Below are 60,948 nucleotides of genomic sequence, written 5' to 3' on the forward strand. Positions count from 1 at the left end.
AAATGTTGAAGCAGATAATTTTTCTACCAACAACAGGAATCTGCTGAAAATAAAAGTCTGTTTTCAGAACTGGGGGAATAAGGGAAGTCTGCAGAAAATACTGAATTCAGCAATCTCTAGTCTTTCAGTGTTTGACTTTGCTGCTGCAATGAATTTCTGTCCTAATTTATTTGGTTTCAGAAAGACAGAACTGAAAAACAACCAGATGATAAATAATTATTAATGTGGAGCACATCACCAGTGATTACAATGTTCCAAATCACCATATGCGTGTTACCACTGTGATACTGTAGTGATTAGAAAAAGCATGTTATGTGTTCTGGTTAATATTTTCCAGAGCTGACTAGAGGACTTTCGTATTTAATCAGTGCTGTTCAGCAAAACTCATGATTCAGAGCCATGATGGAGCCTGAGAACTGTAGTCTGGCTGCATTCCATACAGTTATTTATTGGAGATCATATAACAGTGATCCCAAATTAGCTATTGTTTCCCATGACCTTTTTGCCTGCTAGGTTGGCCATAGCAACCAGTCAGGTCCACACCACTGGAAGCCAGTGTAACTTTTCTCAGGACCCTGGCACACTTCAGAGTAGATGTAAAGGGAGATGTGATCTGCAGCATCCCTGAGCTCAGTCACAAAGGCCTTCTACCTCAAAGTCCCACAGCCAGTTCCTTATACTTTTCTTATTAAATCCAAGCTTTGGCCCCTCCTGCCTGCTGGCTTTGCATTATCCTAAATCCTAATGATATTGGTGAGATAATTTCCTAAGTGTCCAGGCCCCTCTTTCAGATGTCCTAAAGATAAGTTAAAATATTGAATGTCTTCAGCAATTTCTAATTTCTCTAGAAAAAAACCCCAGCTATATTTGCCCTTGAAAACATCTACAACAGACCATCCCACATGGATGGGAAATCACCCACACACTCACCACATGCCCATTAAGTGGGCAACAACCTGCCTCCTACAGCTCTTAATGCAAAGCAGTTAATGCATAAGTGATTAATCTCAAGGAGCCTTTTTCTCTCCCTCTGAATCAACGGCCTTCCTTGGGAAGTTTCACACTCCACACAGCAGAGGGAAGCTGGGAGTAATTTCCTCCACTGCTGGGTCTAAGTCCTGCCCCAGCAGAGCAATGTCACCCAGACACACACAGCTTCAGGCTGCCATTCTGGCACTTAAAGCTTCTCGCTTCTTTTTGAAGTGCTGTCTCTCTGAGACAATCCTCTGGTTAAAGTGAGAGACACCACCACCACCAAGGTGATTAGTTTAGTTAAATTAGTTGTTTTGTTTAGCTTAAAATTTGCTTAAAACTGAGAATTTGGAGATGGAAGTGAATCATCTGAAAATGTAATTCTCGACCCGACCTAGAGAAAAATGCTGGTATCAGAGGAAAGGCATGGCTCCTCTATACACAGTTTAGTGCAGTTTAAGGCCAGCATTTCAAAAGGTTATTCTGGGATTAATTTATCTTTGTAGCCCTAAAATAGTCTGTTTTGCAGGACTCTGCACAGAATTTCTGGACCTTCTTTGCACTTACCCCACCAATCACTGATTGTTCCATTCCCTTACGTTCCATCTTCCTGATCCAACTCTACACTCTCCTCCCCCCTCTCTTCCCCAGGAAGCAAAGAAGGATCCAAAAACTGCATACTTGAAGTGCATGCACCAGTGAAAAGGAATGGTAAACAAATATAACTGGATGTGATAGAAAAGGAAAACACGTTCTAAATTGGAAAGAAACTTGCAATTTATAAGGGTAGGAATGGTCTTTTTTTCTAGGTAGAGAGCCACAGCTGCTAGAAAAAATTGCTAAGTTTTGTGACCCTCAAGCCTATCCTCAGATATCCAACAGGGATGGAGAAGCAGCTGCATTTTACCCGAGTTTTATATTTGAGTCATATAAAACTTCACAGATTAGAAACTTAAATGTGTCTTTGAGCACAGGATACACTGATTTCTCCCAGACTGCACTTGTTAAGCCACACTGGCCGACATGATGCCCCACAATCATCCCCACTCACCACCTTTAAGGAGAAAAATTCCCTTGAGGGCAAAGTTCCTCCGGCAAATTCCCTAGGGCAAAGTTTCCTCAGAATTTTGCTACGTGCTCATTAAGGTCCCTAGAAATGTTTGATGTCCTTGTACCTACCCCACAGTCTTAACTGCACCCAGAGGTGGTCGAGCAGACCCACTCAGTTCGCCCTTTTGCTTTGGGTGTCCCTGAATTATGCTGCTGCTGCTTGTTGAGGATTACAAACCTGTGTTCCAGCAGCAGGATGCACACAGGGGGTGTGTCACCTCCTTGCAGTCTGCCAGGCATAATCAGTCCCTGGTTTTAAGGCACAGACCCATGCTGCCGGCTGGTGTTCCTGCTGTCCCAAGCTTTTTTTGCAGTCCTGCTCCTGGAAGCCAATCCTCTCACTTCTGCTTGTGTAGCCCCACATGAAGTGCCTCTTAGGAACTGATGAAAGCTGTCTCAACTCACAGGACTGCTTTCACACTGAAATCTGTTAGAGATTGTTCCCAACAATTGCCCAGCCAACACTAATGCGTGGAAGACACAACTCTTCAACCTGCACAGGGAGATTCAGCACAGTGTGTTTGCAAACCGAAAGCTGGGCCTGTCAGCAGCACACAAAGCTGCCTGCACAACTATGGGTTGAGTTTGGTGACCAAAATCCACATTGTCAGCTCTACAGCAGATATCAAGCTCTGATCTCATTTATTCTGGGATTAATTAGGAGCAACACCTCCCATAGGCACTGCTTTCATAAATTAAAGCTAGTATAAAGCAAGGAGAATCAGGACCAAGGAATCAACCAGGCTGTGTCTTTTGAGCACAAGTACTTAGCAGCAGCTTCTACTCACTGAAGTTTGCTTACTAGCAAAAACAGTTCCTACCACCAGCACCAGGGATGTTGGAGGGCAGCCTCATTTCCTGGAATACAGTCAGCATTTCCTGAATTCAAGTTGTTCACAGGTCAAAAATAACTGCATTTCGAGCGAGCTTCTACTCTCTGCTACTGAAAACACCCTATTTTTCCTCTCATTGCAAAGACTGGACACAAGCTTTTCACAGAAAAAGAAGTTTATTCTTTAGTTACTGAGGAGGCATTTGAAGAGAAGGACGTAGGGAATGGCACTGCAAATACTGTCACCAAAACCAGCAGGAAGTCAGGTGAATTTATTCTCTCAAATGTTTGACTTCACATCCTTATAGGAAAAAACCCCAAAATCCACCCCTCATAAAACCCAAAGAAACAACAATACCAATAAAAAAGAGCTTCACTGTTGCTTTGAAAACTGAAATTTCAAAATTTCTACCAGAAATTTCTCATGCACAGAAGAAACTGTGCAAAGTAAAAAGGTGAAAGCCTTTGAGAGACTGTGAAGTCTGTAGTTCTTGCTCTTATGTCAGTCAGCCATGCAAATGTGTTTTTTTATTTCTAACCAAGCTCCAAAATTCCACAAACTATTTTGAGGACTTCCAGCAACTGCGGTGAATAAACCACAACTGCTTACTATTTTTGAAAGCTGTTGCTTCTTGCTTTGGAAACAATGTCAGTTATACCAGATGTTAAAAGAATTCTCAAAACCATACTTCATGAGACCTCTCTGTGTTGTTTTGTATTAAATTGCATGGGATGAATGGAGACCATTATACAAAGTGGTATAGTTTCTGAGAGCAATTTCAGCCAGTTCCACCAATCTTTTTTTTTACTATTATTTCTCACATTAATAACAGAAAATAAGACTTTGTCCAAGCAGGCAAACAAGCTACAGGTTTACTTTTACCACAATGACCATGACAAAGGATATCTCTGTGTGAAGACTTGTTAAATAGTCATTGAGAAGCAGACAGCATTATCCTGGTAATTTCATTGGAAGTGGAACGGAGAAGGACACTTGGGTCAGCAATACTGACCCACAATCCACCCCCCCAAAACAACAAACAAACAAACAAAAAACCCATATAAAATACATCACTTTGGGTTAAGATTATTTTAGGGATCAGTTAGTAACTTTGAAGGTTAAATAAAAGTTGCATGTATATATTACAAAAAGACATGGCAAAGTTTTTTACATCCTGAGGGGTTTTTTTTAATAAATTATAAATATTTACAAATAGCAGTAGAGGTAAAAAGTCAAGTGCTACCAGAAGTGAATTTGAAACTTTTGTACACTGTACAGTGTGCAAGCTGTACACTTTTGCAGTACAGCTGCAAGTAGCAGAAGAAATTGTGGAGTAGAAAGGGCATAAGCTGAAACAACGGGAAAGCTGAAGCCTCTTATCTTTGGTTACCAGTGTCAAACCTTCATGATTCTTTACACAAAACAAGTTCAAAATGAACTAAATTGTCTTTCAACTTTCATGAACAATCAGCATGTAAACATAATGAAAAACACTCCATACCTTGATGTTCTGAAAATATTAATGCACAGTGTTTTTCTTTTTGATTCTTTTTGAGCTTCATTATAAACAAGACCTCAGTTTTCAAGTTTTTGTCCTAGTATCAAGCAACTTAAAAACATAGTATTATTTCCCAGAAACGAGTAGAAGTGAGCTGGCATTCTTAGAAAAATGTGAAGAGCTAAGGTTTAAAAAGAAAAGTCCTAAAAGTTAAAAAAATATACAAAGCTTTAGGAAAAGCCCAAACCTGCTGTTAATAGCAAGTTACAGTGCAACATCAAGCTGAAACGAAGTTTTATGACAGAATTAACCACTGTCAGGAGATGATCAGTTTGCCAGGCATCTGCCAACTCTAGGACATAGCATTGTGTAGAACCACGACTAGAAAATGCAAACTTCCACCCATCTGGGCCTGCTGAAGGATGAAGTTTTTTTCTGATTGTAAAAAGGCACTCATAAAAAAGTGCATAGAAAGCTGATCAGGATTTGATTTGATCACACTCATGCAATATATAAAACTTTGTAAATTTCTAAGTATCAACTACAAAGAGGTTCTAGTGTGTTAGTAGAGCACCATTTGTTAAAACCACATACAAAACAATTCAAAAGATTTTGTCCATGAGTTGGCCTATTTGTCTTCACATGGTAGCACTAGAAAAGGAGGCTGTCTTTCCTGAGGAAAGAAAAATAGGCACCAGAAACAGTTAAGCCTGTCTTCAAAGTTCTTCTTGATCAATCTCTGACAACTTCATTGCTTGTGGAAGCCCTTCAAGAGAATAGGTAGCACCTTCTTCATCACTGAATTCTACTGCTTCACTTTCATATTTGTTCGGGCAACAAAGCAATTATTTGCCTATGCTTTAAGATCTGAAACAAAAGAATAAGAAAAGCACACAGGTAAATTACTCTCTTTTCTTCTGGAAATTGAACTAGCTACATGAGAATACTGGAAGCTTTAAATACTAATGAGGTGTTGGGAAGATGCACCAAGACACTGTCACATGACTCTTAACAATACAGTTAGAGCAGGTACATGACCACTGGTATCTCATAGCCACTAAACATTTTACCCAAATTATCTGTTTATGATTAGGCACATTCCTCTGCAACCGGGCCAGGTTTAGAACATTTATTACTTACTCCCAGCCACCTGTTTAGCAGCTGGTAACCTGTGAAGTTATTCTGCCTCCATGACTTTGGATCACATAATCAAACAATTAAGACACCACTTCTATTCAAATGTTTTATGTCTATAATCTAAATACCAGCTGTGCATCACACGTGCATGTGTTGCTGCTGCCACTGCTGCTGCTGTGTTTCTTCCACACAATAATGCCAGGTGCTTTTGGAGTTTTCTGTTTTGAGGATTGACAATACAGCTCTTATTTGACAAGCCAGGAGACCGAAGGCAGAGGGAAGTTACAGTGCAGGAAGTTCAAGACTACAAGCCTAGCCTAACTCATGACATGCAACATGCAACAGCCTCTAACCAGGCAGATTTCCAACAAGGTACACACAAGCCCACTTACATGGGTGTTTCCATCTTGTTGTACACATAGCAATTCCATAAGGGGAGCCACCTGGATGTGCCAGGGCACCATGCTCTTTGGTCTTTGCTCCCATTTTGATAGCACTACCCATCCCTTCCACTAATCTCTAGCTCAACATCACTCCAACCTAGGATGTCAGGAGATAGCCTAGGAGAGCAGCATATGGTGATACATGGTACTCAACTCTGTAGACAATGAGAAAAAGAAAGTTGTCCTTAGTCTGGCTCTCACAAAGTCCCTGGATAGGCCTGAAGTATTTTTATGAGTTGTGTGTTTAAAATCCAAGCAGGATATCCAAAAGGATACTGCTTTATCTTAGTGATGATAGTAAAGAGCACGATCAAAAAGCCAGTCGTGTGTGTGTGTGTGTGTGTGTGTGTGTGTGTTTGTGTGCTATTTTCTCTTGTCTGTGCAGTGAGAGGGTCTGAATATGAAATAGGGTTCTGTTACTTTACAGCTTCAGGGATAAGCATCAGGTTTCATACCCACCTCCAAAACATACAAAATGTTCAGTTCTCACATGGTTTGCAAACAGCACCAAAGCAAGCACAGCTGCATCTGGTACCTCAGCATGACATAACAGACCTGTTTCAGCTGCTAAACCATTAAGGGTGATGCAGAAGCACAGTTTAGTCCGGCAAAGCAGTACCTCATTTGGACCAGGAAAAATACACTGAGTTTGACTTCATTTGGCTTTCAGTATTACTCATTGTTAACTAACAGGATCTGACTCAGTTATTACAACACACCACACCTTCCTCTGTGGCTACACAGCCTGTTCCAAGTCTGCTTCCTGGTTTCATGAGGGGCTCATCTGCAGTTTTGTCTCCATCGTAGAGTCAGGATTTTTATACTCAGTCCTGCCTCCCTCCCACCCTCCCATTCATCCATGTTTCCTCACATTCAGAGATTTTTTCACCCCTCTTTTCAACACTATCTTCAGCAAATACCAGAATTTATAGATGTGATTGCTTGGCTGGTAACTCAACAGAAGTATCAAATTTGGCAGAACAAAAAATTCTGCAGCAGTAAGGTGTCACTTGCTTTCACACTGCTGTGCATTTTGAGAATGTTTAAATGGATTATCTGCACCAGCAGACTCCAAAGTAGGTGTGCACAAGGCAATCCATTGCGGTGCAGGAAAAAAGTATTTTTGCACCAGTAACAAAACTTAAAAAATAAAAATATTATTTACTTCATCATTATAATATCTTAAATTTTATTTCATGCAGGTTTTATAATGTATGTAATACATCAGTATGGTAATGATTATATATAACTTATAAATGTACATGAATGGGGTGTGCGTGTTCAAAGTATTTTACTGATGTGGTAGACAATCCCAAACAGTTTGGTGACCACTCACCTACAATACAAAAAGCAGATACTAGCATGAGATGTAACCACAGTTACATCACTCAAGTAAGGACTGTATGACAGACAAAATGACACTTTTAATTTTTTTTTTCCAAGAAAGGAAAATTATTCACAGTCACCCTGTGTGTCAGTCAGCACACTCTCCCAAGACAGAAAGCTTCACCCTCACATACCTTCTTAACTGCAGCTGGAAGAGTTGTTTAGATGTTCCCCATTTTCACCTTCTGCATCCTGGGTCACTTCTGCAAGGACAAAGGCAATACTCAAACAATCCTGGACCTCACAACACTCTGCCTCTCTGCCCCAGATGGATCAAGAATAATCTGATTGAGATTTGGGACATTTGTTTGGCAACAATAGTAATGCTGACCAACATGCCCCACTCCCATGGGATCGCCATCCAACTCCCCCCTTCTCTCCTCCATTCCTGACTCTGCACTGTCTTCACAATCCCTCACACACCACCACTCCCCGGGAAAGTGGTCACAGCACCAAGTCTGACAGAGTTCAAGAGGCATTTGAACAACACTCTCAGGAATATGGTGTGATTATTGGGGTGTTATCTGCAGGGCCAGGGGTTGGAGTCGATCCTGAGGTATCCCTTCCAACTCACCAGATTCTATGACTCTATGAAGGGATCACAGCCAGTTTGCCGACTGGATCAGTAGCACTGACTGCTCCACAGAGCAGGCACTTACCTTCCTGATTTACACCATTCTTTACTATCTGCTTGTCTTTCAGGGCACTGTCGTCCTCATTCAGTGCTCTGTCTGAAAAGAGATCAGAGAACAAATGCAGTCCCTCATGAGCACACTCCGTTGCTTCTGCCCCTCCCCAGCACAGGCACTGCTCTGTGCAGCCCAGGGCTCAGAGCACACCTTCTCCTCTGCAAGTACTGCTGTGCTAGCAGCAAAAGCCCTACTTGAAATTGCTTTGTACAACATTTCAGAGAACATCATAGCCTTGCCTACTGTTTCCCATCCACAGAGCAGTGACTGCCTGTTCCCCAGGTGCTGCTGGCTGCAGTGCGCAGAGGTTCACTGACTCCCCTTCCTGATGTTCCCATTCTATTCTGCAACAAAATAAAGGATTTCATTTTCTGCATCTCGGGTCCAAACGGACAACCTTTATCTATGGACCTGATTCCTCTTTCCTGAACTGTGTGTTTTCCCTCCTTTCTACTTTAAGACAGGCATAAAATAAGCCTCCTTTTCCTTTACCCATGTCTATCTATATGGAAATTGTTACACAAGTGATAACACAATCTCACAGTGCACCCCATCTTCACCATCAGCTACACAATCCCTATTTCTTCAAATGAAAGAAAGCTGTTCTATACCCATTACAATACATGCAGGAAGAATAAGCAGCAAACCCCAGGGGCTTCTGAATTTTTCTGAGTTTCCTTTTCCTTACTGTCATCATTGGTAATTTTTTCCTTTATAGAAAAGACTTCTGCCTTTTCCACCTCTTTATTATCAGCCACTTGTGGCAAATGCTGGAAGAGGTAGTGAGTGAATGAATCACTAGTGCAACAGACTGGGGAAAAAACTGACATTTTTTCTTGAGTTGAACAATAATGTTCAATTTCACTAGCCTTTGGAATTAAAGGAACTTCTAGAAAAAATACAGGTCCCAGAACTTCCTTGACTGGACTAAGAAAACAAAACTGGAGCTTTGCTTAACTGCCTGATGAAGTCTAGTCAAGACTTTCCTGAAGCATAAAGCAAATGGAAGACACAGCAGGTTTCATTCCTTAGAGAAGCACATTTCTGGATGAAGTATCTCCCAAACACAAATTCTGCATGCTGGTTAAGCATCCCATCTCTAAATTGGTGTGCTGAGGCTCTTATCTTTCCTCCATGCTTAGTTCTTTTTCCCACCCACAGATGCTAAAATGGTTTGCAAACCCAGCAAAAGCAGCATCATTCTCATCATATCAAGAGGGAAAGTGAAGCCCCAAGAAAGTGTTTGCTCTGTGCTGTTTACCAAACACAGCCTCCAGGTCTTTCTGATTTGTCTTCTAGTGATCTACCCATGAACATTTACTGTTCCTAAGGCAACAGGATCTTCAAGGCCAAAATGGGAATGGTAAACTCTATACTGAGGACACACTAATGTGGCTTGGACTATAAAAGGCCATGTGCAAAATCACTTTTCCCCTTCATGTTCCTCTGGTTTAGGGCTCTATCTCACTTGTTACCTGATTCAGGCTCTTCATCCTCACAGTGAACAGTGTGTGAACATCCAACTAAGAAAACAGAAATCCTTTTCCAGAAATGTGTATAAAGGTAGCACAACAGTCTGCAAAACATGCAACTCAGCCTTAAAGTGACAACTTCATTGTAACACTTTTAACAGATATTCCTGAGAACCATTATGTTATGCCACTTCAAGGACTCACAATTAATTTCAACTTCAACTTCCCTCCAGCAACCACTTAAGGTCCTAGACCACGACCAACACTGTTTATATTTATGCCTACAACTTCACAAAAGTCTTGCTGATGTAGATCTATTGGTAAAGCTGCACAGATCTGTCATAAAAAGCCAGAGATAGCTGAGAAGAGAATCTGCATCTACTTTTTCTACTTCATCTTTGTGATGCACTGACACTGTAACTTTAAATCCTTCCTCTTTAGAGACCTCAAAGAATCTTGACTAGAAAAATCCTAAAGCAGATTTAAGTGCAGTACCAAAATGAGGGCTTTGGTGGGGGGTTACTGGGGTTTTTTTCCTACCCATCCCTCTCCTTTTCTCACTTTCAGATTCATCCACAGTCTCGACTTCAGCAGTCTCTGAACCACGGGCTAGAGCCACAGTTTTAACAAATGTAAGGTACCAGACTGAGCACCCCACATGAAGGCACTGTGAGCTCAACACCAGAACACTCCAGGAGGGCACTGAGCCTGCCACCTGATGGCAGGAGCTTTGGCCATTCCCCACTGAAGCACTGTTTGGTCTGGTAACAAAACGTTTTTTAAGAATCTTCCCCTGCTCTCCTCAGTCTGCTTGACTGCCTTGGGGGTTAATTTTGTTTGGTTCCTTAAAACAGACCACAGTCCTGGCAACAAAACCCATATATGTTAAAGAACATGATATCCAAATTCACCCTTATGAAAGGGGCACAGACTAAAGGAGTTGTCCCCTTCCTTAGCTGATCACTATATAGAGTGATTTCCACACCTCAACACACAAGAAGCCAGAAAACAGCGCAATCTTGCTGCAAATTAAGGAAGTAAAAAAACCCAAAAGCACTCCAACAAAACACTAAGAAAAAACAAAACAAACAATCCACAACCAAAGAAACAAAAAGCCCCAAAAACCCAAAAAAACCTCAATGCAGATTAGAATGGACAGCAGAAGCCCAGGCAGGGATCTGGACAGGAAGAGAGGAATGAAAGATTGCCCTACAGTGTGCACTTTCCCAGCCCTCATCCTGAGGCCAGCCCCAATTCTCCAATGCTAGAAAGGTAATTAACCTCCAAAGACAGCTGTTGACCAGCAAAATCTCAGGCCATTCACTGTCAGTAACTTTGCCAGCCCCACTAACACATTCACTAGGTGCAGGTCCCTATAATCATCCAATATTGGACCTCAGCTGAGATTTTGAGTCTGCACGTGCACACTTTGAAAACCAATTCAAAAACTCAGACCCTGCAAAAAAGGAAAGAGGAAATCAGACTCCCTGCTCCAACCAAGAGCAGGTGTTTAGAAACATTAGTATCCCAATACAGGTTTCTTACCTCCCTCTGAGTTAGGCTGCTGTTGGCTGCTCCCAGGGAAAAGCTGTTCTTGTTCTCCTATAAAGAAATTTGTTTTAGAAAGTATGTATTAACGACCTGGAAAAAATAACTACACTCAAAGAAAACTTGCTCTATTACCTCTCCAATGAAAGAGTACACTGACACACAATAAAAACTGGCAAGCCCAGACCAAGCACCAGTCTGATTTGCACACATTTGTGACACTCTCTTACCTGTGCCATTCCCTGGACTGTTACTCTGAGCAGCCGTTCCTGCTCCACACCTAATTATACCTGCACAAAAACAAATAGAATATGTGGAGAAACTACTCAGAAATAAAGTTTTGTGCCTTTGGAAACTTGTTGACAGCCTCCATCCATTCCATCCCCCTCTCCAACCCCTAAACCAAAAAAATACACTTCACTGAGAACATGCAACTGAATACTTGATCTGGAGGAAGAACAAAGAATGAAATACTGTTTTGAGGGAAAGACAGTCAGTGAGAGATCAACAGAATGGGTCTCCTGAGACAGCAAGTCAGAATACATCTAATCAAATCTAAGGTGGAGCTTAACAAATTCTGACTATATGTCTTGTACTTAAAACGGCCAACTTCTGCTGCTTGATTATACTGTGCAATGCTTATCCTACCAAGGTATAACAGGTTTGTTTTCTTGCATGTTCAAACCCGCATTGTTTCAAGGGAAGTAACTGAATTGTTTTGATTCTAACTGATGGTCAGTTTTGAATGACATTCTTTGTGTGTTAACACCAAGAGCAGTGTTGTTTTACATCACCAACATGAATGAGGACACAGAAGACACTTTGAGAAAGTTTGCAGATGACATCAAACTGGGGAGAGTAGGGGACATGCTGGAAAGCAGGGTTGCCACTCAAACTGACTTCAACAACCTGGAAAAACATGCTGGCAGAAAAGATGTGATATTCAAAGGCATACAAAGTCCTGAATCTCTTAAGACACCCCATGGACCACTACAGGCTGGGCTCTGACTGGCTAGGAAACAGCTCTGCAGGAAGGAACCTGAAAGCATGAACAAGCTCAACATTACACAGAAAAATGTGCTCTTGTAGTAGAAGGCTTCCAAATACTGGGCTGTGTTAGCAGAAGTGAAGTCAGCCCATCAACACAAATAATTCCTCCTCTCTGTTCAATATTTGGGACACCACACGTGGAGTGCTCTCTCTAGTTTTAGTCTCCCAGTTAATGTAAAAACACCATCTTTCTGAAGTTAGTCCAACAAATGTCCACCAAGATGTCTAGGGGCAGGAGCTGTGCAAGGAGGTGCTGAGAGAATTGGGTTGTTCAGCCTCAAGAAGGACAAGAAGATGATAGGTAACTGCAGTCTACAACTAACTACAGAAAACAAAGGAAGCCCTTCTCAGGAGTACAGAACAGAAAACCAGGAGGCAATGGCTACCAGTTGCCAAAGGGCAACCCCCAACAGAAATAAGGAGAATATCCTTCACTACAAGAGTGTTTCAGCACTTAAGCATGTGCTGAAAGAGGCTGGGAAATTCCCACCCTTGGAACTATTCAAAGTTTGACTGGACAATGCCTTAAGCAGCCTGAGCTAGCTTTGAAGTTGGTTGTGCTTTAAGCAGCAAGTTGGAGATTAAAGTTCCAGAGATGTCTTCCCATCTAGTTTATTTGATGATTCCACACCAACAGAAACTAAATGGACAATAAACAGGAAAGCAAAAGGTCCGCATGCATTATATATCTATTTATGTCTTGATGAGAATATCATCAATTATTCCTTCCCAGATGCGAGATGCATCCAGTACTCTTCACCCTGCAGCCACCTCCAAGTGGTGGCCCCATCTGGAAGTCAACATGAATCTTCCATACAGAGCATGCAAAGGATGAGTCCTGTTTGGGACCCTCTCCAACACAAAAAGAAAAGATGGTGTGCCCATCTATTTCAAATCAGAAGACAATTTAACACAGAAATCCAAAAATGTGGCAGAAAAAGATACACAGTGATAGCCTATAATTACTATTTCTGATTAAACTGTCACATTTACAAAAAAAGATCCTTGAATTCAGTGTAGGGATGGATTGAGAAACAAATACAGAACTCCAAGATGATGGCAATACAGGCTGCCAGGAGGCACAGAAGGTGCCATTTATCAGTTGACCACACTGAGCTGTCAGATTAGACTCAGCATATGATATTCAGATCTGGTATAAGCCTGTCCCAACAGTAAATGTGATCTCCAGGGCATCTTCAGGGCAGCTTTATAATGTTCTCAAAAAGGCTGTGAAAAAAACACTCAGGTAGGAATGGGAGAGACTACAAATACTTGGTAAGTAGAAACACACTGTAAATCAAACACCCAGTCTGAAGGAAAACTATGCAAATGCAAACTGCACTGTTTCCCAGGACTCAGAGCCCAGTGTCAGAATGCAAAAAGTTCAGTACATTATTTCCTTCAAATCTATTCACTTTTTGTCCTAAAATTCATTTAGTCCTAAATTGGACTTGTATCTTCTACTGTTTTTACAAAACACTTGATGGTCAGAAATTTTCATACATTCTACAGAACCTTAGATGAGTATAATCTGGAAGCACATAAAGCTCAGTTAGGAAGTGTTATACATACATTTCCTGAGCAGGAATGCTAGTGGGATTCCTACTAGGACAACAGTTGCAATAAGGGCTCCAATAAGACCCCCCCTGTTCCGTTTGGAAGGACTGTCTCCTTTAAAAAAAAAAAATTAAAAAACAAAGACTGGTTAGTTAAAAAGCAACTGTATGATACACCAGATCAGTAGAGATACAGCCCCAAATACATTTTATAGCTATTTTTTAAAAAGTAACCTCAATAAATTTATGCACCAGAGCCAGTTATTAGCAAAACCCTAAGCCATCTCCAGGACAGTTATATGTTAAGTACCTAATTCCAGTGAAGGTACATCACCACTTGAAAGGCAATGGCTATTCTAGTTCTTGGCCTATGAAAGGCTGAGCCAGATTTCAAACAAATGAAATTTCAGCGAGTATCTCGTATCGGCTTTGCACTGCAAGGTTTTGATGCTTTCTGTGAGAAGATGCCAGAAGCTGCCTCCATGTCAGCAGAGCCCATCAGTGACTGTGGTAGTGTCTCTGGGATAAAGGGTAAAAACTGCTGGACAACGACAGCAAGGGTGAGAGGGGAGTGACAATATGTGAGAGAATCTGCCCAACAGACACCAAGGCCAGTGCAGAAGGAGGTGCAGCTGCTGGAGCAGAGATTCCCTTGCAGCCCATGGAGGACCCCACATCAGAACAGGTGGATGCCTGAAGGAGGCTGTGACTCCATGGGAAGCCCACACCGGGGCAGCCTCCTGGCAGGGCCTGTGGCCCCTGGAGAGAGGAGCCCACGCTGGAGCAGGTTTGCTGGCAGGACTTGAGACCCCATGGGGAACCTGCACTGGAGCACTTCATGAAGAACTTTCACCTGTGGGAAGGACTCATATTGGAGAAGTTCACGGAAGCTGTCTCGTGGGAGGGACCCCACACTGGTTCAGGGAAGAGTGTGAGGAGTCCTGGCCCTGAGGAGGAAGTCAGCAATGACCTGGCTGCAAGCTCCATTCCCCATCCCCCTGCACTGCCCAAGGAGACTAGGTAATGATATCTGGAGCGAAGCTCAGTCTGGGAAGAAAGGAGGGGTTTCAGGGAGGTGTTTTAGATTTGCTCTTTTTTCTCATTATCCTGCTCTAATTTTGATTTGCAATTAATTAAACTCATTTTCCCAAAGTCAAGTCTGTTTTGCCTTTGACAGTAATGCCTGAATGACCTCTCTCTGCCCTTACCTCAACCCATGAGGCTTTTGTCATATTTTCTCCTTCCTGCCCCACAGAAGAGAGGGAGTGACAGATCATCCTGAAGGGCACCTGGCAGCCAGCCAAGGTCAACCCACCACATGCCTCATTTCTAACAAGTTTCTCCAGTAAAGGAAGAATTCTATACTAGTAAAGCATGACAATTACTTTTGCACAGAAATGAGAAATTTTGTCAGTTAAGGACTGCCTTATGCACCCTACAAACCAGATGGTTCCAAACATATTCTCACTCCATGTTAAAAAAAATCCTAAAAATGCAAGACTCAAGCTAAAGGTTGCCCCAAAGCAATAAGCAACAGGAGGAAAACTCCCTTTTCTTTTTTATACCTCACTATGAAGGAGGAGGAAACTATGCTCATTGACTCATGCACATGCTAGATGAGAAAATATTTTATCTTATGGCTGCTAGATGACTCACTTGGAATGGCTGAATAGTTTCACTCCAATTCATGGAGAGCAGTACAAAAGGACAAGTTGTTAGCATTAATTATGGAAGGCCAGAAGGTTCAGCAAAGATCTTCTAAGACCTTCTAATCTTTATTATTACTCAATCAAGTCACAGCTAAAGGTTTTATTCTGTGGAGATCCCTGCAAAAAGTATTTTTCCAGAGGGATCAAACTGTCATCCTCATACTTTACACACACTTTTAGCAGACAAATAACTTCTGATGCTGTTTACTCTTTAAATTCAACCTCCTGGGAAGTCAGGAGAAATCTTACAAAGGCCATGCTGTTTCCCAAACAAGCCTCTCAGACCTGTGTTTGCAACATGACACATTTATTACCTTTTTCTCCTGGAAGGCATTGAATCAAAGAGATTTCAGAGCTCCTTTCTGTTTGTGAAAATTTAATGGTACATGTAGCTTTGGTGGTAGTATCAACAGTCTTCAAAGGGATGGAAAGCACCTGGTTCGGGTAACTGTGTGGATCATTACTCAGCTTCCAAGCATAATTCAGAGACCCCAGGAAATCTGCTGTACAGTTTAATACAAGTTCACCATTGCTGGCATTGCAACTGATTTTAGGTTCTGGAAGGGAATCTAGAAGGAGAGAGAACATTCTGTATTACTTTAGTTATAAACTATATAGAATTTCAGCACAGGACAAGGGGTAGAGCAATAAAAACAGCAGGAGAGTTTTTTGTGGACAAAAGTGTGGGGGTGTGTGCACACGTGCATGAGAGAGAAATGTGTTTCTGAAAGTGACCTGTAAACCACCTGTTTGTGCTTCTCCCTGGCCAAGCCCAAGAGTCCTCATGGCTCATAGGACTAACAGACACACTGGTCACATATATTTCCCAAAGACTACTAGTGAGGCTGAGTAGATCTGCACAGGATGATGCCACAGATATTCAGGCATGTATAATACGCCTGCAGGAATATCTTTAACAGATACATAATCCCTGGGATTACCTAGTCAGCTTGCTCAAAATGTTTGGCTTTCTCCCTGAAAGTGCAGTGTGCCATCTACACATGTTCTCTAACTCATCCCAAGGTGAGTAATGATGGGCACACAAGTGAGATGCCACCTTTGAATACTTGTTCAAAGTGCCGAAGCAACTTAAAAATAAAAGACAATGAACAATCCCCTCTGTTTCCTTACAAATATACAACGCCCTTTCTAGACATTTTAAAGTGAATAGTGGTTCACATTCTTTATGCAGTTCTTCCAGTACTTACCTAACACACCAAGTACAAAGTCTAAGTAGTGATCTTCCACAGAAACCCGGTACTGTAACTCATATGGGCCAGCATCACCCTTCTCCAGGTTAAATATAGTCAAGGATCCATTCTCCATAAGTACGCTCCTGTGGCGGAGAGGACCAAAATATGTAGGTATGCTTTGTTCTTCCCATTCAGCCACTTTATTCTTGTTTTTCTTCCAGACAATTTCCACTATTTTTTGGTCTATTTGTACTGGAAAAGTAAAATTTTCTCCCACAAGGCCAACTACGTCCTCACAGTAGATGTGTGCTATAGGGGGGAGAAAAAAAGAAAAAGTAACTTCAGCAATTGTTTTATAAAACACTGCTTGACTAATGCCATATGCAATATCATATACTTTCAAATTTAGGTTAGAAGCACATCACAAAGTTGAAACTAAGGTACACATCAGTTAAGAATTACACAAACCCAGGCTGTCAGCACAATTGTGTGACAGGCATGGCAAAGAAATCCAGTTTCCACATTCTGGTCCCAGGCAGAATAATTGCCCCAATGATCTTCCCTATCCTAAGCCCCTCTATCCTCAGTACTTTCCCTCTGTTCACTTGAAATAGGCCTCCTGTCCATGATCTGGTGAAAAATATTAAATGAAGAATTGTCACCACCAAAATCTGTTTCAGCATCTTGTTGCAGAACACCCAGACTGAAGTTCCTGCTGATCAAATAAACTGCAATTTTCCCAGTATGAATATTCACATTAGTAAAATGCACACTTCTGATGCGAAACTGCTACTGAGTTCAAAGCACCTGCTCTGAAGTCATGGGAGTATTAGGGATTTCCCTTGAAATGTCACTTAAGCAAGTTTATTTCACAGTCAATATATGTGAAACAGCATCCTATCCTCTGAGATCTGGCAGAGCTGTCAGCAAGAATGAAGCTGTTCAGAAACTTTCACTGCTCTCAGTTTTGAGTCAATTACATTCCGCTAAAAATGCCCAGGCATTTAATATAAATAAAAAAAACAAAAAACAACAGAAGAGAGATAAGAGATTTTCCCTAATTTTCACTGAAAACAGCTACATTTGTGAGGGAAAAAAACCAAAAACAAACCTTACTGATCTAACAGACAAAATCCTACTATGGGGAAGGGACCACAACCTTTAAACCATCAGCAATCACCTTCCACTTCCAAATAGCTCCAAATGGCTCTAAAACAATTGCAAGATCACTGCCATGGCAGACAGAAACAGAGCCAAAACCACTTTGGTATCGAGTTCAAGTGACACTTGCATTTAGGAATCGATTCTTGTCCACAGTAGCTGGTAACATTTTACTTGTACATTGAAGGAAGGGCAAGGTTAAGAAACAAATGAGGTCTCATATTAAGGCAGGATTCCAAATCTGCACCATGTAAAACTTCCCTTTAAACAGTAGCTATGCATGGTGAAACAAATATTTCACATGTCTACTCCTCAAGCCAACTGGTTCCAAGTAACAGCTAGTATTCTGTGTTTTATCTTTTTTTATTTATTCCTAAATGGGATCAGTTTAAAGACCCACCAATTCCTATATCCTGACAAACAGAAGGTCAGCTGGCCTTCCTTTCCCACTGGCAAAAGACAGTGCTCGACAGCTGTTCTGCCACACCACAGAAACACAGACTTTCTCTCGCAGGACAACGAACACAAGCAATAAAAATGCACTTCCTTGTGCTTGGCCAGAGAAATGCACACACGTCTTCTCCATGCCTTACTTTTTATGGAATATCCAATCTGTTTGCACTCTTGAAAGCACTCTTCTCGTGCCACTGGACTTGTAACTTCTTGTTGTCTGGACTTACACGATCACCTCTTTCAGGCACAGGAATTGTAGAAGTAATCAGGGTAAGCTATCACCTCTCACATCTTGTCAACACAACCTACCTGCTTTCCTTGTATTCTACCCTGTTCAGGCAGATTTAAGCATTTAACTTGAGCATCTCTTTCCACCTATCTCAAGTAATGATTTCCAGAAGAAAAAAGAACTCAGAAACTCCAGACTTTGTGTCTGGATATCACGAGACTGCAAGATGCTGGGTAGGGTGGAATGCCATTTTGATCTGATGAAGCCTGGAGTCTTGTTAGAGACCTTTGTTTCATAAAGACAGTTTCTAGGAGCTCATATTCCTCAAGTAGTCATCCCCCACTGCCTAAGAACCTGTGGTATTCCTAGCATGGAGAAAAACTCCCTGCTCTTCCCACTGTGAAATTCTACCTCTCGGTAGCTTTGGCTCGCAGATACAACCAGGCTGTGGTGGCTTGACATCAGCATAAGCCAAACCACAGTGGCCATTGACAAGAGTCTTCAGCAAGGACAGCAGCTGTTTGCTGGGCACTAAGAACATGAGCAAGGACAGTCACCATTGCTCAGCCAACCATTTGTAACTTCCTACATTTGGGTGTTGATCCAGGTAAATGCTCCATGTCTTTACTTTCTTTCAGCTAACCATAAGTGCTAGGCTGGAGTTATGAGAGCAAAATTGTTGCTTCTTCAAGCCCATGAGAGAGACTGAAGGAAAGCAGAGCTGAGAAAAACCCACATTTGCTCTCCACGGGTTCTACATGGCACAGGGAGGCACTGTGGTCTTCAGGACACTCCCTTCTTGCTGGCAGGTCCAGCAGTAGGACAAGGAAAAGGTTATTCCTCAAGGATAACAGCCATCCCCTCCCACCTTAAAACATCTAATCTCTGGTTTTATTTCTCTGCTTCACTGGTCTAGTGAAAATGTGAAGCCTCCCAGTCAGTGACATCAGCTTCCTTTTTTCAAAGAAATCATACAGAAATATTGCAGAAGGTCATAACCACACATCTTTGAGCTTCTGGAAAAAGCATGTGTCATCATGTTTTCTAAATTCCTAAGAAACCCTTCCCCATCTTTTCTACTTCATTTTATATGGAAACATGTACAAACATATTTCCCCTTTCACAGTGGTGAGCAAAGAGGGAGACATGACAACCAAACACTCTCTCTCACACTCTATTTGGAAAGCTAAAAGTGCCTTTTCTTTCATTTCTCTGCTTTCTCCCTCTCTTCTTATTGTAGCCTTTTATTCCAAGATGAAGTTCACACAACAAAATAGTGCCCTGCGAAGGCCTCCAGTAGCTTCTACAGAAACCATCAGATTTCCTGCTCCTGCACCTCCTAAAACCCACTCCAAACTCCTTCTTATGCCAAGTCTTTGTGTTCTCTCCTTCCAATCAAATCACATGCTGAAAGTGGCACAGGTAAAGAGGAGCCAACATTGTGTGGGCAAAGCCTCTTCTGCAAACCCACCACCTCACCTTGTCAACATCATCTTCTGCTCCCACTTCTCCAGCAGCCAGACCCACACAACTCAGTGCTGTACTCAAGTTTTAAGACTCCCCAGACTAATTCTCTTTCAACATTTTAGCATGCCAAAGGTATCTATATTCCAGAAGACTAAATAGAACTTAATATTTAATTTACCAGCAATAAATGCTTCATTACTGTATTTGTCTACCTGGTTTGACTTTCTTCACTGTTTTTCCTGGAGCTGACATAAAGCCTAGTTATTTTGGAGAACATCTGTAAGATAAGCCCTTTTTATTTTTAATGCGGTCATGAATATTTTTTGTCTCAAATACCTATTTGAAATGCACAGAGGTATATATTAGGTCTATACAGGCAGCAGCTAGGTTCTCCTAGTACCATTAAGACACTAACATTCCACCTGCTGAAACTGGAGGGAAAAGTCCTTCCTAATTAGTTTATGGCGAGGAGCTATTTCCTTCAGGAGTAGGGCTTTCTAAAGAGAAGGTTTTTCTTTTTCCTTTTATTTTATTTGAAACTTCCAAACTACCCCTCTCTTCAGCTTTTTTAAAATTCTGAATTCCCCCATCAACTGTAACCAGCAGACAATTCTGTTCCTTCCTAACCGTCAAAACCACCAGCTGCAGAAAAACCTGAAATCAGTGTTCAGTCCAGAAGGACTGTGAGAATATTTACCAACCATTGTTTTCTTAATTCCCCCACAGGCCACACACAACCCACTTCCTAAACTCCAGTAAGAAAGCACTGAGAGCCATGGTGTAAAAGCATGGGCAAAAGCTACAGCCCGGAGAGGGAGAACACAGATGACAATAAGATGTAGCAGCAGCCCAGGCTGTTGCAAGATAAAATCAGATTTGTGCAGGAATGAATGCAAATCCTACATGTAACATCCAAAGCAGAGGTGTTCTCCTGCATACTGCAGCACCTTCTCAGACGTGTGTGTTGCTCCCCTGGACAATACAGGGCTGCATCTACAGAGCTCTACACATCAGCAAAGGCAGAACCCAAGGGTGGCACCTACCAACAAGCCTGGGTCCCTCCCCACTGCAAAATCCATACCTTCAGTCATATCCCTTACGAAGGGCCCAACAACAGGCAGCATTCCTGTGTAGAGGCTATCCAGTCATTTTTAAACTATGCTGGTGACCAAAAGCATGGGGATAACTTACTTATTCCTCCTTCTCCCTTTCTCTGTCTGCCCATCACTGCAGTGAAATAGGCACGCAGACAGTGCAATCTGCTGACAGACTGTACATGACACACAACCCCACTCCAACTAAAGAAACAACAACAACAACAACAAAAAACCACAGAAGGAAGGACTGTAATTCCCAGATGTGACTCACTGTGGGAACACCAGTGCTTGTACATGGAATGGAGCAGAAGTGAGGGAAATGAGGAAGAACAAGGGTAAGAGCACAGAGGAAGGGCAGGCAGTGATCTCTTCTCTGTGGTGACCAGTGACAGGACCCAAGGGAATGGCCTGAAGTTGTGTCAGGGGAGGTTTAGGTTGGATATTAGAAAAAGGTTCTTCACCCTGAGGGTGGTTGGGCACTGGAACAGGACAGGGAGCGAGAGGACTGGGAACCACCACTCTAAGCAGTGGTAAACTATTATGGAGGATCATTGTGTCCTGCAGATAGTTGATTATTTACAGTCTCTAGGCTTTGTTTAGGGACAGGACTGACTTGCAATTAAGCCTGCCCTGAACTATGAAAAAAGCAGCAGTTTGAAAGCAGCCCAGAGGCACTGGAACAGGTTTCCGGAGAATGGATGCCCCACCCCTGGCTGTGTTCAAGGCCAGTCTGGATGGGGCTCTGAGCAATCTGGTCTAGTGGAAGGTGTTCCTGCCCATGGCAGAGGGTTGGAAGTGGATGATCATTAAGGTCTCCTCCAACCCAAACCATTCTATGATTCCAAATCTTCTGGTCACTTATTCCCAGCATCCTGACAGCAGCACTTCCTATGCTGTATAAGCAGGGTCTTCATGTAAGGCTCCTTGAACAACAGCACTGAGAAAATAATGTCTCAGTAACTCTTCCCTTCAATCAGGTTCATTTTCAGCCACATCATCTTTGCAGTTCTACTTAGAAAGGATGGACAAACTGATGCCATAGACAGGAACTGTTCTCGACCTGTGGGAACACCAGCTTAAACAGACTCCAAATTACAACCTCTGTCTCTTACAAACCCTGTATCACCCAGCCAGCCCACAGTCACACTACCCTGAACACAGCCAATTGGGTCTCCTGAGGCTTCAAACAGAGAGGAGGATGAGTAAGGAAAAAATCGAAAATAAACAAACAAAAAAAAAAAAACCCAAATAAACAAACCTAAACCCACCTGGTTTTTTTATGAACACCTTTAACACACTCACTCACTTTATTTCTGTGAATCCAGAAATCATCTTGTCTTTCAAAAGTCTAAGACCATTAATTATATTAAGGCAAGAAACTATCAGAAAAATTTTTCACTGTGTTCATCCTGCAGTGTTAAATAGCAATGGCAAAAATATTGTTTGATTTTGGTTTTAATATGACATAACAACCTCAGCCCTTATCAAGACTTTTTAATCAGAGGACAGAGGTTTGGTTAATTTTTTTTTCCTCTGTGAAGAATTTATAACTTTCTCTTTATTCAGGAAGATTCAAGAGTAACGGGACAGGACAACACAAGCAGGTGACAGCTTCACAGTGCTTATAATTGATTTATCCATTTATACTATTTAAAATAGTGTTTGACATTTCTATTAGCAACACACAAAATAACCACATTCCACAAACAACCTGAATTTGTTAGGAGTCCAGGTTTTCCCACATTCATCACAATGCCTTATGGTGTAGTTCCTATGACACCTCTCATAGAGTGGAAAGACACAGAAGAAATACTGAGTAATTCCAGTGTGTTTCTGATTAATAAAAATGTAGAAAGGAGCATATATTTGTGTGTACAGAGAAAAAAAGAAAAGATAGGAAATTTTAAAATAATAAAAAAAAAAGCCAGCCCAAACTTGTTGAAATGTCTAACGACACAGACACAAGAAGCCACATTGAGGGAAGTTTGATTTCTATGCTGGTCACTCTCAGAAGCGGTCTGAAAGAGAAACTATTTTTATAAGCTCTCAGGTTGTCAGTCTATGCTCAGTACTGGAGATGGCAACTTCTGCTTTTAGGTGAACCAGGTTTTCTCAGTTTAACTCAATTTTTTAAAAGAAGTTAAATTGAGAAAGGAAGCAACTATTAATGCAAACATACAATGAAAATGGCATTAAGGAATCCATCTAAATATGCAAGAACTAAAAGGCAGTAACACTGCATAAAAAAAGAGTTGATGCTCAGAACACTGAAGGGGTTCTGTGGCTCTCAGATGAGCCTTAATACGGATGCAGAATGTTTCTAGGTGCTCTAGTTCACATATCCAGCTTACTTCCCACATCCCCTCTGCTTTTGGGGCAGGATCCTGATGCAGCTAAAGCAAGTAAAAGTTTGGCTGCCATCTGCAGTGCAACAGAACTGCGTTCCCACAGGAGTGGCTTGCACTGTGATCCTCCTGTTGGTGTGGTATTGCTTATTCACCTCCTCCACAGGGAGGACGCAAAGGTCTCTGTGTGGGTTGCTTCATCAAGCTAGGCCACAGATACCACACTGACTTTCCTTCCACCCACATACAACATCCAGGATCCCAAATTTGAACAGAGTTTTGTCTTGAACTTCCAACAACTGAAGGAGCATGCTCTTGGTAGGTCTAAAATCAAAGTCCTTCCATAGCCTTGAGGTGGGGCTTTGTGCTGTAATTGACAAGTCTAAGGTTTCATCAGATAAAAAACTGACTTGGCATTGTGAAAAGCAGAAATCCCTTTGTGGTGAGCAGGAATTCTGAAGACACCAGAGCTACATTGCAACTTCTGGCTTCCACAGGGGAATGAAGGAGGACATCTTCTCCCCTACTCCAGACATTCAGCAACGTGACTGGGATAAGTGCAGTGCTTTGGATTTGGATGGAGAAAGGATTCTGGAGGGGAAGGCTGACAAAGGATGAGGATCCACTAACAGCATCCTGGTGTTTAGAACAGGTGTTTGCAAGGCTAGGAACCTGCATGCCAAGTTGAACTGCTCCTGATTTACTTAATGCACTTGGGCAGATCAGTCTGACTTTCAGGGTCTTGATTTTCACATGGAGAGATGATGGATTATTTTACCTCGTTAAAATTAACATGAAATATTTACACGTAGTCAACACGCACATAACAGCAATAATGCAGGCATACCAACAAAAACATGATGCGAAACCATGCCTATTTGGTTTAGTGAACAACAGTAAAGTGTTTGCATTCCCTATCTCCTCCCGTAATCAACCACTTTAGAATCAAAGTTTTACAGAGAAGACAACAGAACTAGCTAAATTTCCCATTAAAGGACGATGCTGCGATGCTTGCAGCCACAATTACTCTCTCCAATGGTCCAAGCACCATCACCTCTTCTTTTCAATTGTATGCACTTTGGAACCTGGAATCTTTTTTTTTTTTCTACTGGAGTCTGTAGCAGGTGGACTGAGACGTGCAGAATAGCAGCAGCATGCCAACTTACATAATGCAAGGTAACAAAGTGTGTCGACTCACGGAAAAAGTTACAAAGAAGACACCCAGTTAATCCTGCATTAGTCACCCTCACTTAGAACTCTGCAAAAGCATGGCAGGTGGTAGAAGAAATTGTAGGTAAAGCTTAAGGTGGGCAGACTCATCCAGGTGTGCAGTGTCCTGGCATCTCTGCTGGTCCTCCATGCACACCTGGACCCCCAACGCTCTCTTACAGAACAGGATATCTCCATATCAATTAAATAAAGCAACTTGAAGACCTCTGAAATAGGATGGGGAGGAAATCACAGGGAGTTGCTCTGAACACTCAGCAGCAAAGAAGTTCTTTTTTTAACAGAGGGATACAAAATAGCTCCTATTTTAGGCACATTCTGGAAACTCCCACAGGAAAAAAAAAAAAAAAAAACACCCCAACCCAAAACCCAAAGTCTAGAAGAAATCCCTAAGTCTAGAGGAATGATAAGCTCTTCACAGATTACATGCTTTTCAGCCCATCTAGCAATAGCAGCTCACTCTGATGACAACAAGAAAGTTTGTACATCCATCTTCAATTTCAAAAATGAACAAATTTTGTTTATACATCTCATGTTCACAGCTCAGTGCAAAGGCTCTGCATGGAAGGATTATGCTCCTAAGGCACAGCGGTGGCATTTGGATTAAGAGGTCCTTTCATTAGTATTTCAACAGCCGTTAACAGTAATAATTTACTTCTACCAAAAAACACAAACCAAACCAAAACCAACAAAAAACACACACAAAATCCCAACAACAATAAAAAACCCCACAGCAACAAAGCCAAACTAACCAACCAAACAACAACAACAAAAATCAAACCAAACAAACCCAACTGCTAAGAAAACCCCAAACGAGCACAAAACGATTGAGAACTTCGACGTTTTGCCCGTGAGCAAGAACGAACACAGAATACAAAATAAACAGCATTTTCACGTTTAAGGATGACAAGAATACTTCTCCAATGAACGCTGGTTTCCTTGACTTTCTTAACCCCTCAGGTTCCGGAAGAAAAGGGTGCACACCGATATAAGGAGGAGGCTGCCCTTGTGGCGCAGCGCGGGGTAAACTTCAGCACCCCGTGCGCGGCTATCACAAAAATCGCACACATCCCCACCGCAAGCTTCCCGTTAGGGCAAGTTTGAAACGAACGGGGCACAGGAACCTGCCGAGAATAGGGTGGGGAGCTCCTGAACGTGCAGATGGCAGATATGTAACTCTAGTTTGAGGTGCGGGAGGGAGGCCCGGGACAGGGCAGCGAGCGGCCGAGAACGCCCGCCCGGCGCAGGGAGCCACTGCCGCTGGGCTCCCGAGGGGACGGCGGCGGCTGGGGCAGCTCCCCGGGCACCTCGGAACTCCCTGCCGCGCCCGCCTCCCCCCGATCCCCGGAGCAGAACGCGCCCGTGCGAATGCCCGGGAAGAGGCGGCCGAGGGTGCGCCGCTCCCGCTGCCCCGGGCGGCACGGAGAGAGAGGGGGAGGAAGGGAGAGAGGGAGAAAAGCGAAGGAATCGGGAAGGGTCCCCAGCGAACTCACAGCTTACCCAGGAGCGGCGTAAGGCACAAGAGCGAAGCCTGCAGCCACATCGCGGCCCAAGCGATCACTGCTCGCAGAGAAACCAAAACCCGACCCTGCCCGAGCCGAGCCCCGCCCTGCCGCGTCCAATTCCGACACTCCGCAGGGCCGGCGGCTCCCTCCGCGGAGAAATCCCCGTGCGCGTTTCTTCTGGGGATTCCGGGACGGTGGGGAAAGGGGGGTTCAGCCGCGGAGACCTCCTCCCGTGCCCTGTGCGGTGTCGGGTGCCGTACAGGGCCTCGGGGTGCCAGGTGGTGCCGCCAAGGGGGTTTGTGGTTCGTGGGGCGCAGCTCCAAAAAGTGCTGGCGACAGAAGTTGTGTTGCTCTTACGTCAGGGAGGATCAACTCTGATAATGGAAAAGCTGAAAGTAAATCAATTCCGTGTGGAGTGGCAGCCGCTCAGGTTAGGTCAAGAAGGAATTTCAGCAGGCATCGCACAGCTCACCCCTGCAGAAAATGATCACAGAATAGTTTGGGTCAGTTCCAACCCCTCTGCCATGGGCAGGGACACCTCTGGCTCCTAATACTGCCTGGAGCCTGGTGTTTGACACTCATGCTCCCAAAAATGTCCTCTATTCTCTTCGAGGGACGCCTGGAAATATCTCCTTTTGAGGGCTGGGCTCAAGGCTAAGCCTGGCCATGTTCTCCTCTTCCACCCAATGTCTCTGGGGGTGGTGAGTAAAGGAAAAAAAAAAATAGAAGATAAACCAACTCTGACTTCTAGGGGTTTTCTTTGACACCAGCTGCCCAGCAGTCCATTCACAAAACTCACACTTAGACTGTTTCATGAATGACTGGCCTCTTGACACTACTGAGTGTTTTTGAGGAAGAAAGGGAAAATTCCACAACAGTTTGGAAAATATAAGTACTCAGCAGCTATTGAAAATTTGGTACCTTGACAAATACTCCTGTGACAGCTGTGAGTCAGCTTTCCTCTCATGGCAGTGAGTTGCTGTGCGGATGCTTCAACCTCCTTCGCCTGCATCCCATTCCCAGTGCAATACCCTGGCTGAGAAGAGTCCAGGTGCAGACCCTACAGCCTCAAAGCATGCTCAGCTCAGACATGCCCAGGCATGCTCAGCTTGTCTGTCTGTCCTGGGGAACACCAGCACAGCACAGTGCTTTGAGGGATGCTCTCACCACAGGTTTATCTCTCAGTCAGATCTCTCCCAGTACTCTTGGGCCCCCCAGTCACTGACGAGCAGCTGTGTCAGGCTATTCACACCCCTTTGAGACACCTCAGCTTTGCACTTCACACAACAGAATCAGGGGAAAAAAAAAAAAAAATCGGCAGCCATTAATATCTCCAAGGAGGGGTCATTCCAGAGTAAATATTCCAACTCTGAGGGATCTTTTTCCCCTTCCTTCTTGGAGTTACTGTTAGCGCCTTTAACTCATCACTGAAGCATGAGCTGGAATGACGCTGCATCTTGAGCTGTCTCATTCAGTTCTTACAAAAACAGAATAACACTGATCCTTTCTTCATAGCTGCGTTGGAATGTCATGACATGTAACTCACAAAGGGAGACAGGCCCGTCCCATAAATTCCTTTTGCTCAGTAACGGAAGCCCACATGGAGGCTTCCTTTCCCTTCGTTACCTTTACCCCTCTGTTCTTAAACTCTGACAAGTGTCAAAGGGAGCTCCCTACCCTGTAAAGGCTCCAAGTCACAGTGTTTACACCAGAAATGTAACATGGCCATCTTCCTGCAGCACTCTCAAGGCAGGAACACGTGTTCTCTGCTGCTGACTCATTCTCTTGTCAGGTAAAATGTCCTCCCAAGATGTCAGAGGCTTTGGATTGAATCTTGTTGCTGGGAGGATGCTTGCACACTACAACTTTCCTGTAGGTCATGAAATATTTGAGAGAGAAATCTGAAGCAGACAGTTTCACTTTGAAACAGATTATCTTAGGGTGGAAGGAACCACAGGAGGTCACCCACATGCATTTAAGGCAGGCCTGTGTTCTTCCTACTGAGCTGCTCCATGTTGTAGAAGATGATTAGGGCTTCACAGGGCAGAGAAGCTGAAAGAGAAACTTGAACCTGAGGCCTAGGCCCTCACCTAGGCTCTTCTACATGGTAAGGATGCATTCTGCCTCATGCATACTTATACAGGCATACTAGGTGGAAGATCCATAAAGTACTCCAAAAAGGCTCAGATGGCTGGTTTTCCTCCTTTCCTGACAGAGCACCCAAGCAGACTTGCCCATGTTTCCCTTCTTCAGTTGCCAAGACAAACTTTAATGTTTACTTCCTCCTCTGTCATTGCTGGAACGCACTTTCAAATCGCTTCTTGTTGAAATAACGAATCCCACTTCCTCTGTCAGTCCTGGGAGTAATACACAGAAGTCTACATTGCTTAAAACAGACCCATGGTTTCTACTTCACAGGCAAATGACAGAAAATACAGGAGCTCTGAGACCAAGCATTCCAGCAGTAGGGGGAATCTAGAACTTAATGAGCATTGAGCTAAGCTCTAGGTGTATTTCATGCCCTTCTTTGAGTGCAAAGGCCACAGGGAGAAGTTTTAAATAGTCATCATTTGCTTAGCTCACACTTGGCTTCCCCCAGGGTCTGGTGCATTGTTTCCAGTATCAAAAATTAGTTTTCCAGGCTAAGTGAATTTTCCTGTGATCCGATTTCCACCTGACCATTGGGTATTTGCAGTGCTTATACACCTCTGCCAGCTGTTGCTTTGTGGGTGGGGACTCAACGCTTTCAGCTGAGTTGGGCACTTTCAGCATTTGCTTGAACGTGCAGACAGCACATTTTTTAAATTTTCTTTTTAATTAAAAGAATTTGTGCACAAAATCAAGTTTGTTTGCTTTCACTATCCCTGACATTCTCAAGCAAATCACACTGTGCTTCATGATTGTGTGCTGCAAGGGACTGTTAGAAGAAATCTAAAGCAGTTTGAAAGTCTACAACAGTTCTCCCATTGCCATTATAATCACTACCATTGGGAAGCAAAATAAGTGGCATTTAGTTTCTGAATTAATATAACTGTAATTGCTCTGTAATTAAGTTCACAAGCAATAAAAAGAAAACCCTTCACGCCAAAATAGTTTTACTAGTAAGAGCATTTTAAGCACAGAGTAACTTGAATGACTTTTGCTGTTTGCATAAAGAATAACCAAAGTGTGCTGCTATAATAAAAAATAAAAATCCAGGAATTACTAAATCTGAGAATTCAGAAAAAATACTGCTCAGGAAACAGAATTTTCAATTTCATTAAGACATTTCTTTTTTAAAAACTACCAGTTTTGTGCATTTGCAGAATTTTTAAATGCCAGGATGTTGTTTAACAGCTCTGCAAATACACAAAATAAAACCAGATCTGCCCATCTTGGCCAAAGATTTGTTTAACTCTAGGGCTGTAATACTGGTGCCTGCTTTATATTACATGGCATTTCAAAATTTCCATAGGACTTGGAAATTTTGAAATGGGCCTGTTGGAGTGCACAGGCTTTATCTTACAATCTGAGAAATGTAAGATAAAATAGGATTAATCTGGTGCTGGGGATGGAAAGACGAAGAGTGAGCTGGAAGCCAGGACCTGGCATTGCAGTTTTCAATCTTGGAAAATTGATTGAGTTGACAAACTCAATCACATATTTGTGAGACACTGAGGACCTGCTTCTCTGACAATAAGCCAGCTTGATCCTGGAGGCAAGTACTTCAGGGTCAGAAGGTATCTCTCTGTATGTGTCTCTGGGAGGATGCAGCTTGAGCGGGGCTTCAATAGTCCTCAAGACCAGGCAGGTGAGGCTGCCTAACTTTCACTGAAAACTGGAGAAATTTACCTCAGAAGACTTAGAAATAAAAATATCTTCTGCCTCAAACAGCCCCAAAGCCTTCAGCTGGAACAAACTGGGGTAAGGAAATTACTGTTATCACTAATAGTTCTAAAGAAATGTCTGATGCTTTTTGAAATGTCTTTGGTCATCTCCCTGATCAGACTGAAGAAATTTTTTCATTTTGTTGTTCAGCTAAGCCACTGTAGATTAGTACATGGACAGGGAACTTTTCTTTGGTTGTTACCCTTTCTGCCATTTAGTATAGCCAAGGGCAAAGCTGCCTTGTCCAGCATGATAGACCAACAAAGAGGATACAGGTGTGTCCTTACCAGGGATATGGTACCTCCACATCACGAATGTCATGTTACATGTTTGGGCGTGCACTTACTCTTCTCCATCTGTATACATCAAAGCAGTAAAGTTTTTTATTCAAAGGTCTTTTTGAAGTATTTTCATGCTTATGATGCCGGTGCATTACTGAAGGGTGCCCCAACCTTAAAAAAATGTAGTCTGGGCATGTTATGGTGATAAAACCACCAGTCACATTTTAGCCTGCCTTTCCCCTCACTTTTCAGATGTAATCCACTGTTTTGCCTTATTTAGACTGTTACAGGTATCTGACCAAAAGTAGAAATACAGGAAAGACAGTAATGCAGTAGGAAAATAAGATGCAAGACTGATATGAATCTTCCTGGCAGGGACTTACTGTGAAGCCTTGTGATAAACCAGCATCCCTAGTCAGAATTTGGCAGAAAGGTCTAGGTAACAAGGATAAAGCACTGTAACTCTATCGCTTGCTGGGACAGGTTTCACTGGCTGACTTCTGAAGTAAGAAGTTTCCCTTGAGGAAAGGGAGGTAGGGAGGAAAGGAAGATCACCATCTCCTGTAACCAAAAAGTCCGTGAAGCCTCTGCTTCAAATTTTCACTAATGGTTAAATAAGAGCAGACGCAGTTGCTCAAAATCCAAATTTGGTCATTTTCCCAAAAGTGCACAGGCTGATTGATCATTACAGAGTCAAGCTGATCATTAACCGCAGCTGTTTTTCCCCTGTACAATCCTTATACTTGAACTGGATGAACAGGAAGATGGTTGAAGATCCGAAGAGAAAACTGCTCATTGTTCTTGCTGTCCTCTTGCTGCCCAGCTCAGCACAAACAGGTAAGAAAAACATGAGTGCCTGGCAAGGGATTGAAGGTTTTACAGAGAAGGATCTGAATTCAGTTCCCCCTAAAAAAGCTGAATGCCAAGAGGTGCTTGCAATAATCTTGTTAGGTGCTGGGGAGAAAAAGTAGTGCAAGAATGGTCCTTTCTTCTCTTATGCTTTGATTCAATCACTCTCAGTGATTTAATTCTATTAACCTGATTTACAAGAATGATCCAGGTTTACCCTGAAGTGTAAAGACGCAGAAAAAGGACCTGGCAGTGGCATCTCCTGCTTCAAAAGCTCAGCAAGTGTGACCTGCAGTAGCTGAGAGAAAATAAACAAATGCCACAGTTCCATTTCTTTCTTTAATTGTACTGCCAACAAGACTGCCTGAGTGATCAGATCTAAGTCCCACAACACGTGCAGCTTCACTGCAGTGCACCTCCTGCCTTGCCTTTACTGATGATCCCCTTCATTTTATGCTATTTCTGACACTCACTGTGCTGGCACTGGACATACTTTTGCTACTTAGACTGGCTCATGACCTACATTTTTTCCAAACTGTTCTCTAAAAATACCTCTTCCTTCCTTGTCAGTGCACAGGAAGACCAAAATAAACTACAGTAAGGGATGGTCACATCCTTCTAGGGGAATCTGAATACTGAATCTCACCCCTTTGTTCTCACCCATAGGCCATGTTTTGTCTAGCTGGTGTAAAGTATCTCCTGAGGGAAATTGGGAAGCTGGTTGTTTGATTGAACAGTACATAAATGAATAATTATTTTATCGTATGTCAGAGTCAAGGTGGTTTCACTTCCTCCAGTCCAGAAAGGGAAGGTGCATGTATTGTCATTGCAGCAGGATGCCACTACGCCAGCTCTTAAAGTAACACTGCTAGTGACACACACTGCTGAACTTTTGTGCTTGCTTTCTAGCCTAAATTTGCTTAGGTGTTTTACTAGCTACAGGTCAGATGTTTATTTTTTTCTGTCTAGGTCAAAGTGCCTTCTAGCAGCAACCTTTTCCTTCTCATAAAGCATTTTCATCCACTAAATAAATCAATTGTGAAATTATCGTTGACATACTTTTTCATCAGCATTCTCATATTTTATCATCAGCATTCTCATACTTATTTCTGGATTTTTGATGCAATTGTCAGTTAGACTTGTACTTTCTATTAAGCCTACCAGAATCTGAATAAACCCATGATTCAGTGGTGACTACCTGTCAGCAACCATTTTTTAAAAGATCTAACAGCCACCTCATAAGTGTACTTAGTAGCTGATGTAGGTGGCCAAGTTGCTAAAAAAACCCAGCAAAATATCACTCACCTCACCGTAAAACAACTCTCAGAAGTCAAAGCTAGTATGACATTCATGGTTATTTTCCCAGACAGAGCTGGCATTCCATCAAAGGACAGAAACAACTTTATCAGTTGGGTAAAGTTTCCAGAATTGTCTCATTTTAATTTATGCTCTATACTTTTAATCTTTATCAATAGAAGTGAAATTGCTACCTTCATTTTCCTAATGAATTAGAATGAGGGATTTTTTTTCCCCATTGCACAGCCACAGACTAAATGTGCCGCTCCCTCCCTCCTGTGCAGGGAATACAGACAGACTCTCAGGACATCACTGCAATGACTTCCAGACAGCCAATTTCCTATGGGGCAGAAAACTTAACATCCAGTTTCTTCTGTTCACCTCCTCGAGCCCCAGCTGTGGGGAGCTGATTCCAGCTGATGATGGCATCAAGAACTACAGCTTCAACAGCAGCCTGGAAACCAAAATCATCATCCATGGCTTCAGGTGAGAGAAAGAAGAGCACTGTGACTAAGTTTTAATAAACACTGCTGGGGAATTCCCAAGGTAAATTAAACACTGCTGGGGAATTCCCAAGCACTGGGTGGGCTGGCATGTTCCTGCTTGTGTGACCTTATCTCCCCAGCAGAGTGGCTGCATGCAAAACAACTGCTAAGAACAGTCTGGAATTCTCATCCCCAAACTGGACCCAGGAAAATTCTGGGAGGCCACTGATGGAAAATGTTGCTGACACCCCCCATTACGGCACAACTTGAAGTCCTTCAGTTTGTGACCAGTTGCTTTTTCTTGTGTGTGCTTCACACCCTCTGGAGCCTAAAAAAAATTAGAAATTAGAATCTTTCTTTCTTTTCTTTTCTTTTCTTTCTTTCTTTCTTTCTTTCTTTCTTTCTTTCTTTCTTTCTTTCTTTCTTTCTTTCTTTCTTTCTTTCTTTCTTTCTTTCTTTCTTTTCCTTCCTTCCTTCCTTCCTTCCTTCCTTCCTTCCTTCCTTCCTTCCTTCCTTCCTTCCTTCCTTCCTTCCTTCCTTCCTTCCTTCCTCTCTTTCTCTCTTTCTCTCTCTCTCTCTCCCTTCACATTTTTCTATTTCTTTCCTTTTCTCAGCATTTTTAATTAAGAAGCATTTTAAGATTCTTGTCCCTTTAAATTGTCTTCTTGGATTTCATGCCCAATAGCCTGGATTAATGAGCCATTTAGAACGCCAAGCAGATAGATTAGGCTTCTATTCTTGAAAGTGTTGGGATTGGAGCAGGGTTTGTTTGGGTCTTTTTAATTGCCATCATTCTGCAAGATACTGTGCCATTTTTCAGTGGGGTGTGACAATATAATATTATTTATTTTGAAGTGGAAAAGCCTGAATAGAAAGTGCATAGAAAACCAGGATGAGACCACAGCAGATATTGCAGGGTGTTCTCAGAAAACCAGCTGTTTCCTTCAAGTGAGATAGCACACTATTCACCAGATGGCATTAGGGAAACTGGGTAGAACAGAGCCCCCTCAGTTTTCCTGGAATTCTTTGGTGTAGATTATTTTTTATTTATTATTGTCTAGAGATGATGAAATGAGAGATGTGAAAATGTAGCAGTGAAAGACCAGGTGAGCTGGCCAAGGACTTCCTGCCAGTGGCCGCAGAGAAGGATCTAGGTGTTCCCAGCCACCTCACTTACTCCAGGTGGGCTCTGTGGTGGCTAAATGAATCACCACAGAGAGAGTGAGATCTCAGCCTGAGCCTTGCAAATGTTATATCATTCATCAAAACATCTGCTTCTCTCCTGAATCAGAGCATTCTGGAAAGTGTTATTATACCACCACAAAAAAATTTCCAGGTGTGGGTGTCTGGCACAAAAATAACTTTCAGCCACTGTCTGGCAGCCTCCTCTGAGCCATGTGAAGCTCCAGCACCAGTGAACAACACAGTGGCACATGCTCTGCTTGGAGAACACCTAACATCCTTGTCTCTGGTGACTCCACAGGGCTTTGGGTACCAAACCTTCGTGGATTGAAGGGCTTGTCCGAGCCATCCTGCACACCAGCCAGGTGAATGTGATCGCAGTGGACTGGGTTTATGGGTCTACAGGAGCCTATCCCTCCGCAGTGGAAAATGTCACACAGCTGGCCCTTGCCATCTCACAGTTCATCAGCAAGCTCCTGGTAAGCTACTGTGCATTTCCAGTGCAGAGAGCATGGCCAGGGAACTGCTCCCAGCATGCTGTAGCCATGAGTTGGACAAGTAGATTTTTTATTGCAGATTTTTCCAGGCTTGAGCATGCTACCATTTTTCTTCTTCCTTTTGAGTTTTGACATTTTCTAGAAAAAAATCACAGTTGTCAGCTGCCTCTCCAGTTCAGATCAAACCTAAAGCCTGCCTTGGGTTTTCTCAGATCCATATTCACTGGACAGTCTTCTGATGATGATGACAAATTTTTTTCCAGGAAGCTGGAGGGAGTGAGATTTGAGGCTATATTGTATTTGCTATTGGCGTCAGATATACTTCCCAGTATGTGGAAATCCCCAGATGTGTCCCATTCTGTTCGTGCAAAGCACAGCTGAACAAGACTTCTGCAACCAGGGTGATAAATCCTTGTGTTAACCAGCTACATGTAAACTCTCCATCAAATGTTTGCAGTGCTGACCAACCTGCCTAGGGCTGGGTTTGCACCTGTGGACCTGAAGAAAGGCTCCAAAGAACAGAAAGGGCAATACCCATCATTTCGTTAAGAATCTGGTTTTCCACTGTGCACCTCAAAAGCAATCCGACATTAGGAGAGTTATAGAGCTGCTGTGTAGGCTGGGACAGGGTATTTCACCTTTCGGCTACAACAGAAACAATGATTTGTATTACTGTCACCCTGCAGGCCCTGGGAGTCTCAGGGACATCTATCCACATCATTGGGGTAAGCCTCGGAGCACATGTCGGGGGCCTGGTGGGGCACTTCCATGGTGGTCGCCTGGGACGGATAACAGGTATCATCACACTGAGTCTGGGGTCCTCACCTGCCCTTCAAGAGAGAGAATGGAAGAGCAAGAAAGGGGGGTCATTCAGAGTGCCCTTTGAATTTCATAAGGGCTCACTAGATCCAAGCTTATGGGCTTCTTCCTAGATTCTGACAGTGCCTTTCCAACATCAGTTCCCCCCACACTCCCAAAAGAACACAAGTATTTGCAAAAGGGTCCTTCCACCTCTGCTACACTCTTCAAATTGGTGCCAACTTAGCAAAGTATGAGCTCTCATGACTAGTGAAAGTCCACAACACCCAGAGGCTTTGCTTCCAAATTACAGCATGTACATGTGGTTCTTAGAATTAAAGCCCACAATGCAATTGCAGGGGGAGCAGCAGGAGTGAGCTGCTCTGCAGGAAAACATGAGCTGAGAGCCAAGGGGACAGTAAGGTGGGCAGTGGCCTCACAGACAAGGGGTACAGTCCTACTGTGTCTGGGCAAGAAGAGCAGAGCAGGTCCAGTGACAGGAACCAGGGTCATCCACAGTCCAGTGATCATCAGGCAAGTTTGTAGTGATAAGGCAAGCCCAAGATCAAGCTGGGAAGTCAAGTCAGGACCAAGCAGGACCAACAAGGCAAAGGCCAGGGCATGGCATCCCTACCACACAGCTCAGGCAAGAGCCTGAGCCAGTGTTGGGAGGACCCAGATGAAGCTCCTTGCTGTTCTCTCCCGCAAACTGGCTGTTTTCACAGCAGGCTGGTCTAATGCCACCCATTTGTACCAAATCAGAGCTGACCTTAAACACAGCCAGACTCCTGGGTGTGAGGAAGAGGCTCCACTGGGGGAATTGCAGAGCAAAATGGTCATAGGCTGATCCTGTCAGAGTTTTTGGTAAACTCGGGACCTGTTCAGCCTTTAGGTGTGGAGCATGAATAAAGTCACAGAATCATTTAGGTAAGAAGAAACTTTGGAATGTCTCTTGTCCACACACCATCACCACTATCACCTCTCCTCAAAGTAGGGCTGCACTGAATGTCATATCAGATTGTCAAGGGTTTTACTAATTTGGGGGAATCCCCAATGACAGAGATTCATTTTGATAGGAGGGGAATGCCGCTAAGAAGGAACAGACATAAAGTCTCCAGTTCCCAGTCTGCCCCAGCCCATGCTGGTCTGTCTCACAGAGGTATCCTCAGGAAGGGTCTCACTGCACTCTTAGCAGGGCAGTCCAGAGAAATGTTGGTTCAGTTTTCACAGCTACCCATGCTGCATAAAATACAGGCATTTCTTAACAGAAATGAAAGAAGTGAATTTCATGTTGAGACCTTGTTAAAGCTGGAAATCAAAGTTTACATTAGGAGGAAGTTGGAGTAGCCTCTGCCCTGCACCAGAATTTAATGATCAGTGATGTCTTCAGATAGGCTGAAGTAGACACATTTCCATGAAACCATGGTAATTAACTTCAGAGTGAAGCACTCTTGCCCTTTGTGTCACCCACAAGTAATAGAATCTCTGTAGATTTATTTATTTCATTTTTAACTCTGCTAGAATACAATCCCTTTTCCACATTCCTGTTTATCCTGTGATTTTATAGGCACACTGGGCATTGCAGATTCCAGTTCAGATTCAGGAGCCTGAAGACAGGATGGGTTAGACCCAGGATACACCTGATCTCATCTCCTGCCTTCTCACACACATGCACACACCCACACAGCAATTTGATCCCAGAGCCACAATTTGCTGAAGTGTTTTCAATCACCTAAGAAGAGCTGTGTGGAGCAAAACCAGAGGGAGCTTTGGAGGTCAGAGCACAGACTTTACTTCTCCAAAGTGAGTTTCTTTAATCCATGCCTGTTCCAGTGGATATCTCCCTGTGCAGGAAAGAAACTGGAATGAACAGCACTTATCAAACTCTGAAAATAACACTTTGTTTCAATACTCGCAGAGGAAATGAAAAAGCTTGAAGGAATTAATTTGCATGTAGAGCTCCAGTGAATAGTTTCCTTAGCAAAGATGTACATCTCAATGGAGTTTGTGCAGTTTGTGCTTGGAGCAGGAAGGGGTAGAGGAGAGAGGATAGAAACGTGCTTGCCTTGGAGCTGTGCTAGGATTGACTGCTGTTCTTATTAGGTTTCTGCCTGCTCACTAAGAAATTTATGCCACACTAAATAACAATTTTCAGTATCTTTTAAAGTTTTTAACTACAACTTGGTCTGTAGAAGTGGGTGGGGAACCTCAGTTTTTTGTGCATATCAAGATTAAAGAGCATTAAAGTCTTATTTTTAGCTTTTATTTACAGAAAGAACATTTCTGTACATTACAGAATTTCCTCCTTCCCTTTCCCCTCAGAAATGCAGACGTGCCCATTTATATATTGCTGATACTGCCTTTTCCATAGAGAATTAATGAGACTGAGTCCAAAACTGGCTGAAACCAGCCAGCTCCAAGGTTGAGTGGCATGTGGAGCAGACCTGCTTCCTAACTATTGTTACCTGGGGACTGAAAAAAAGTCTTGTGAGGTTACTTTTTTATAAAATGAGAACAGGATAAACATCAGAAAAAGATTTTTTTTATCTGCTTCTTGGTATTGCCAAGGATATTTCTCCGTGTTCCTTTGAGTCCACAGAAATTGCTCTAGAAGCAAGTTTTAGGCAAAAATGTAGATGATTGCTAAAGGACCAATTTTACTTGTGGGAAAAAGGGCTCAGAACCCTCTGGTTTAAAATTTTTAGGTAGTATGAAACTTCTGTAATTCCTGAGTTAGTTAATGCCTGGGGTGCTGAATTCACCACCTAACTGCTGATCTCCAGAGACATTTCTCAGACTGTAGTGCTAATACACACGACAGTACAATTTGGGAAGGCATTAACAAGTTTGATTCTATTTCACCAAAACTCCAAGAGACACTATGCACCCACTCTGTCAAAGCTATTTAAAGCCCAGTCATGGCTTTACAGCCTGGAACCTTGAGTTAAAACACTGCTAAAAGGGTGTGGAAAAGCGAGGACAATGCAAGGAAGCTGTGATGGAAGTTGGCACTGGCAGAAACTATTCTGGAGCCTTATTGCTGAGACCTTGGAATAATTTATTATTTCTGCCTAGCACTAAAGTTTTAGATAAAATAACTGGTCCAGAAATAAGAAAGAGAGGGGCTGAAGAGTACTTGTTTTTAAGGGTGTCTGATTTTGTTACAGCCCTGGATCCTGCAGGCCCTAAGTACACCAGAGCCAGCCCCGAGGAGCGCCTGGATCCTGGGGATGCCCTCTTCGTGGAAGCCATTCATACTGATGCTGACAGTAAGCTGGCTTCCCTCTCCCTCAGTCTGGACTTCTGCTCCTCCTGACATCCCTATCACTAAGGGGTCGGTAGGTCATTGTCCCCTTTTTGCCAGACTACCATGAGTTCGAGTTCACTGTGAGGAAATTTCTTGTTAAGAAAGGTTTTGATGTTGAATTCATACCCCAAAGTACTTCAAACAACAGACAGGCAGAGATTGCTACAGCAGAGTGAGTTTATGCAGAACCGGCTCGGCAAGTCATTTACGGCCTGAAGGGAATGTGTAGGTCTAGTTTCACTTTTGTTTTTTCTCACCTGATGTAAGAAAGGTGCCACCGAGAGTGCTGTCGGAAAGTAACAGAGTCAAACCAACAGCTGGTGCAACAACAGAGTAACTTCTCTAAAGCACTGAGGATCTACATGAGCAGAACATGTGCTAAAGAATAATGTGGTGCCTCTGAGTCACACCTTTTTCCTCAGGGAAACCTCTACCAACACAACTCTCAATTATCCTTCATAATACCACATTAAGGCTGTGGTCAGTTTACTTCTCCTTTCCATAGAATCAAGAACTAGAGTCACTGAGGTGGTGGCTAAGACCCAGTTTCCAGACATTTTGATGGCAGGGCCCAGAGCATTTTCAGCTCCATGCATCCAAACTGCACATGTAGAAGCAGGAAATCTGGCCTTGATGTCTCCAGCATTAGGGCTAGATCCAGTAATACTAATGCTCAACCAATTGTTGGGACCTGTCATCAACATGTAGGGTAAAGCCTACAGAAGAGCCAAGCCTGAGAATGAAGTGGCATTTCACCTCCTTTCAGATTTCGGGATCCGGATTCCTGTAGGCCACATCGATTATTTTGTCAATGGAGGCAAAGATCAGCCAGGATGCCCCAGATTCATCTCTGCAGGTAAGAACACTCTCTGGCTAAGCAAAGAGCTTTCATGGCCATTTAGCAGGCTGTGAAAATGCTGCTTGGCAAGCAGCTCTTGCTACAGCCAGGGCAGTCAGCAAAGCAAGACAAATATATTCACAGCTCCACATCTCTTCTCAGCAGTACAAGAAGCAGGTGAAATTAAAATCACATACAGATCAAGTGTCTTGGCAGCACCACTGTCAAGAGATGCGATTTCGGTGATGCTTCTCTGTGACACAAAACCCTAGCTTCAGTAGAGGTGACACTTTGCTAGAAAGGCTCCTAGGTAGCACTAACAAAAGCTGCTTTTTGTTTTCACGCTGGAAGTTGTGTCTACTTAGAGAGATAGTTCATACAATTACTGTCCTTTTCTTCTAGAGAAGAGGACTTCCCACAGTGAACAGTGTGGACTCATTAACATTCAAGTGTGTTCTCTATGAGTCAGCTGTATTGAGGGTCAGCTTACCTGGGATACCTATGGTACTGTATTTCCTATAGCTGGGATTTCAGTGCAGGTGGGAGTTGAAGCTGCCGCACCCCCTTACAGAGAGCTTGATTGATGGCCTGACTGATGGGACACTGACAGGAACATGACAGCCCTGTGGTCCCTCTCTTTTAAAGGATTCAGTCTCAGAGATAGATACACTTCTAACTTCCTGCAGAACTTTTCTTGCAGTGGGATCTGGGCTTGTAGCCACAGAAATGCCCTGCAAAATGTTGTTAATGCAATGGTGACACTGTCACTGCAGTAAGAGTGTTGCTTCACCCCCCGTTCCTTGGGAATGAGCAAAACGTCTGAAGCTGACAGAAAGGCTCATGGCTGCTTTTCTCTGGTTGATTTTTTCCTTGCAGGCTATAAATTCCTGATCTGTGATCACATGCGGGCAGTACACCTCTACATCAGTGCCTTGAACCATGCCTGTCCCATTGTGGGGTTCCCCTGTGCAAGTCATCAAGATTTTCTAAATGGTCATTGCCTGGACTGTGCAGAACCCTTCCGGTCTTCCTGTCCCAGAATAGGTACAGTACCAGCATGAGACCTTCCCAGAGGAGATGATAATACATTCCTGATGGTATCAGTGCAGACCACAGGATGCAGTCCAGAATTCTCTGAGCAGGATTTGCTTTGGATCTGTTTTGGGAAGAGTGAGAAGCTGTTTTGTTTTTAGGCTTCTATAGACACATAAAAGCTCATATATTGACAAGGTAGAACAGCAAAATCTTGATTATTTCTGATCTTTAAACATTTCCTAGGGCCCAGATAGGTTTTGAAAGAGACTTTCGAGAATCACCTGCCAAAATCAGTAGGCAATCAGCTCAAAAAATGTCTTGTTTAGAGAAGCAGCTGAAAATTTTAGCTCAAGCCTGGAGTTCCATTCTTCTATACCACTCAGTGTTGCTGAGTCACCTCCTTTTCATAAATTTCTGCCATGGTCACCCCAGAGATGATGGGGTCCAGTCCAGATGATGACCAGTCTTTGGACTGGGAGAAGGTAATAGATGCCTCTTTTAGGCTTCTGAAACTGGGCTGTGGCATGAGGAAAGGAAGTGTCCTCTGCTGCTATTTGCAGTATGGTACCAGAGGAACATAAAGAGAGGCCTTTTTTGGTATAGTTCTCTCAGATCAGCCACCTCCTCCCCATCTGACCAAAACATTTTGCCAGCTATTCAATGATGCAGCCCACGAGTTATGGTGGTTTCCTCATTTGACCGAGGAATTTAATTTCCCTTGTGTTTGCACTGTCATTTACATCTGCACTAAGTTTCCTGACTTGGTAGTCTTTAGTTTTGCTCATTTTGCACACTGACTGCACAGTTTGTTAGTAGAGGGATGAAAAGAAAGCCACCAAGAGGTTCTCTGGTGATAATTACCTGGGGTAGCCAGAGGAGGTTTCCTTGAGGGAGTGTTAACCTGTCAAATAGACACGACAAACTTGTACTTGCTCAGATTTGCACGGGTATCAGAAAGGGACCTGTTCTCCAAGACAGGGGAGTCAGGCAGGGTGAAAGGATGTGGCTGATTATATTTCTGCTTTGTCATTTATGTCTTTTCCTGCACTGACTTTATTTCCTCCCGCAGGCCTGCTGGAGCAGGCAGGTGTCAACATGAGCAGGCTGCCCCAGGAAGTGAAAGTTTTTTTAACAACCAGTCCTTCACCCCCATTCTGTGGTAAGTAGCATGAGAGAAAAAGGAGCCAGAAGGGTGTTGGCCAATGAGGCAGATCCTCTGAGGAGCCCAGGTAGTCACAGCACACTACCCCAACAGAGTCAGCTGCTGTGGGCCATGGGGTCTGAGACACACCACTGAAGAGCAATAACCCTGCTCATCTCCCCCATAAAGCCCTTTCCAACAGATTCGTTAGTGTGGGCACAGCCCTGAACTAACACAGCCACGTGGTTTCAGGGCTGAAGTAAAAGGGATTGAAAATCCCTGTCTGTTCACACTGGGCTATACAGACGTGCCCCCTGTGCCTCACATAGCACAGAGACTTGATTCTTTCTTATGTCTGTTTAATTTTTTCTGCTGGTGGGGCCAGGGAATGAGTGCCTCTCTTTTGTCATGGGTAGGTCCTACAGATTGTACATGTCCTCACTCCCACATTCTTTGCTTCTTGCTCAGTCCACCACAGCCTGGTTGAGTTCCACTTGCTGAAGAAAAGAAACAGAGTCACCACCATTGAGATCAGTTTCAGCAGCAACAGCACCAAGGACACAGCAAAGATCACCATGTGAGTGACAGTGCATGCTTCTGGCCTGTTTCTTCCCTTGTCCATGAGTAAGGATGTTTATTCTAGTCCAGGAAAAGCACAACGGTGTATTTCCCTGAGTAGTGAACCACTTGTTCTTGAGTCCCTCCACATTTTCCTTAAATGCCCTCAGGAATCAGGCATGTGTTACCATTACTCAGTAACCCTGATTGGGTCTATGTCTTTCCCAAGTGCACAAAGGAGTAGGAACACCCTGGGAGCACCAGATTTGCATCCTTTTGTGTGGCTATGCTGGTTCCTTTTCCACACCCTACTCTGACCTGACACCACTTCCAATTGTAATGACTGTCAGATAGTTATTAGCCCTGCTCTGGCAGACAGGGATGGCTTACAGCAAGACCTCAATCCACCACAGCTCCAGACGGATGGACTTGGTGGCTCAGACCTTTCTCTTGATGCCCAAGAGGACAGCAGTGGCAAAGAGGAGACAAGTGCACCTCAGGATAGTCAGAAATGTGTTAGTAGCTTGTTGCAGAAATGCTCTCACTCCCATTGCAGGAAAAAGCAAGGGGCAGGGGACCAAGAGCCTCTGTGTGGACAGAAAGATGCCTCTTGAAAGCACCACCCTCTGCCAGATCATGTCTGAATTAAAAGATCAGACTTCACAGCTTCCACAGGTCTTGCCACCAGGGGATCTCCCCACCACAAGTTCCCCAGAGCCTTCCTCACTTCTTCCTACTCCTCGCCCATTGCTCTGGACTGGGAACCACAATGAAGCTAGCACATGCTGCTGGCTTCCTCAGGAAGCAGGAAAGCAGCCTGCTAAAGAGCCCCAGCCAGCTCTCCTGGGATCACTGGGGTTCCAGTGCTGGCTCCCACACAGTCCTAAGTCCTTACAGTCCCACACAGTCCTTACTGCCCCACGCAGTCCTTACTGCTAAGCCAAAATATTGTGACCTCAGCTAATCGTGTTGCTGATTCAGTCGTGGGCACCAGGAGGTAGTGGGGAGAAATGAGGAAGGGGAAGCCACACCCTAGGGTACTCTCCAGGATGACACAGATGCTTGGTCACAGATTTCCAGCCAGGCACCACAATTTGGGTTTCTACTCTAGCCTGATGGAGCTCAGTCTGTTCAACTTCTTCTGGTTTGGAAGCCAAATCTGCCTTTTCCACAGATGCAGGAGGGAAGAAATATGATTTCCCAGGTCATACCAGGACCCGTGCAGCCCTTCCATCGGCAGTTGTCGGACACTAGGTTTGGTGGGAGTCCAGCAGGAGGCATGTGAGGCTGGAGGGAAAGGCTGCCCGGGGCAGTGAGCCAGGCAGGCAATCCCGAGGCTTTGCTGTACCCTCCGGTTTTAATGAGAAGTGGAGTTAGAGCAGGGTAACCTATCCAGAGATGCCCGGCGGGGGAGAACAGCAGCTGTATTTCTTTTAAATGCCCTTCTTAGAAACACAAGGCAAAACTGAAAAATTTGCTTAGAGCAATAAACCTACAGGCTTGACAGTATAAAATTGAAGATGTCCCTTTTATTTCCCACTAGTAGCAAAGGGCAAATTTGTTCTAGGCAAAGCTCAGCCTCCCAGTGTAGTCAAGCTCAGAGTATCAAATGGGCATCTAAACATAGATCCTCACATCACAGTTCAGACACTGATCGATCAGTGACTTATCTCAGATGATGTGTCATGTATATCATCCTGCAGTTTCCCAGAAGTGCAGAGGCACTTACTTGGGAGTGTTCAGCTAGTCTCAGACCTTCAGCAAAGGGGACTCACATGGTTGTGTCTTGCCTCACACTGCCCTTCTCGTCTCCTCTCCCAGATACCCATTCCAATCTCACTCCTCCCCACGTGTTGCTCAGAATGCCCCAAGAGACACATCCCCAAGCTTCAGTAGCTGACATGGGCCTGATGAATGAGGAGATTGTTATGCAGGACACTTCCCAGGTGCACTGCTGTCTGCTTACACATCACTTGACATCAACCCCCATATCCAAGAAAACATACCTCTGAAGCCAGCCAAGTCTTCTAAATCCATTCAAAGGTTGTACAGGATTGGACCAAGTGCCAGTCCCAGGAGTGGCTCTTTTGACATGGTTAACTGTACTGCATTCCTCTGTCTATGGACAATATGCCAGAGAAAGATGGCCTCCATTTGCTATCCATTCTTCACTTTTATAACCACAGTTTCGCCATGCTTCCTATTTCTCGCAGCTTCAAGCCAGACACACAAAACCCAGCACCTACAGCTGCAGTCTAAGGAAGAGACTGGGTGTGCTGGTGTGGGCTGGCTGCTGTGAGTGCTGCTGTCAGCCCGTGTCTGACAGTTACCTTGGTTAGCAGAATTGTAGGGTCTTCCTGACCCTTTTGTCACCTCTCCTCTTTTCCTGCCATCGTGTTTCTGATCAGACAGGTGGTTCTGGAACCATGCCACGTGAACTGCACATATATAATTCTTCATGAGCACAAGGAAATCCATGATCTCCATGCTCTAGGAGGTGCCAAGCAGATCAAGTGTAAGGCCCACTGGATAGACTCCATAGGAGGGACTTAAAAAATACCTGGGCAGTACAGATCTATGGCACACAACTCACTGGACTCTGGTCATTGCCAAACCTCTGTCATTTCTCAGCTCACAGTGCCTGGGTAAGAGCACAACGACAGACAAAGGTCTCTCTATCCAAGCATCCCACCTTCATCATGATCAAAAGCAAGCAGCTAGAGAAGAGTATAAAAAAAATCTCTGTGTTAGCACGTAGCAATACTTCCCCAAAGAGTTTCCCTGTGTCTAGTTACATCTCAGGGACTTTCAGAGCCAAAGATGAGATCTTTATCCTTACTAGATTTTGTATTCCACAAACCTGTCCCTCCCTTGACTCATACAGTCATGTAAACTTCCTGGTATTCACAACATCCCAAAGCAAGGATTTTAACAGCTTGAAAGGACTGGTACTCTGTGCAGTGTGCATTCTTTTTGAGCCTGCCACCTCTTAGCTTTCTTTGAGGACCCCAGTTTGTGTAGTGGAAGAAATTATGAACAACTGATCCTCATCCATGTCCTTCACCATTTCATAGATGTAGACTTATCTACTACTTACCTCTCTGTGACAAGCTGAGCAGTGTTTCAATCAATATGCGCCAGTAAGAAGAGCTGGTGATGGAAGGAAGGATATTTATTCAGAAATATTCCTGAATACAGGGATAAAACATGGAAAGACAGCCTGTAAGATGCTCATGTGATGCCTTGTTTCGACAGATGAGTCTTCTCACTCAATTTTATTACATGAGGGCTTCACAATAACACTGCAGATTCCTCCAGTGTTTCCATGGATCTGCACGTGGACTGTATCTGCAGGTTGACTGAACACATCTCTCACATCTCTCATCCTGCCTTGCAGACCTAAGGACGAAAAAACAGGCAAACATCTGCTGGCCCACCGAGTTCCCCTCTGCCAGATAAACAGCGTGACCCTGAAGTATATCCCCAAGAATCATTTTTGGAGCAAGGATGAGCCATCCATTGTTGGCAAGTTCTGTGTAGCGCCACTGCCTCTCAATAGCAGGTAAGCCTCAGGAATGTCATAGAGGGATGTACTAAGCCTATGGATGAAGCCTGTGGTTTGAAGCAATGCATTTTACCTCCTATTTAGGGAAACATGTAAAGAGGTCTTTTCCCATCACCTCTGTGTCCCTATGTAACTGATTTTGTATTTGTGAAAGAGAAAAGCTACAAAGGTAGTTTTCTAGGAGTTTTCTAAAATTCTTCCCCCAGGATAAAAGTGTTGTGCCGTGGAAGGAATAGGGCTGCTTAGGAAGATACCTAAGTCACAAACCATGGCAAAAGCTTGTCCTATCTAGAATTTATTCATTTGTCCTTGTTTGTCCTCTCCATCTTCCCCTGTCTACAATGGGCCCCCATCTAAAACATGACAGGTGAATGTTTTTCAGGATGAGACAACAGAAGACCAATAATATATTTCTGTGTCTTATACGGCAAGGTTTATAAAGCACTAAGTTTACAGACAACCATTTTGGCATTTTCTAGGTCAGACATGGTAGAGTATATACCTTCAGCTATAGTTCCTTTCCCAGAGTAAAAGCAGCCAAGTCCTTCTTATCCTGAGAGAGATAATTGTCTTCTCCATAATACAATATTCTTGACTGGAGTTTTAGATCCAAAGTTCTTGCAGGCAGGACAAGACAGCTGGGTCTACATTGGCACATTAAACTGTCCATCTACATTGCTTCTGAAATGCTGGATCAAGGCTGAAGCAAGCTAGTGGATACTTCAAAGCAGGTTCAAATTCTGTTTTGACGGAGAGCAAGGAGGCTGAAGTTCTGGGCAGTAAAAATATGTCCAGTAGGCCCAGAGAGGGGAAGAAAAAAGGCATTCCTATATAAATGCCAGGTACTCCCTTGAGTACAAGGGCTATTCCTTACTAGCATGTTTTGTACTCCAGAGTTGGGATGGATGTGATGTGTTTTTATCACTTATGAATGGGACAGCAAGCCACACTGCCTGAAAGAGGTGCTAACCTGCATCCCTGGAAGCACTGGACTTGGCTTTGATACAGATAGTAAGCTGTGGAGTTGCACAGGCTCACGACTGTGCTTCTGTCACTGTGCTGGGAGCACTCAGAACAACAATGGTGCTGCTGAGGTCAAGGGAAAGGTGCAGGACACAAGCCCATCCATGCCCTTCCAGCCAGTTCATCCCAGCCAGGGCACAGCATCCCATTCACTATCCCTTGCAAAGCAGTGCAAGGTCCAGCACTTTGCTTGCTTCTGTGTTAGGATAGCAACCTCCACCTGCCAGTGCCCAGCCTGACTTCTCTGTGCTCTTCCCACAGCAGGACAATGTCATGTCTGCCCCGGAGCCTCACCCTCCCCAGCAAAACAGACATCTCGTATGACCTGTCTACTGCCTGTGCCTAGCTCTGCCTTCAGGATACACAGAACCAGAATGGAGTCATAAACCTATTGCTGCTCTCTGCTCCCAGATAATACTTTCACCATAAAACTGGATGGGTTTTTTGCTGCCTGCATTAGGGGCATGATGTCCAGGAAAAGAAGTGCATGGCAGATTGACAAATACAAGGCTAACTGGTTACAGCAAAATCTTCCAGTTAAAAGACTGGATTGACACTTTTATCTCACAGGTTCTATAGCTAGCTCTCAAAGTGAGACAGGAAAGTCATTCAATCTCATGGTTTGAATCTGTACGAAAGAAGGAGTAGATAATATCACTCTTTTTATAGTGGGAGTATTAGTATAATTCATTAGTGTTTTGTATTAAACTGTCCTGAAATCTTGATATTAAAAAGGAGAGGTATTATTCTTCCTCAGCAAGGGGAAACGGTGTGGTCTAAGTTTGGCACAGAGAGGAGTCATTCTTAGCCAGAATTCCAATGGGAAACTCACTAGATCCATCTATAAGATGCTTTCAGAGGGAGACCCTATTAATTTCACAGCACATAATTCTGAAGCTCACATGAAGTGAAGCAGGTACCAGAAGCAGCACAGAGCTCTCACATCCAATGTTGCACAGCTTTCACCATCTCCCCAAAATAGAAGGTAGTAGGAGAATGGAGCATTGCAGCCACAGGGCCACCTAAAACAAATTAGTCCCAGAAACTCAGCACAGCCAAGTCTGGAAATAATTGGTGAAAGATTAGAGTGGGATGCATGACCCCAGAAACAACACACCCACACCTTTTCCACACCATGCAAATTAAAGAGGTGACAAGCCTTTCATCATTTCTACTCACAAATCACATCTTCTGTTGGCCATTTTGTCTGCTTCCCTCTGGCTTCACTGAGTGACAGAAAACTGCACCAGGAATTCCATGATCAGGAGTGAGGGACATGCTAAAAGCATTTTTGCTATGAAGAGTTGTCTCAAGTCATTTGCCATGAGCTGTCACTCCTGCTCCACGAGACAGTGTCACAGCAGAATTAGCTCCTGCTTTCAGTTCACATCCAAGATTTTGGGCCCTGCCTTATGGCTCTTTTGAAGGACAGCTGACAAACACCATCTCCAACACACATTTGAGAGGGGGATAGAGCTGGACTCTGACAACCTGAGAGAGATTCATGTTAGTTGGCACCATGATTAAAGAGTTTTCTGGGAGCTTCTTGTTGAAGACTAGATTATAAGCTCAGTAGACACCTGTGAAGGGCAGTGTGTAATTCAGTCCAGCCTGGTCCAGTGCTCTGGGAGGTGTACAAAGCACCTCGACAGATGGACCCAGTTCTACTGTGCATTTCAGTTCCTTTGCAGAAGGGACTCCAGCAGCTCTCATGTCAATCTGCTGCAGACATTTCTGAGCTGTGAAAGGCAGTGGGGTCAGGCTGAAGCACCAATGTACTGACAGAGCACAGTAATGACCATGAGCAGGATGATTCCCAGGCCTGGGGCAGCCCCATTTTCTGCCCTGGTGTGGGAGCAAAGGTGAGCAGTGCAAGGAGCTGTGTACATCACAGATTCCACATACCCACCACTCCAGAGGCCCTTGGCGAGAGTGCCAGATCCCAAGGGCACAGGTTTTGCCCAGCTGAGACTTGTAAGAAAGGCCAAACCCAACACTGGGCCACAGTCCCTGTGTGAGCAGGGCAGGGCAGAGCAGGTGGGGATGTCTCCACCAGCCCAAGGCTGACACAAGGCCAGCCCCACAGGCAGTATGGCTGTGCCCCAGCATGTGTGTGCCAAGAGGCACTGAAGGACACTCTTCCCTGTGCTGACAGAAGAACCAACATTCTTCGCTCTTTCCCTGAATACCTGCCCTGGAGAGGCTCCTACTCCCATTGCTCAACTTGATTGCACCAGGCTCTGAGAGACAGGATTCCTCCACAGGTACTTCCAATTCCCTGACTGAGGAAATGGCTGGGGAAGCTCATGAGACAAATCCTGTTGCAGCTGAACTTGGAAGAGGCCTTCCATCTCTACACTATTTTCATTAAGGCATTGTCCTTCCTACCAATGGCTACTGTCTTCACAGATGTTTTGTATCCATTCCTTTCTTCATTTGATGCTTGAGCACCCTGAGGTCACACCCCCCTGAGTACACACCAAAAAAAAGGGTTCTTGCCTACACCTGTTCCCAATCCCAATTCCTTCTCTTTCTTATTTCAAGAATCAATGCCAACAACGAACCAGAAGCCTTTTTTCACCAGCTTCTTTGAGAAGTTGTGCTCGTCATAAATGAGAAATCCTAACTCCTGGAAAAGTAATTTCTGGTCTTACTAGAGTGGATGCCCAGTGAGATGCATATCATCAAACTCTCCATTGCAAGCCCTTTACCAAAGCTGTCAGGTGGCCTGTTTCCCCTTGCCCTATCCACTCTGTGCGTTGAGATCACCTCAAGTGGTCTCCCTCTTCAGATCCTCCCTCCTTCCCTCCCTCCCTCCAGCTGTTTTCTCATCTTCAAATCCTCAAACACCAGTAGTTTCATCTCTGACTTTAATGGGAATCATTGAACCAAAGGGAACACAGATTCTGCAAGCAGGCTGGTATTGCTTGCAGGATATTGGTGCACTTTGGTGACAGAGCTGCTGACAACCTCAGAGAGGCAGGACTAGAAAACAAACCGTGGAAGCACGCTGGGGAAGGCAGCTCTGGTGAACAGCCGTGGGGTGGGAGGGGCTGGAGTGTCACACTGCAGTCTTAAGCATGTGCTTCATGTGCTCCTGAGTGTAGATATCTGCTGGCAGACGTCTCTGCATGCTAAAGAGTGTCTCTGGTCAAAAACCTGTGTGAGCATCTGCTCCTTTGGAGGGACTTTGGGATCAAAACAGCCTGTTGTTCCCTAGAGTTCGGGGGTCTGAGTGGGAGCCAGAGGGGCTCGTCCTTTGCAGAGAGGGTGAGAACTCTGGAGATGGTTTTCAGAGGCTGCAGAAGGAACACAGTGGAGGAGGGAGGAAAAGGGGGCCGGGGAAGGGATGGGAGCGGGGAGAGAGAGAGAGAGAGAGAGAGAGAGAGAGAGAGAAAGAGAGGACACCATTACTATCATACTTTCAAACTTTTCCAAGACACAAACCTCATGGAGTCCACCATTACCTGCTCTTCTCCCCTCCCCTCCTAAATGAGCATGCAAAACTGTGTAATTCTTCAACAAGTGATAAATGAGGAAACAGGGTTATGCACCCATTCTGAGATGGCAAAAACAAACCCTTCAAAGTGCCTTCTGTGATATTAGTTAAACAAAGCCCACAGCTCCTTTGCTTTTGCTCTCAAAGCAGGTACAAAACATTAACTACTAACTTAGATACCAAGTTGCAAACTATCAAGCATCCATCCACCCATCTTCCCCACCAAATAGAAAGGCAGCCCCAAGATGTAACTATAAAAACAGGTGGCAACAGCTACACATCCTGCAAGCACTTCATAGCAGCAAACTAGAACAAATGCAATATGAAGAGGAGAAAAAGCAGGTTGCTCTTGGTTGTTTAAATTTCCATGCAAGAGATAAAGCTAAGTTTCCTCTGGAGCACTGAGCTATACAGCAGTACACTTTTACAGCAAGTGCTGAACAGAACCTTTGAACCTGCCTCCTTCAAACAGGTAGCATCCTCCTTAGAGAAAAAATGTGCTCATCAGTGGGATATCACAGTCCATCTCACTCATAAGCAGACTAGAAATGCTTTCAAGGAACTACATGACATGAATAGTATGCCAATATATCTTCCATGAATATTTTCTTCTGTATGACCTTTGTAGCACTTTGGGCATTCAAGAATTGCCCTGCTGCACCATAGTGTTGCAAGGTGGCTGTTGCAGTGACAGAAAAGGAAAAGGAAAGTGACCCACTGAAGCACTTCAGCACGGGGAATTTAGAGAGCTGCAAAGTGATTACCCACACTGGGAATCACCTGGGGAAGGAGATGAGAGAGCAGACCAGGGGAAAACCCCAGGGGAGCTCTGACCTCAGGGACTTACTTTGAACAATGACACTGCAGGGGATTTCCCTGTTTACTACAGATGTAGGAAAAAGGTATGGAAATGCTTTACCTGAGCCATGGCAGACCTGCTTGGATTTTTTGCTGAGCTGGGCCAAGTGTTTGGACAGAGGGAAAACCTGCAGCCCCTCTGTATCACTAGTTTTTGTGGTGAGGCACTCAAGTCGCTGTGGAATGTTGTCCAGATGTGAGAACTGCAGTTGTGTTGCTGGGATGTGATGTGGGATGTGAAGAGATGTGCTGGGATGTGATGTGGTTAGAACACGCAGGTGCCAAGTAGGGTAATGGGGAAGCTCTCATTCCACCATTATGAACACACTAAACAGAGCTTTTGATTCCTTGTCTAATTACCTTAAAAAATAAATACCACACTGTCTATTGTCTCCAGACTGACAGACCAGGAAGATCATCTTCCTCTCCCACCTCAAATACAAGCCTCTAAACATCTGTGCTTTTATTGCAGGTCTCTACTGCCAGTTGTAGCACTCCTTGATACTGTCTCAGTCACAAGATCTAGAAAGACAAAAGCTTCCAGCTCACAACAGGATTGTGTGAAAGAAAGAACAACTTTTTGCTGTGTAGCAAAGTTTTGCCTAACACATACACCCCTCTTGTATGTATGTTCACAGTATTGCCTCACTGCTAAAAATGGGCGGAAATTTTTCAAAAAAAGCTACAATTTACCTTGCCTCCTTCCATTTTAGATTGCATTTGAAATCCTGGTTTTATTAAGCTTGATCAGCCAGGAGAATTCTACCAGTGATCCGAGAATGGATATCCTTCTTCTGAGAAGGCAAAATAGAATCAAACACAGGCAAAGTGACTTTGCCATGTTCACAACGCTACTTGCATTCACTTGTGATTGTATGTTTTCACAGACACTCCAACAGCTAGGAGGATGGATGTCTCAGAAGTGATTCAGTGTTCCTACCTCTCCAAGTAAGGACTGAAAAAGCTGCAAATTCATATCTCCAGCAGCCTACCAGCAAAAGCAAGGGCTTCACATTCCTAGGACAAATGTGGATTTACTATTTTTTCTCTCTGTGCCTCCTTAAAAAAGAAAACAACAACCAAAGCCAAACCAACAACCCCAACAACAAAACCCTAATCAAAGCTCTTGCTAACTTGATCTGATTCAGCCAAAACCAAATACACTTGTTCTTTCCCTGGCCACCTTCTTCATATCCCAGATAATATGAAGAATACTGCAGACTTGTCAGGGCTCATGCCAGGAACCAATGCTCCCTGCCACTGAGTCCACAGCACAGGTAGAAGTAGACCCAAGCAGGCACAGAGAAGAGCAGGGTGCAATGTTGCTCTGTGTTCAAGGCTGCCTGATGGAAGACAAGCCACCCCAGCCCTGCAACTTCCTCCCTGCTGGGCAGACCCAACAGAGACACATGCAGGGGTCACTTCTAGGACAGAAATCCCAGTCCCAAGATTGGTGCCTGGCAGCTGGATTATTGTAGGCAGCAGCAGGAATGCACATTTTGGGGTCTGCAGCTGGTGTATAGCAGCTGACATGCAGTGGCTAGCTAAAAGTAGCTCAGGGTGGAATTTCTCTCTTGGCCACTTGGATTTGAATTTCAAGCACAAGCCACTCTCCCATCTATTTCTTTTTGCCTGCATTGTTCCTCTGCCCCAACACAGGCATAAGAATGTTTTCCCTTGTGGAGTAAGGAGCTGGCATTTTGGAAGAGAGCATCTCAGTCCCACTCACTGGAAAGCAGAGTTTGGGGCATATTAAAACAAAGTTTAGCCTGTCAGTCCACCCAGGGTGAATGGAGGCAAGACCTATACCACCCAGGGCAGACTTTTCAACACCTTACTGATCTGGAAGAGATGAATCTCAGCAGAAACAAGGAGGACAGATCAAATGCTGGGTTGAGCTGTGGTGGGCAGGGAGAGAAAGGACTCTGAACTTTGTCCCCCTGCCCAGACTGAGCACTTGCAGGGTTTATAGCAACTCCTTGCTACCCAATCTGCTATAAACCCTGGAGCTCTTTCTAGTCCTGTTGGCATCTCCTGGGATGTGGGCTCTCACACCTGCAGAGCTCTTGCTCAGCTCAATACTGGAGTATCTCCTGGCACAGCTCTACCTCATGGTCTCTGTGACCGCTTGCGTACCACCTGCCAGCCCGGACAGCATTTCTGTGTTTCTCCCTCTCTTCAGCGATGGGGAGAGAACTGGGCAGGGTAGAGCTTTCTATGGCCAGGTTACTGGCCCTTCTACCCCACACTACAGCTGGTGCCTGGAGTCAAGCCTCTGCCCTGCTGCATTTCCTTAGGAAAACCACATAGCTTGAGCCCACCTTCAGGGTTCCTTGGGCAGCAGGCCAAAAACCACTGCAGAGGTGCAAACCCATGGCAAATGGGGGCCAGTGCTCTGTCCAGGCAGATGCATCACAGGAACGACTTGCTCTGCAAGTGGGTACTTACGCGAGGGTCCCACACAGGGTGAGGTGTGCCCGTGCCAGGAGTGCCCTCACTTCATATACTCCCCTTCGCTCACATAGTCCATAAAAGACCCCGGCAACTCAGCAAAATCTTCCAAGACAAGACTGGTGGAGTCCTCACCCAGCAGGTCACTGTCGGGCCGGGATGCCCGGGGGCGCGGAGCCGGCGGCGGCGGTGGCAGCTGTGGTGGTGGCTCAGAGGCGCTGGCCCGGCCTGAGCCGGGGGTCAGCTCCTCACAGTCCTCCGACTCCCCCTCGGAGGAGGCTGGCCCAAGGACGTGGTACAGGCTGGGCAAGCGGATGTCGAAGCGAAGGCCAAACTTGGCGAAGAGCTTCTCGTTGAGGGAGTAGAGCTTCTCCGAGATGTCATAGCCCAGATGGGAGGAAAAGAGCCGGGCGATGTAGCGGTCCTTCCTCAGGAGGAGATACAGTTTCTTCCTCGGCCAGGTGATGTAGCTGCAATCGGTCTCGGCTGTCAGCGTGACCTGCGGGGCAGGGAGTGAGTGGAGTAAGTCCCACTGCCTGGGCGGGGTCACCCACCTTGGAGCCATGTACTTCACTCCGGAGAATGACCTCAGCCCCTTTGAATCCTATTCTCCCTGGAGATGGTGGGGCTGGAGAGCCAAATTGTCCTGGTTGAATGACTGGATAGATCTTTACCTGCTGCTGTTTCCTCTCCCTGAGGAGGCAAAGACCCCATTTTCCTATGCAATTAGTAGCATGTCCTCATTTAACCCAGCCACATGGATGGCGACGATTCACCCCATTGCTTTCAGATGATGCTCCCTATTGACATCTGAGGGGTGTAGCTGAAACGAACAGGGCAGCACAGACATCCCTATCCCTCCACAGAAATGCAACCGAGGGGGGGTATTTTTGCATGCCCAGTCAGTCCAAGTTGCCAGCAAGTAGCCCTAGGGGAGTCTGGTGACCCATTCTGCTGCTGGATTGCACAGCCCCACAGGCCCTGCTCCAAAAAGGCCCAGAGTGTTGGAAGGGCCACCTGAAAGGCTTGCTTGGTCATCTTGTGCCTGAGGGACATCCTGTCTTAGCAGTTATGCTGGACTCTGGTGGGCTGAATAGCCTTGAAGGACATTGCAGCACAGCTCAGTGAGAGAGGAAATAAAAAAGTTTTATTGTGTTTGTGTATATGTAGAAAACTCATGAGGGTTTATTGGATTGATTTTAGAGAATGTTTCATTTTTCTTCTGGTTTTGCCAATGTAAAGAGAGACTTTTTCCCCCTAGGTGTAGGACAAGAACAATTTCAGTCAAAAGTATTATATGGAAAGTAAGTGTATAATAATAATAACAATAACAATAATAAATAATAATAAAGACAAGAAATGCAGGAATGGTCAAACTGCCCTGGGCCACAGAAGAACATCCAAGTGTAATGGAGACACTGGCATGCGAACAAGTGCCAGAGCCAAAATATCCCGGGGGCTCCCTTTCACTCTTTGCCCAGGGGTCTCCTTGGTCAGCCGCCATGGCAGAGGGCCACTGGGAAGCTGAACATGGCTTGGCTGCATGTCTGTGTCCTTGGGTTTGATATTTAATGCCACTGCCCTGCAAACAGCTGTCTGATGAAAGAAATATAGGAGATAAAACCTGAGAACTTTCCCAGGCCAGGCAAGCAAAAAGAAGGGTCACACGGAAATTGAAATGACCGGAATCTCATTTTTCTAATCAACTTCTGACACAGTGACCAAAAGTGATCCCATCTTGTGAGGAATTGAGACACAATAAGCAAACCTGCCACCAAACCAGGACAGCAAGACAGATTTCAGTCTTGAATCCCCCCTGACACAAGTGCTCCGGCATCAGTGAGAGCCTGTAATTCAGCCTTCTGGGGGAAAGTGCCAGCCCTGAAACCAAACTCCTTCAGGCACTGGAACCCAACAGTCCTGTGGGAAGCAGACAGCCAAAGCAGAAAGCTCAAGGAAACCAGCTATTCTCGTAGACGAACTCATGCTTCTGCCATTTTTCAGTGGGCTTGGAATTGAAATTGTTCAATCCAGAGAGCCATGAGGCAAGAAGAACCTTCCATTCCCTCCTCCAGCAAAGACCTAGCGTTCAACATGCACTTTTTAAACCAAATTATTGTGTTGCTAGGAATAATGTTGAGATAAGCTACAGAGATTTATTAACTGCTCAGGTGAGAGGAACTGGTGGGTTAAACAGCTGCCAAAAGCAGCACATCGCCATGATTAAGCATGGCCACCAAGAGTAAGGTCCTTCCAGGTGCATGGATGGGTCAAGTGGCACCTGATGACTGCTGGTCTCACACAGCTGCTACTTCTTCATGCTCCTCCATAAGCACACGTGGGATTTAGGCATTTCCAGGATATGGCCTTCCCTACCTAGGGCTCTACCTCCCCATCCTGCTGCAGGCACAGCTGACCTCACTGACCAGCCCTGTCTTGCAGAGCAGGAGAGGGCCAGAGCATGGTGCTGGCAGGGCTGATGCAGCCTGGCACCAGCCTGCTCCCAAGCTCTCTCACCACAGATAAAGAGCCTCAGGAGGTCTGGGAACATTCAGTTCCATGGAAATCAGCTCAGAAAATGCTGTGGATGTCTTTGCAGGTTGCATGCCTGCAGTCAACGACTGCAGTCAGCCATTTTCCAGTCCCTGAGATACCACCAGCATGGCTGTGCTAGGGCTGGTGGTATCTCATGTTTCACACAGTCTTCAATCTGTCAGCAGACTGCTGCTAGCTCCTGGGCTGTATTTGCCCAAGAATCCAGCAGGGAGAGTGATGGCGCCCAGTGCACTGCTACCACCAGCCCTAGCACAGCCATGCTGTTGTTGCCTTTTCTACTTCATTACCTTGGTCCAACGTCCCTACTTCTGCTTACAATCTGTAGCCCTGTGACACAGTCACACAGACAGCTGTCTCCTGCCAACATAATCACAGGTGATGGCACTGTTTTCAGGAGCAATCACCATGACTCTTTCACATATGAGCCAAATTCAGACCCTTGGAAAGAAGATTTGGAGACCTACCCTGGTTTAACCAAATCTGCTTGGGGCTACCCTCACGAGAAAGCATCATTCCCTCATGACTGTCCCATGCTCCCAAGGGATTAGCTCATATCCCTCCTAATATGCCCTAACTGACATAGTCAGGATTGACATCCTGACGGGTACCAGGCCATCCTGGGATGTGCGTTAAAGACAGAGGGATGTAGGCTAAAGTAATCTCCAGAAGGAGAGTCAAAGAAACACTGTGGGGTGTTGACAGCAAGGCCAAAATCCCTTCAGTTGCTGCAAATAAGAATTGGTCTGGCCTCTCAGCAGGGGATCCTTCTCCTCAGAAAGAACCATATTCGGGTGTGAATCATCCTTTCTGCTTCTCCACCCAAAACACATGACCCTCAGAAACTTCTGTGAGAAACAGGATGTTTATGGATTTACATCACTGCTGCAAAGTGCCACGGCTGCCATCCTGATGCTAGAACAATGCACCCTGCTAGCAGCATGCAGGGCAAATGCATCAGTACAGGTACTAGAGAGCACCATAAGGGAAGAGAGCTGGCAATATGACACCTTGATTCCCTGATAAACTGGAACGAGCACCATGCTCCACCCTCCTTGCTATCAGCAGGTAGTAGGAGCATGCCCTGAGGTCTTCAGAACAAGGCAGAAAAAAAGGTTAAACAGTTGATCACACAATCTTGTGCTGGCTAAACCACCAGGAAGAGGAGGAAAGTATTCCTGGTCAGCTTTGAATGGCATAATGAGGCCTCTCTACCCCCTTCTCAGACATGCAACAGAGCACCAAGGAGAGAAGCTGAGCTGGGATTACCTGGAAGGTTCCTTCCTCAGAGGGTCGCAGCGACTCCCATTCTGGAGAGTCCAGGAACTGGTATGGAAAGACATAATGAAGGAATTGTCCGTCCTGGCACACTCGGATCCTGCAGAGGACAGGTGAGGCAGACAGGCTTAGGCCACAAAAGAGATGTCACACAAACCTGATGGCTCAAACAGTGTGTCCCACCAGGGAGGAAAGAAATAGTTGTCTCATACGTCTTGTACCCTCTTGGGACAGCTGCAGGTGCTTTAGTGATGAGGCTATCTTTCCTTTCTCTGTGGTAAACTATTTGCTGCCACATCCCCATATTCCATCTGTTTTCTGTTTCTTGCTACAAAGACAGCCCTCACAGGTGCAGTGCTTGGTCCTAATCCAGGACTTCTCAGCCCACAGGACTGCTGCTGCTTTCTAGGTACTTCTAAGCCAGCCTGTGTCTCTTTGTACTCGCATCTTCCTCTGGTCTCCAGAATTGCATGAGGGCATTCCCAGTCTTGGTACTGGGAAGTCATTACACTCAGGATCCCCCAAAATCCCACTGCCCATGGTTCCTCACAGATCACCCTGAGAGCTCATAGTTTGCTGCACATTACTGCTCACTTTCTCTTGGCCTTCTAAGTATCCCTTTCACCTACTTTTGCTACAATTGCCTGCCCCGGTCAAGGTCAAATGTGCACTCAGCTCTGCTGTGGGAATAGAGAAGGACCTGCACAGGCCTGAAGCAAGGACAATGTCAGGGCACTCTGGAGTTCTATTCATAGCTCTGCATCACCAGACTTGGGGCCTCTTGCTTTCCTGTCACCATGTACCCCTGTTGTATGATGTGCAAATGCAATTCTTGCCTTCAGGAGTCACAAAACTCTGTTCACCTTTGGTTCTAATCAGCTGGTAGTGCTGCCTGGAAGGGTCAGGGATTGTGAGGCACATTTCCTGATCCAGGCATATTCTGCATTTCCGAGACCCCACTTGCTCAATTTAAGAGAGAGCACCATAACAGCAATGCTCTGCTGGGTCAGCAAGGACCTCACAAGGCAATAGGGTGGGTTCTAAGAAATGTAAATCCATTCCCATCTCCATGGAGCATCTTTTACCAGCCAAGATGCATACTTCCTACTGCAAAAGAGAGCCCAGCAACTACCCACCATCACCATCTTGCTGTCTGTTGCAGCACTTTCATGCCCACAGAGTAGCATCACATTATCTAGTGCAGGTCAAGACAGCAAAGGCTTCTCCAACAATATTATTTGCAGATACAGTAAACTTCCGAGCCAGCTGTTCACCAGAGATGTTTGGTAAGGGGAAGCACTGCTGGAAACACACATCCCAAATTTCCCCCCAGTGCTTTGCCATTCAACATCCTGGTGGACCCAGGGTGCTCTTAACACATCTTAGGAAAGGGATCAACACCAAAAAACAGGAAGGTCAGCCATTCTTCTTTGCACAATTCCTCACCAGAGAGGATTGGCCACTGCAGTAGAACAGGAGGCCCGGGTGATGCTTTGCATTCCCAAAGGCAAATCCTTGTGAGACACACCTCCTGCAGCTCAGCACTGTTCTTATTTAGAGATCTTCTTCCTTTCCCATTCTTATGTAACATTAGTGCCAAGTTCCTGGCAGCAGACTGGAAGCCAACACTATTGCTATTTGTATGCATCTGGATTTTGCAAATCATTAAGTGGGTATGCTGCTAAAGGCATGCCACAGGATCTCAGGTGAACAAAATGCCAGCACTTGATCAGCACAGTTCATTCAATCAAATCTCCAGTGTGACTGTCTAGAGGTTCCTGAGGTTCTCTTTGGTGGTCCAGAAGAAGGAATATCACAAATGCTTGACAGCACAGGGAAAGAAAGACACCTGATTAGGCAGGATCCACCACAGGAGAACACTATCTCTTTTGATGAAATGATGCTCAAAGAGAAAAACATCAAAGCCCTGAGGGTTGGGGTGTTGGAAACTGGAACTTCTCCCTGAACACTGCTGGCCAGGAAGAGCAAGTGAACTGAGGCCTCCGCACACTCAGCACACAGCTCTTCACATCACAGAGGTGTGCCTGGTATCCCCAGAGACCACAGGTCCAAAAACACTGCTCCCCTGTCTTGAGAAACCCATTCTCACAGCCAGTCTGCTCCCATCATAAATAAAATCACTTCAAAATGACAGACAAAGGGGTAAGGATTCATCAAAAGTAGCACAGGTAAGGCTGAGCTGGCCACTTCATTGCTCATAGCTTGAGTCTGCAAACCCTTCCCTGAAATGCTCTTAAGCTAAAAAAAACAAAACAAAACTAACACCCCAAAAAGCACATTTCCCCCTACCCCAACAAACTGATGCATATCTCAGATCATTTTTCACAGGAAGGAAACAATCCTCACCCCAGTTCCTACAGAGGGTGCTAATACTACAATAAGGCACAGTGTTTTGCTGTCAGACTTTGTTCAGAAATGGAGAAGCCTTTACCTGCCAGACAGCAGCAACGAGAGGCGGTCAATGGGCGTCTTGCCCTCCACGGCATAATTCTGGTCTCTGACTAGTGACTGGACCTGCTCTTCACAGCACTTCACGATTTCTTTGTAGACTTCCAGGGGCACCTGCAAGGGCAGGTACATGGTCTTGTAGAGGAGGTCAAACTCTTCTGGGATGGTGTTTCTGCGGAGCCGGTAAGCCAGGTGAGCCAGCTGAAGCAAGCAGGCGAGGACCAGCAGCATGTTCCAGATGAAGATGTCCAGCCCACAAGCACTCAGCCAGCCCCACAGAGCATAGCAGAAGTAGCCTGGGGCCAGGAGGCCAAAGATATAGAGGGACCCAAAGATGCCACTTCCCCCCATGTAACCCAGGAGGACAATGCAGCTGGCCAGCTGGTAGGCTGCTTCCTCCATAATCTCGTTCCAGGCATCACACACAGGAGGCCGGAGAACAGCCTGGTCCCAAGAAGGGCTGTTTGCGCTCATCCTTCCCCACTCCCCACCCTCCCCAGCCGTCCTGCGCTCAAAATGAATTGTCATACACAAAGGATGCTGCAGAGGTTGGAAACCAGAGCTGCTGGGTAGCTGTTCCTCCTCCTCTTCCTCTTGAGCACTGTCTGGTCCCACAGTTGCAGTGCTTCAGAGCAACATGCTAAAAGAGTGCTGCCGAATGTTTCTGCACCCGAAAAATTCCAAAGTGTTTGCTTCTCCTCTTTGTGGCTCACAAAGCGTCGGCTGGGCCCCCTCTTAGCCACAACAGTGAGAAAAGAAGCCGGCAAACGTGAGGCCAAAAGAGCGCAGTCAAAAAAAGAGTCGAGGCCATTAGCTGGAAAACTCACAGACAGGACAGAGACCTCCTTGCACTGCCTGTCTCGCCTGCGCGGCGGCAAATGGAATAGCGACCGTGAGAGAGCAGCAGAGGGAGCTGGTGCTGAGTGTGGAATGTGTATCTCTTGGCAGTGGAACGGAGAGAGACCCCAAATGGATAACCATGTTTGGAATTGAAATCCAAGGAGCAAAAGCAGCGAGGAGAACAGAGAGCAAGCACAC

The 60,948-nt window shown here is 44.8% G+C and overlaps 3 protein-coding genes across 7 annotated transcripts; 1 reads left to right on the plus strand and 2 right to left on the minus strand.

The window, feature by feature from the left end:
* Nucleotides 1-3,072: 3,072 nt before the first annotated feature.
* CD58 (CD58 molecule) lies at nucleotides 3,073-26,196 on the minus strand. 3 transcript variants are annotated; one of them, XM_066175292.1, is made up of 10 exons: nucleotides 26,076-26,196; nucleotides 16,612-16,905; nucleotides 15,718-15,972; nucleotides 13,711-13,809; nucleotides 11,319-11,378; nucleotides 11,086-11,142; nucleotides 9,544-9,591; nucleotides 8,039-8,110; nucleotides 7,514-7,582; nucleotides 3,073-5,280 (listed from the first exon to the last, which is right to left on the minus strand). In XM_066175292.1, the coding sequence occupies exons 1-9, from the start codon at nucleotides 26,116-26,118 to the stop codon at nucleotides 7,518-7,520; spliced, it is 993 nt and encodes a 330-aa protein (XP_066031389.1). In that variant the 5' UTR covers nucleotides 26,119-26,196; the 3' UTR covers nucleotides 3,073-5,280; nucleotides 7,514-7,517. The 3 variants fall into 3 exon arrangements, with proteins under 3 accessions (XP_066031389.1, XP_066031391.1, XP_066031390.1); XM_066175294.1 differs by lacking the exon at nucleotides 13,711-13,809; XM_066175293.1 differs by lacking the exon at nucleotides 9,544-9,591 and having other exon boundaries at nucleotides 3,172-5,280.
* Nucleotides 26,197-30,980: 4,784 nt separating this feature from the next.
* PLA1A (phospholipase A1 member A) lies at nucleotides 30,981-47,148 on the plus strand. 2 transcript variants are annotated; one of them, XM_066175295.1, is made up of 11 exons: nucleotides 30,981-31,065; nucleotides 32,658-32,859; nucleotides 34,342-34,519; nucleotides 35,224-35,332; nucleotides 38,503-38,604; nucleotides 39,409-39,498; nucleotides 40,357-40,524; nucleotides 41,585-41,674; nucleotides 42,125-42,233; nucleotides 45,612-45,776; nucleotides 47,064-47,148. In XM_066175295.1, the coding sequence occupies exons 1-11, from the start codon at nucleotides 30,981-30,983 to the stop codon at nucleotides 47,146-47,148; spliced, it is 1,383 nt and encodes a 460-aa protein (XP_066031392.1). The 2 variants fall into 2 exon arrangements, with proteins under 2 accessions (XP_066031392.1, XP_066031394.1); XM_066175297.1 differs by lacking the exons at nucleotides 45,612-45,776; nucleotides 47,064-47,148 and adding an exon at nucleotides 43,389-43,654 and having other exon boundaries at nucleotides 30,982-31,065.
* A 2,441-nt stretch (nucleotides 47,149-49,589) lies between these two features.
* On the minus strand, nucleotides 49,590-60,414 carry POPDC2 (popeye domain containing 2). Of its 2 annotated transcripts, none has more exons than XM_066175299.1 (4): nucleotides 59,894-60,391; nucleotides 57,433-57,541; nucleotides 53,746-54,109; nucleotides 49,590-50,101 (listed from the first exon to the last, which is right to left on the minus strand). In XM_066175299.1, the coding sequence occupies exons 1-4, from the start codon at nucleotides 60,382-60,384 to the stop codon at nucleotides 50,019-50,021; spliced, it is 1,047 nt and encodes a 348-aa protein (XP_066031396.1). In that variant the 5' UTR covers nucleotides 60,385-60,391; the 3' UTR covers nucleotides 49,590-50,018. The 2 variants fall into 2 exon arrangements, with proteins under 2 accessions (XP_066031396.1, XP_066031395.1); XM_066175298.1 differs by having other exon boundaries at nucleotides 50,011-50,101; nucleotides 53,608-54,109; nucleotides 59,894-60,414.
* Between the last annotated feature and the right edge of the window lie 534 nt (nucleotides 60,415-60,948).

This window comes from Chamaea fasciata, unplaced genomic scaffold (assembly GCF_029207755.1).
Source record: "Chamaea fasciata isolate MVZ Bird 193981 ecotype frontalis unplaced genomic scaffold, bChaFas1.0.hap1 SCAF_2, whole genome shotgun sequence".
Classification (NCBI taxonomy): Eukaryota; Metazoa; Chordata; class Aves; order Passeriformes; family Sylviidae; genus Chamaea; species Chamaea fasciata.

Excerpts from the sequence above, each read along its gene's own strand:
- CD58 (XM_066175292.1), bottom strand. The coding sequence starts at position 26,118 with ATGTGGCTGCAGGCTTCGCTCTTGTGCCTTACGCCGCTCCTGG. Across the intron at positions 11,143-11,318 it reads CAGTCCAGGGAATGGCACAG|GAGAACAAGAACAGCTTTTC; the intron begins GTAAGAGAGTGT and ends ATTTCTTTATAG. Across the intron at positions 9,592-11,085 it reads GCAGCCTAACTCAGAGGGAG|TTGGATGTTCACACACTGTT; the intron begins GTAAGAAACCTG and ends CTGTTTTCTTAG.
- POPDC2 (XM_066175298.1), bottom strand. The coding sequence starts at position 60,384 with ATGAGCGCAAACAGCCCTTCTTGGGACCAGGCTGTTCTCCGGCCTCCT. Across the intron at positions 57,542-59,893 it reads TCGTTGCTGCTGTCTGGCAG|GATCCGAGTGTGCCAGGACG; the intron begins GTAAAGGCTTCT and ends TGTCCTCTGCAG. Across the intron at positions 54,110-57,432 it reads CTGAGGAAGGAACCTTCCAG|GTCACGCTGACAGCCGAGAC; the intron begins GTAATCCCAGCT and ends CCTGCCCCGCAG.
- PLA1A (XM_066175295.1), top strand. The coding sequence starts at position 30,981 with ATGAACAGGAAGATGGTTGAAGATCCGAAGAGAAAACTGCTCATTGTT. Across the intron at positions 34,520-35,223 it reads AGTTCATCAGCAAGCTCCTG|GCCCTGGGAGTCTCAGGGAC; the intron begins GTAAGCTACTGT and ends GTCACCCTGCAG. Across the intron at positions 35,333-38,502 it reads TCGCCTGGGACGGATAACAG|CCCTGGATCCTGCAGGCCCT; the intron begins GTATCATCACAC and ends ATTTTGTTACAG.